We start from the raw sequence: 69205 nt of genomic DNA on the forward strand, positions 1-69205 counted from the left end.
GGGGAAGTGAGAGATCCTGGGGGACAAATCTCAAGCTGGGAATCCCCAGAGCTGGGTGAGATCCTAGGTGTGCTCATGTCCGAGATCCTGGGGGATCCCAGATGCATCCACAATGGATCCCCAGAGTGGCAGCAGGAGGATCCATCGCACTGCGGGCGCCCAGGGCTTAGCTCTCAGGGGGCACCTAGGGGCCAGCAGGGCGGAGGTGCCAGAGGGCTGGGGTCCCGGTGGGGGGTTCATCTGCACCTCAGGGTGGGGGCCCCAGGGGGGTGTCTGTAGCCCAGGGTGGGAATGCCAGGGGGCTGGGGCCCCAGGGGGGTGTCTGTACTCCAGGGCAAGGATGCCAGGGGACTGGGGTCCTGGGGGGGGGCTAGTCCCCCAGGGCAAGGGGGGCGGGGGGCTAAGGTCCCAGAGGGTCTGTACCCCAGGGTGGGGGTGCCAGGGTTCTGGGGTCCTGGGGTGGGGTATCTGTACCCCAGAGCAAGGCTGGCAGGGGGCTGGAGTCCCGGGGGCAGGTGTCTGTATCCCAGGGCAAGGCTGGCGCAGGGGGCTGAGGTCCCAGGGGGTCTGTACCCCAGGGCGGGGGTGACAGGGGGCTGGGGTCCTGGCAGGGAGTGTCTGTACCCCAGGGCGGGGGTGCCAGAGGGCTGGGGTCCTGGGGGGTCTGTACCCCAGGGCAGGGGGGAATCTGTATCCCAGGGGGGGGGTGCCAGGGGGCTGGGATCCAGGGGGTGGGGGAGTGTGGGGGGGTCTGTACCTGACAGCAAGGCTGGCTGGGGGCACACACACACACTGACCTTGCGCAGTTTGTTGAGCAGCTCGGGGATGCCAGCCAGGCGGTTGGTGGCACGCTGGTAGTCGCGGTATTGGAGCACCAGCTGCACCATCTCAGGGTCCCCGGTGCTGACGGCCTCCTGCAGGACTGGGGGAGGGGCAGAGAGGGAGCAACACAGAGCCATCAGGCATAGGGCACTGCCTGTCCCCGCTGCACACTGGCACCCAAGCCAGCTCCCTCCCCTGCACACACCCCGGGCAAGGCCAGCACCAACCCGTTGCCCTGGGCATGCAAAGCCAGGTATCCAATGGCACGATACAGGACCCTCTGCTGGCGAAGTCCAGGTGTGAATCCTGGGTCCACGGGCACCAGCCCCCTGGAGCATGGCAGAGGGGAGGCTGAGACCTCCAGGAACTAGTGGGGGAGAAATTCCGTGCCATAGGGCAGGAGCTGTGCATCAGCGGGGCTGGCACCAGAGCTGCCCAACTCCCCATAACTGCCCCCCGGTCCTGCCCTCCCCCAGCTCCGTGTGCTCCCCCCGCCAGTACCTGTCCAGCCATTGGCATTCTCCCTGCCCACGTTGGCGTTGTGCCGCAGCAGCACCCGGGCCGACTCGAGGTTGCCCAGTGACACAGCCAGCTCCAGAGGCGTGCGGCCCCGTGGGTCGATCAACTCGATATCGTGCTGAACGGGAACTGCGGGGTTAACAGCTGTACACCCCCCATGCCCCAGTGGGCTAAACTAGGGCCCCAGCTGTACCACTGCCGTCCTGGAGGCCTGGGTCCCATTCCCCATCCTGGGCTCTGGCCTCTCTGCCGGGGCTGGAAGCTGTTGGGCCTCTATGGGTGAACATCCCGCACTACCATCCCGGACTCCTGGGTCCCATTCTGCCTGCCCCCTTCCCCCCCAAGGGGACTCTCCTGCCCAGCTCCTCAGCCTCACTCATGCAAAGGTGCCCCTCCCATGGCAGCGAGGGGACGTGGGGGTGCCTTGTCCTGCCCACTTCCCCTATGGCCCCTCTCAACTTGTTGTCAAGCTCCTGACTGTGGTTGTAGTGGGCTGCAGGCAGATATGGGATCATGGGGGGCGCTGAGGGCAGGGGATGTGGGTTTATGCCCTGAGATCACTCTCCAGAGCCTAGTGCTGGTTGGGGAGGAGAGATAAGGGGCTGGGAGGGCTATGGAATGGGGTCGATCCCACACCTGCCCTGTGAGCAGATCACACTCCAGAGCCTGGTACCGGCTGGGGAATGTGGGGACCTGGTGAGAGGGATCGGGGCAGGGGGGAGCTGATTGGGAAATAAGGGCTGGGGGCTGCCCGAGTGCAGCTTGCTCTCCAGCACCTGGTGCCATTTGGAGTGATGCTGGGGTGAGGCGGGGGGGGGGGGGGGGGGGGGGGGGGGGAAGGGGGAACGGGGGGGACGGGGGGGGGGGGGCACCTGGTGGGGTGGATGCTGGGTAGATGTGTCAGGTGGAGGAATGGAGGATGGGGATACCAGGGTCAGGGTACATAGTGGGGCGATGCTGGGGGTAGGGGATACTGGATGGAGGAGTGGGATTAAGAGGGTACCTGGTGCAGGTACTGGGGGGTACCAGAAGGAAGGGGTTTGGGGGTACCTAATGAGGGTACCAGAGTGGAAAGGATGGAGGATAGGGGTCCTGGTGTGGGATACCAGATGAAGGGATGGAGGCTACTCAGAGGGGTGAGTAGAGAGGGTATCGGGGTGGGGTGGGGGTACCAGAGTGGAGTAATGGAGAATAGGGATCTGGAGTAGAGGAATGGGGATTAGCGGGTACCAGGGTTTAGGGGGTACCCAGTGGAGGGGATGTGGGGTTAGGAGACACCTGGAGAGTGGTGATGCAGGGTTAGTGAGATGCTGGATTGAGGTTCAGGAGTGGGGGATACCTGGTGTAGGAATAGGAGTTAGGAGGGGATGCTCAGTGGGGGAGTGCCAGAGTGGGATATCCCAGGTGGGTTATGGGGTACCTACACTGGGGATTCCTGATGGGGTGGGGTAGGTCCCAGGGGAGGGGTTAGTGGGTCCCTGTGGTGGGGCTACCCATGGGGGTGGGGTGCCCTAGGGGGTCCCAGGGTGGAGGTTAGGAGGGTCCCCACAGTGTAGAGTCCTAAGTGTGCCTGATGGATGGGGTTCCCCAGGGGGTCCTGGGGTGGCTGCAGCAGAGTAGGGATGCCCAGTGGAGTGGGGATTCTGGGGAGTCCCGGGGGTATAGGAGTTGCCAGGTGACCGGTACCCAGCAGATTGGCAGGGTGTCTGGTGGGACGGGGTCAGTGGAGTGGGGAGTGCCTAGTGGGGTGGAGAATGCTAGGAGGTAAGGGATGGCCGGTGCCTAGTGGGGTGGAAAATGTTAAGGGGTCCCAGGGTTTGGGGGGGGTGCTGGAGGGTTAGGGAGTCGCCCAGCAGGGTGGGGGTGCCCACAGTGTGTTGCCCAGGGATGCCTGGCAGGGTAGTGGGTGCTGGGGTGAGGGGTTCTGGGAATTTAGGGGATTTCCATGGCCTGTGTGTGGGGGGGTCCTGGGAATGCCCAGTAGAATGTGTGTGTGGGGGGGGTGTCCCGGGAGGTCCCGGGGTGCCCAGCAGGGTGGAAGGTCCGGGGTGCCTTGAAGCGTTCCAGAGGTGCCCAGAGGGGCGAAGGGTCCCAGAGTCCCAAGAGTGCCCAGCGGGGTGGGGTAAATCCCGGGGAGGGTTCTGAGGGTGCCAGGCAAAGCCGGGAGGGGGGGGGCCCGGGGGGGCCGAGGGGGGGGGGGGGTGGCGGGGGGGGGTAGGGGAGCAGGGGGGATTTTGGGGGTGCCCGGCGGGGAGATCCCGGGGGGTCCAGGTGCCCAGCAGAGTGAGGGGTTCCCCGGGAGGGTCCGGGGTGCCGCTGGGGTCCCGGAAGGTGCCAGGGATACAAGCGCGGGGGAGTGGGGGGTCCAAGGGAGGGTCTCGCGGGAGCCCGGCGGGGTGGGGGAGGTTTCGGGGATGCCCGGCGAGGTGGGAAAAATCCCGGGGGGTCCCGCACCTGCCCCGTGCGCAGCTCGCTCTCCAGCGCCTGGTGCCGGTTGTGCCAGGCCAGCAGGTGCAGCGGGAAGGCGTCTCCGGCCCGGGCCATCCCGTCACCATGTCCCCGGCCCGGCCGAGGCTGCGGCTACCCTGCGCGGCGCTGGCGGCTCCAGGCGCGGGGCCTGGCCCGGAATCGCTGCAGCGGCCGGGGGCGGCGGGGCGGGGCGGAGCGCGGCGCTGGGCGGAGCGCGCCGGGCGGCCTCGCTGGGCCCTGGCGCCCCCCCAGCTCCGCCCGAGCCATGCAGCGGCCTGGGGCGCCGCTCCGCGCCTGCCCCCCAGCTTAACTGCCCCTCGGGGGCGTCTCAACCCTGCCCCGCTGCACCCTAACTACTTCCCCTTGGGGCATCTCAGCCCTGCCCCGCTGCACCCTAACTACTTCCTCTTGGGGCATCTCAGCCATGCCCAGCCACAGATTAACTGTCCTCCTTGGGGCATTTTAGCCCAGCCCCCTGCATCTTAACTGCCCTCCTTTGGGGCATCTGAGCCTTGTTCCCTTCCCTTGAGGCTACCTTAACTCTGCCCACTTCCTGCATTTTAACTGCTTCCCTCTATGGGCCACCTGTCTCCCCTGCATCTTAACTGTCCCCCTTGTGGCATCTTAGCCCTGCCTGCCCCCCAGGTCACCTGAGCTCTGCTGCCCCCCGTGATAAGACCGTGATAATAGGGCCTTATTGTAGTGCGGAAGCACACAGTGTGCGTCTACACTCCAAAGTGAAGGTGCAATTGCCATGTGGGCAGGATTAGCAATGCCAGAACTCTTATCAGAAGGGTAGCCGTGTTAGTCTGTATCCACAAAAACAAGCAGCTTAAAGACTAACAGATTGATTTGGGCATAAGTTTTCATGGGTAAAAACCCACTTCTTCAGATGCATGGAGGCTTGGCCATGCCAAGACTCTTGGCACCTGCAGCCTGTAGTCAGTTTCCCGAACAGGCTGGTATTGGGGTAGCTAGCCCATGCCATCATATCCTCATGGCTTTTCTTCCCTGCCCCGGCTAGGTTAGGGCTAGCATAGGTCTGCCACCTCCCCAGGCTGTGACACTGTACCCTGTGACTGGCAGCTCCTTGAGGCAGGGACTGTGTTCTGTGTGTACAGCACTTAGCACAACAGGGATCCTGGTCCACTGCTGGGCTCCTGTGCTACTACCATGCAAATAAATACCTGCAGCCTTACCGCTGCCCCTTTGCGTGGGTGCATTGTGCTACAGGCTCTAATTACATGGTCACTTGTGAAAACTCACAGGAACCCCGGGCGGGGGGAGAGCTAAGACCTGCCTCCCTGGGGCAGGGACTTGCTTAGGGTTACGGAAATGGTTAACACAGGTTAGTGGAAGAGGCAAGATTTGAGCTCCTGGATCCCAGTCTAGTGCATCTTCCCCTAGGCCAAAGGGTATTTTGGGAGGGCGGGGGGCTAGAGGTGGAATGTAGTTTCCAGTGAAATCAGCCTCAAATTGGCTCATCCCCTTTTTGCAACACTGTTCATCCTGGCTGACCAAAAAGTGCTTTAACCAGCTACATAGCAGGAGGGTGGAATTGCTTAAGCCAGCAGCACTAAGATGCAGCTTCTTCTGGGGCATGGCACAGCAGCTGTTTACACTGGGATCCTTCACCTGGTGCTGAGATGCAGGTGCCTCTGGGGTGGGATGCAGCTGCAGCATATATGTGTCAACCAGCACTGAGATGCTGCGACTACTGGGGTGGGATGCAGCAGCTCTCTACATAAGTAACACCGGGCTCTGTGATGCATCCATCTCTGGGGTGGGATGCAGTAGCTATATATATAACTAAAACCAGGCACTAAGATGCAGCCATATATATAAATAATACCCAACACTGAGATGCAGCAGCAGCAGATGTAAATATTATCAAGCACTGAGATGCAGCCACCTCTGGGGTGGGATGCAGCAGCCATATATATAAGCATTACCGAACAATGAGATGCAGTCACCTCTGGGGTGTGCCATAGTGGCTGTTTAAAAGACCAGAGCAACACCCATCACAAGAGACTGGCTAGCAGGAATGGTCACCTTTTGCTCTGTTTGCTTCCCACCCATACAACACCTCAGCCTGAGGGCTTGCTGAGGCATCTCCCCATTCGGGGTCCTGCATTTGCTGCAGTCCCAGGACTTGGCTACCCTGGGCACCCTGGCTGCTTCAGGCCAGCTTGGAGGATCTCAGGGAGGCTGGGTCGGCTGCTGTGATGCAAGCACTGCTGCCATCTGTGCTTCCTGTTTGCAGGCAGAGCTGGTTTGGCAGGAAGGCGTCTGGATCTGGGGAGGTGCCCCCCCCCCCCCGCAGGGTACAGGGCACTACCTTCTGCAGGGATAATGAGAGGTTAGGAAAGGCAGTGATGGAATGCCAACGAAGGAATGCAGGGAGGCAGGCTGGAGTCAGTCAAGCTGGCCAGGAAGCCAGGATGATGAACTTGCTTCTCCCCAAACATGCCAGGGATCTTTACCCACCACAAGGGGCACAAGGCACAGATTGGCTAGGCATGAGAAAGACCCCACCCCCACAGCACAGCACCCTGCAGGTACATTGGGGTCAGTACTGACTGCAAGGGGACAAAATGCCCTCTACTGAATCCCCACCCTGCTCCCTTCAGCACAGCACCTCCACTGCCGCCCCCCCCCCCCACCCCCCCAAGCATTCAGAGCCAGCCCTGCCTGTCTGCTTTGCTCTGGGGCAGGTGCTGCCGGCTGCCTGAGCCGGAGAAGGGACTAACACTGCCTGGCTGTTGCCTTGTTCTATTACAGCTGGTTAAATCCATCTCTCAGCTGGAACCTCCTTTCCCCCATTCAGCATCTTGGAGCCATTGTTTGCCTTGAAGCGAATCCCTGGGGAGGGAATGGTGGCAGGACAAGGGCCCAGCAGCTTCTGAAGCGAACACAGGCCTGGAGCATGGGGAAAACAGGGAGAGACACAGCCCTGCAGTTCCCATTCCAGCCAGGCATGGGCCATGGCAACAGTTTGCTGCCAGCTCATTAGCCACTGGGTGGTTTGGAAACCAGGGTGGAGCTGGCTCTGGGATGCTGGGGGAGGTGGGCACAGAGGGGCTGCCCCTGGGACCCACTGGCTTTGAGCCTACCCAGCAGAAACACGGGGCTCTTTGCTGGGCCCGAGGACCTTTTTCTCAGACCAGGAGATTAGGTGGGCAAGGGGTTGCTCCTGTAGCCCAGAAACAGCTGCCTGGGGGGGGGGGGGGGGGGGGGGGTTTGATACACCCCCAAGGCCCAGCAGGGGGGAACCGAAACTGATGGGGGGAAGGGATGCATTGGCAGAGCTGGGGGAGCTGCGACTCAGCATTGAAAGCACTAGATCCCCTAGCATGTACCCCCCTCCACATACAACCCCATGGCCCAGGATCCCCCAACTGAGCCCTCCACAACCCTTCCTGCCCCCCAAGGCCCAGGATCTCCCAGCTGAGCCCCCCATTGTGTACCACCTCCATGGAGCAGGATCCTCAGTGACCCCTGTCTAGGAGGCTGCCAGAAGGGGTGGGGTCCCCGGCTCTGAGTTGCCCCAGCCCAGCCCGTCCCGCAGGCTGGCCGCCACAGGCAGAGCTCCATTTTTTCACTTTTTTATTATAAAAACTCAGTTATCTTTTTTTCCTCTCCACTTGTTAAAATCACATTCAAAAATCGGCCAAAAAATTAATAACCCCGAGAAGAGACGGACCAGAAACCAATATTTACAGACACTGCGAGGGGGGAGAGGCAACCCCCCCCCCAAGAAAATCGCCCCCCAAGGGGGAAAAAAAGAGCCATTGGCAGAACGGGCAGAACTCAACACATGGGGGGGGGGGGGGGGGCGCATGCAGCACAGCCAGGTTCGCATGCGGTTCAGGGCTGGGAGACCATGGAGATGTGGGGGAACAGGGGAAGGGAGACCCTTCCCCCACTCCCCTTGCCAAATGCTCCCCCCATACCCTGCCCTCTCTCCTACCCCGCCATGGAGGGGGTGGAAAGGAACCCAGGGTTAAGTCACCCCAAGAGCCTCCTGACCCTGTGTGGGGGTTGGGTTATAACACTGAATGGGGGAGGGGAGAGGAGTGGGGTGTCTGGCTGGAGCGATAATACAGGGGGCTATGAATGGGAGAGGGCAGCAGAGGCAGCACTCAGACACACAGCACTTGGTGTTGGCACTGGCCCCCCGGCTTGCGGGGCAAACACCCCCCCCCCCACACACACACAAAGCTCGGCCCCCACCCCAGCCAGCCTGACAGCACTGGCATCAGGCAACTCTTCCTTCTCCTTTGGCACGAGGCCCAGGCGCCCCCAAGGCTAGGGCCCAGCAAAGCGCCCGTCTCCCTGGGAGGGCAGAGATGTGGCCCAATGGGGGCACTTCCACCTGCACAGACCTGGGTTTGGCATCGCTCATGGGTGAAACGAGTTGCCAGGTGAGGGACTGGCACCTTGCTATTTGGCACAATTTATTATAAATACCCTGGGGGACGGGCAACCCAGCAATGCAATAGCGGGGAGGGTGGGGCTGTGGGGTCAGGACTGAGGGGCACTGGCACAGTGGGGGCAAGAGCCCAGGGCTGAGGGCTGTCGGCGTGGGCAGAGGCTGCTGGGGTGTGGAGGCATGGGTGTTTGCCTCCATCAGATAATTCATTGTTCATTCCTAATGTGACTCTTCCTCTTGGAGTCGGTGGCCCTCCAGCCTGATCCTGCCAGGCAGTTAAGCTCCTTCCACACCTAACCCCCACCCCTTTGGGCCCTTGGCCAATCCTGAGCCCCAAGGCTCTCGGATGGCACCGTGGGTCCTCAGCCATGGGACAGCATTGCTGGGGCTGGAATCCCTTCCAGTAAGAGCTGGGAACCCATGGAGAAGGGACTGGAGGCAAGTCTGTCCCCCATTCCCCAATGCTCACTGCATTCTACAGGCTGGGAAGGGCATGCCCTGGGCCATAACGCCCCTGCTGGCAGAGCCCTCTAGCGTGCCAGGGATCTGGGCCATGCCCCGCCCAAGCTCTCCAGCACCAGCAGCGATTTGATAATGGAGAGAGAAAGCAGGAAGTTAAGTGCCAAAGAGGAAGTTCCTCCCTGTGATCCCTGCATCCCCCATCCTGCTGGGGGCAAGGCCAGCATGGCCCCTGCCCCATGAGCTGAGATGGGAAGGAGAGGAGAAATGGATCCAGAAGGCAGGATCCATCCCCAAATCAGGGGAGGGGGGAGTCTGCCCCACCCCCTCCACATGCCCCACCCCCTCCAGCAGGGGGCAGGGCGGGAGTCACAAGGATCAGCAAATTAACAGTTACGGTTCCGCTGGGGGTGCGAGTAAAACCCAACCCAATAAATTAAAGCCGGGGGAGAAGGGGGGCATGGGGGTCAGAGGCCGTTGGCACTGGAGCGCTGCAGCAGTGGCACCTTGCTGAGCTCCACTATGGGCGAGCGCGGCTTGTTCTTCATCTTGGGCACCCGCTGCAGCAGCTGCTGGGCCTCGTGGTAGGCGTCGCGCAGCTCCTTCTTCCACTGCACCAGCTCAGGGTCGCTCTGCCGGGTGACAGGACGGGGGGTGGGGTTAGCCATGGGAGCACCACGGAGGGATCAGAGGTCATGGCCAGGGGGCGGGGTTAGCCACAGGAGCAACACAGAGGGGTCAGGGGTCAGCCACAGAAGCACCGGGGGGGGGTCAGGGGTCACAGGCGGGGGGGCGGGGTTAGCCACGGGAGCACCACGGAGGGGTCTGGGCTCACGGACAGGATGCATTATTAACCATGGGAGCTCAGGACGGGGAAGGAGCAGCCCTAGGGAGTGGACAACCGGGATGGGGGGCGGGGAACAGAGACATGGTGTAGCCCTGGCCCAGTAGAGGGTGCCAGTGGCGGGGGAGGGGGCGCACTCACATCACACTGCAGGATGAGCTGCCTGTGCTCCCGGGTCTTGAGGAGGATGCATTTGCGCTCCTTAATCTGAGTGTCCTCCACAGATAGGATCTCCTCCATGGTGAGCAGGGATTGCTGCAGGGGACAGAGCGCCAGGGGTTCAGAGAGAGACCATGGCTCCCCCCACCACTACCAAGAACCCCCCTCCCCAGGACCCCAGGCCTTGCCCTCAGCTCCCTACCGGGGATTCGCCCTCCCCTCGCCACTCCAGCCGGTTGGGGAACAGGTAGAAGTATCGCCGCTGCCATGGCGTCAGGAAGGGGTTGCCCATCTTGGACATGTAGCCGTGCATGATGCAGTCCTTGCCCAAGGCGTAGTCTGTGCCGGGGAGAGACAGAGAGAGAGTCAGATCGCAGCACCAGCCAGCCGTCAACACACAGGGAAGTGCCTGCAGGGGGCGCTGTAGGGAGCGGGGCAGGAATGCTGGCTGTGGGGGTACTTCCAGCTACTCCAGCCTCAGCCTCCCCCAATGGGGCACACTATAGGGAGGGGGGTTGGCTGTAGAGAAGGTGGGGAGCGATGGTGAGTGGGGCTGGCCATGTGGGAAAGCTCCCAGCAGGTAGGGTGACCAGATGTCCCGATTTTATAGGGACAGTCCCGATTTTGGGGGCTTTTTCTTATATAGGCTCCTATTACCCCTCACCCCCGTCCCGATTTTTCACACTTGCTGTCTGGTCACCCTACCAGCAGGGGACACTGTAGGGAGCAAGGTAGGCCCTGGTGGAGGATGGATCTCCCAGCAGGGGCACCGTGGGGAGCAGGAGCTGGCCATAGTAGGCATCTCCCAGCAGGGGGCACCATGGGAAGCGGGGGCCGGCCGCGGCATGCATCTCCCAGCAGGGGGCACCGTGGGGAGCGGGGGCCGGCCACGGCATGCATCTCCCAGCAGGGGGCACCGTGGGGAGGGGGCTCCCCCACTCACCCTCCTCGTGGCCCAGCTGCTTGTTCTTGGCCTTCTTGCGGGTCTCCAGCTTGTCGGTCTCAGCATTGACAGCATCAAAGACAGTCTCCGTCACCTCCTGCTGCCAGCGCTCTGAGATGGTGAGCGGGAAGTTGCGGTACAGCTCTTGGTCGCTGTCCAACAGCTGGGGACGACAGAAAGACGGCGGGTGGGCGGGCAGCTGGGGGCTCCCCCAACCCAGGTGGCTGGGTATCCCCCACACCCTCTCCCGGCATCAAGCTCTCTGGGGGAAGGGCTGGGTGGTGGGGGGGGGGGCGGGGGGCTGGTGGGAAGGTGAAGGGACCTCCTCTCCCTCCACAATAGGGAACTGCGGCTCCAGAGAGAGTAAAGGGCCAGGTGGGAAGCAATGTTCCCCCTCTAATTTTTCCCATGCATGTGCAGAATGAATATTGGTGCACATAACAAAATTCATGTGGTGGGGCTGGGGCAGAGGATTGGGGTGCGAGGGAGGGGAGGAGAGGGCTCTGGGGTGGGGCTGGGGATGAGGGACCAGGGCTGGGGCAGAGAGTTGGAGTGCAGGCTCTAGGGTGGGGCCAGGGATGAGGGGTTTGGAGTGCAGGCTGCCCAGTGGCTACAGATGACTCCCCTCAGCTCTCTCTCCCCGCAGCAGCATCTGGGCTGTGGGGTGAGAGGTGCCTCTCCCCCAGCCGCAGCAGGTCTGAGCTTGTGCTGGGAGAGGGGATGGGAGCCTGCACCAGAGAGGGAGAGTAGCCTGCATGGCTCAGCCCTGCCCTTTCCAGCGGGGGAGCTGTGCTAACCCCCATGAGGTCCCTCCGGTACCTTGATCCCTTTTGTGTCCTCTTCATCGAAAGATCCAATGTCGAAGGCGTCAGCCGCGTTCACCTCCCCACGTGGCGGGATCAGGGGCGGTGGGTACTGCGGGATCAGGAGAGGCGTTAGAGAATCTGGGGGGACAGGACAGCAGCACCCGCCACATGCCCCTGTCCCTCTCCTTCCCCAGCCGCTCTCCCTACCCACCCCACTTACCTTCTGCAGGAAAACCATCTGCCAGTCCAGGCTCTGGAAGAAGGGATCCTCCTTCACCTCTTGTGCCCTGGGGAGGAAGACCAGGGGCGAGGTGGGTCAGCAGAGCTGGCCTGAGGGTCCCTCTGGCCCCCCCACATGAGGGGCAAAGGATGCCACAACCTATGCTGGAGCCAAGGGGTCCAATTCTAGCAGGGGAAGGACTGGAGCATGGCGGTAGAGGCAGAGAGAGATGGGGCTGCCATGCCAGCAGGGGGAGCTCCGGAGCTACCTGTTCTAACAACACAGTGACTATTTCTGTAGGTCCTATGCAAACAGCGCCACTCAGGCTGAGGGATGGGTCTCTTCCAGTTGGGGGACGGTAGCCCAATGCATCCATCCTTCCTGGGCTGGCTCCTGCCACATGCTTGCTGGGTCCCCAGGATGTGGCAAAGCCCCCCTGCTCCCCAGTCACGGACTCACCCATGCCCCATGCAGCCCAGCCTCCGGTTGACGTCTCTCTGGAGCAGCCCTTCCAGCAGGGAGCGCAGCTGAGGCGAGAAGGAGTCGGGCAACTCTACAGGCTGTGGGGGAGGGGAGAGGATTATTTTATGGGGCGGGGCCAATTCCCAGCCCTGGGAGCTGGACAGACCCTTCCTGGGGCTGGAGGCACACTGCAGTTCCAAACCCAGCCAGCAGGGGGCAGTTGTGTACACACACACAATCCCAGCCAGCAGGGGGCAGTCTCATCCACACAGCCACACTGGAGCTCCACTCTGCTCAGGGGCTGAAGGGCGGGGCCAGGCTCGGGTCCATGGAGTGGGGTGTGTATGGTTGGGCTAGGCAGGGCCCTGGCTGAGGACCAGAGGGACGGGCGGCAGGTACAATGGGCTCAGAGCTGAAGAGCAGGGCTGTTCCTGGCCTGGAGCGACAGGGCACTGGCTTGTGCAGATGGGTCGAGGCCCCTCTCCGTGCAGCCCTGAGGAGGGCAGAGATCCTGTCTGCACCTGATCCCCCCGCCAGAGCTCCCCCACTCACCATGGTCAGGGTCATGCGGTCGATCTCATGTTTGTCCTTGGTCTTGTGCTGCCGGAAGGGGCTGTGCCTGCGATGGGAGGGGAGAGGGTGGTCACACGCTGCCCATGCCATATCCCTGCCCCACGGGTGCCTCTGTCCCACATGCACCCCCTCCATCCCCCAAGATCGCTTGCTTACTCACCCCCGCAGCAGCTTGAAGAGCATGCAGCCCAGGGAGAACCAGTCAGCACTGCTGTCATATGCCACACCCTTCTGCAGCACCTCCGGCGCCATGTACCCATGCGTGCCACTGTGGGAGCATGTGGGGGGAGAGAGATAGGCAGAGAAGGGGGTCCGAGTACAACAGAGCGATGGCCCAGCCCAGGAGCTGAAGTGCCACACTCTCCCTGCAGGGGGCGCCAAAGAGCCATCACAGAACCACTACAAACCCAGCCTCTCCCAGCAGGGAGTGCTGCAGGGGGCAGGGCAGGAGCGCTGGCTGTGAAGGGAGCTCCCGGCTACTCCAGCCCCAGCCTCTCCCAGCCTGGGGCACTGTAGGGAGCGAGCAGGGGGCACTGACTGTGAAGGGAGCTCCTGGACACTTACACACTGGCATGAGGCTTCTTCTTGGAGAAATCACAGGCCAGTCCCAGGTCCGAGATCCTGACGTGACCGAACTCGTCCAGCAGGATGTTTGCTGGCTGCAGAGAGAGGAGAGCAGCCCCATGAGCCAGGGTGATGGGACAGGGAGACCCAGGTTGGGGATGGAGGGGAAATGCAGCATCTGAAATGCTCTGTGAATGGGAGGGAAGCCAGCGGGTGGGAGCTGGGCAAAGCCAGTCCCTCACTCCTGCCCTTCTCCCCTTAACTTCACCAACCATGGAGGTGGGGTCCTGGAATGGGGGCTCTGCTCTCACCCTGAGATCTCCAAGCACCACCCCCCGTGGGGGCTGAGCAGATGGAAACCCCATGAGGGAGCAGGCAGGGTTACCCTGAGGCCCTAGCATGGGAGAACCCCCGTGGTGGAAGGGGTGGGACGACGGAGCGGGTTTACCTTAAGGTCCAGGTGTGGCAGGATGGGAGATACCAGTGGTGGGAGGAGAAGGGTGTGATGCTGGCAAACCAGGTGCTGGCTCTCGCCAAGGCTTTAGGCCTCAGCCAAACACAGACATATTCATTGCTGGAAACCTGTCCAGCTCACCTGTGTGTCAGTATGGGTCAGACAGGTGTCGGGCTTATAACAATATATTTAGACTTCATGAAATGCTTGTACATTGCTACATGTATTAATCCTGCTTATAATGTCTGTATCCCACGTTGTCAGGTGAAACTTAAGTGTGTGCTGTAGAGCTATAAAATTTTTGCTCTGAACTATGTAACTCACCAGACAAGAACAAAACTTTGCCTAGTGGAAAATGCTAAATCGCTATGAAAGGCATTACCTCTTGCCCATCAGGAAGGGCTATCAAAACTAAATGGTTCACTGTGGGACATCACAATACAAAGACTGCTACTTGCCCCTGCACAAGCTATGTGCAAAAGGCTCATCCCATCAGCTTGAATTCTGGAAGAAGAAAATAAAGATAGCAGACATGAAAATTTTTGATCTCTTTGCTGTTTGGCCTCTCACAGGACTGGAGCCAGGAAACAGAAGCAGAGATCCCCAGGGTCAACCTGGTTTAGCCCTAAAAGACATTCAGAGCTCACAGATTACTACATCTCTTGCAGTCTATGGTTCCAAAAGCTGACACTCATTGGTGTATACATGTTTGCCTGCTCTAATCTGTAAGTAACTCACTCATTTCTTTTTCCTAGTTAATAAATCCTTAGTTCGTTTACTATAGGACTGGCTACAGGCATTGTCTTTGGTGTGAGATCTGAGGTACAGATTGACTTGGGGGAAGTGTCTGATCTCTCGGGACTAGAAGCAACCTGAATATTTTGTGAGCTTTGGTGTATAACAACGAACCATCACTAAGTCCAGCTGACCTGGAGGCAACATAGACTGGCATGCCCAAGGGGACTGGCTGTGACTCCATGGTAAGACTGGTATAGTGCTTTAGGAGTTCACAGTTGTTTACGGGGTTGGTGAAACGTAATTATAGAACACCCCCACCCCCATGGGTCTCTGCCCTGAGGTCATGAACCACTCCAGTCAGCGTGACACTGAGGTTCTGGTGTGGGAGGATGGACAACCAAGGTGGGAGGAGGAGGGGTTACCTTGAGATCCCAGTGTGGGAGGAGGGGACACCCATGGTGGGATGGGGCAGGGCTCCAGGAGGGGATGGGATTACCTTGAGGTCCTGGTGTGGGAGGGTGGGAGACACCCCTCCGTGGTGGGAGGGGGTGGGGCTACCTTGAGGTCCCGGTACACCACGAAGCGGTTGTGCATGTGCTCCAGGCCCAGGATGATCTCGGCAGCGTAGAAGCGCATCTCGGCCTCAGAAAAGACCCCGTGCTGAGACAGGTGGTAATGCAAGTCGCCCCCTGCATGAGACAGCCGACATCCTGGTCAACACAAGGCCCTGCCCCACAGGAAAGACAGCGTGGGCCATGCAGGGGGTGGCAGTATTGCCTAGTGGCTAGAACACCAGGCTGGGAACTATAACTCCTGGGTTCAATCCCCAGCCCTACCACAGACTCCTTCGGCAAATCACATCTACGCTCCGTGCCCTGGTTCCCCTCCCGCTCTCTGTCTGTGTGGACAGCAAGCTCTTTGGGCATGCACTCTCTCACTAAGCGTGTGCAGCACCGGACAGTGGCGCGTAGCTTGAGACCGGGTGTATTATTAATTGTAAGGGGGGGCAGTGTGGAGGCTGGGGGGTTCCCCAAGGATAGCAGGGGGTTCTCACCATTCATCAGGTCCAGGATGAAGCTGAGTTTGTCAGGGGTATGGAAGGCGTAGGACATACACACGATGAAGGGGCAGTCCTGGGGCGAGAGGGCGAGATGGATCACCCACCGAAAGAGGGAACCCCACAAACTGCACCACCACAGGCTCCCCTCCCCCCAACATGATCCACCCCCCCCCACATGCTCCATCCCTGCCCCACACTTCTCCCTACATGCTGCCCCCTATATTCCCCCTTGCACTGCCCTCCCATAGATTCCCCCTCCCACCACACTGCCCCACGTGCTGCCCCCGCCCCACTGCATGCTCCCCTGCATGCTGCCCCCCACCAACCTCCACGCTGCCCCACCCCTCAATCCTATGTGTGCTACCATCCCTAACGTGTTGCCCCCTCAAACTCCCTGTCCCCCCCCATGTGCTCCCGACCGCTCACCTGCACCCCCCTTGCTCTGAGCACACTCACTCCTGCCCTCCCCTGTGCTAACCGCCTCCACTGCTGTCCCCAGACCTAGGCCCCCTCTTTACCTTAGATTGGGCTTGCCCTGTTCTGACACACCCCCACCCCATGTATGCCCTGTGGCGAGGCTGGCCTGGTCAGGCAGGCCCCATAGCTGCGGTGCCTGGCGTGTGGAGAGCTGTTCTCACCCCGGTGCTGACGAGAGACAGCATGATGCGCTCATTTAGGGCCAGCGTCTCCCCCTGCTTCATCTTAATGCGCTTCTTGTCCAGACATTTCATGGCGTACCTGCCCCAAGAGAGAGAAAATAATCCCTGCTGCTATCCCCAAGGCAAATCTCCACACTCCTCATCCCTCCGCCCCTGCCTCCCACAGCAATTCCCTCACCCCGGTATCCTTCTGCCTCCCATGGCGAATCTCCATGCCTGTTGCCCCTGGTATCCCTCCACCTCCCACAGCAAATCCCCCTATCCCCCCCCCCCCCGTGGCCCCGGGCCCCCCCCCCCCCCCCCCGCAAAAAACCCTGTCTCCCCCATGGTCATGGCAACCTCAGTAATGACAAGTATCCTTTCATCTCTCCTACTTCCACAGTACCCTCCTTCTCATTGAAGGTATCCCTCCACCTGTCATGGCCAGGGCAACACCAGCACCACTGGTATCCTCCCTTGCCCCGGGACCACAACAACCCTCCCTCACTCTCACAGCTCCAGCCCCCTCAGCTCCAGCCCCCCCCCCCATCTCAGCAGATATTCCCCCCGCAAAACCCAACAGATATTCCTCCACCCCCTGGCTATAATACCCCTCCCCACCAGATATCCCTCTGTCTCCAGGCTATAATACACACACACTCCCCAGATTCCCAGCAGATATCCCTCCGCCTCCTGGCTATAATATCCCCCACCCCAATGCCTAGACAATCCCAGCAGATATCCTTCCACCTCCCGAGTATACTACCACCCCTCCGCCTGTCCCCCCAGATTCCTAGCAGATATCCTTCCACATCCTGACTATAATACCCCACCCCCAGGGGAATCCCAGCAGATATCCTGCGCAGTTCATCTCCCCGGGGGCCCCACCCCTGGTGTTGGCTAATTACATTTTGCCCGTGTCCGCTTTCCGGCAACCATACACCTCTCCAAAGCCACCGCGGCCGATGATCCGGTGCACGCTGAAGTCGTTCATGGTCAGCTGGGCCCACGGCAGGGGGAGAGTGGGTGAGGGTGGGGAGGAATCCAGACATTAATTGTATTGTACTGCCGCAAACTCATGGAACATTGCACAATGCAGCGTGGGCTCTCAGAGCACCCCATGCCTAGGCAGGGAGCGAGAGGCTGGGCTTGGCATTAAGGCCTCAGACTCAGAACTCCTGGATTCAGTTCCCAGCTCTGCCACTGACTCCCTGGGTGATGTGGAGCAAGTCACTCTCCCTTCCGCCACCCCATTTGTGCCTCGGTTTCCCCAGATACAAAGCAGGGAGAATAGTCTGTCCTATGTCTGGATTGTATATTTGCGGGGGGGGGGGCAGGCCCAGCTTTTCTCTATGTGTGCATGTATGCAGAGCACCCAGCACAATGAAACCATTCATCGGAACAATAGCACCTGTTCCCTGGCCATTCCCACCGATGCAAGCACTTTCATTGTAGAATTGAGGGGAAACCTCCCCTGCACCCTGTGCTCCCCCTAAGCCCTGGAGGAGGAGTGGTGGCTTGGATCTCAACCTGCATCTGAATTTTGGGGCTCGCACAATACGAGCCAGGGAGCCCCAGCTTGCAATGTGGCAGGGCTGAGGAGACCCCTTGCCCCCAGGGCCAGGCAGAGAATAGGAGGGTGTGGGACAGATCCCAGGGTGGGGTGATGTTAAAGGAGGGCACTGGGGAATAGTCTTAAGGGTGGCACCCCCCCCAAACTTATCCCTTCACCCTGGGACACCTCCCTCCCCTATGTGTTTAAGGCCCCTGCCCCACAGCTACTGCCCCCCACAAACTCCCCCACAACGAGCATAGCCCCAGGGGGTGGGATGATTCGGTAGCAGTGGGGTTAGGTTGGGACCCGGGGGCTCCATAGGGAGCTGGGCGGTGGGGTAGGGGCAGTGGGGGTCACTGTGCTGGGCAAGGGGCACATGGAAATGGGATGCAGTTCCAGACAAGTCTACCTCCCAAATACAAATCGCCAATCCTCCCAGGCCAAGCCCCCCAAGATGGACTACAGCCCCCTCCCTTGCTCAGGCCAGGCCCCCCCCAGATAGAACCTGCCACTCTATAAATGCATGGTGTACCCACACTTTGAATACTGAGTGCAGTTCTGGTCACCCCAACCCAAAAATTATAAGTTAGAACTGGAAAAAGTTCAAAGAAGGGCAACAAAAATGATGAGAGGTCGGGAACAGCTTCCATATGAGGATAGATTAAAATGACTGGGACTGTTCAACTTAGAAAAGAGACGACTAAGGGGGGATATGCTGGTGGCCTATTAAATCATGACTGGTGTGGAAAAAGTGAATAAGGAAGCGTTATTTACCCCTTCATATAACACAAGAACCAGTGGTCACCCAGTGAAATTACTAGGCAGCAGGTTTAAAAAAACATAAGGAAGTGCTTCACACAACGCACAGTCAGCCTGTGGAACTCTTTGCCAGGGGATGTTGTGACAGCCAATAGTATAGGTCCATCAGTGGTTATTAGTCAAGACCCCCTGCTCTGGATGTCCCTAAACCTCTGTTTGCCAGAAGCTGGGACTGGATGACAGAGGATGGCTCACTGGATAATTGCCCTGTTCTGTTCATTCTCTCTGAAGCACCTAGCACTGGCCACTGTCTGCAGACATCATAATGGGCTAGATGGACCATTGGTCTGACCCAGTGTGGCCGTTCTTATGTTCTTATGCCCTGGGAGACACTCACATGGATGTTCAGCTCCACATTCTTCCACTGGCAGAAGCGGGTGAATTTGTCACTATAACAAAACAGAAAGAGGTGAAAAAACTACAGAGGCCCCCACAGAGAAACCCACCCATGGGCCTGCAGAGACCCCATCACCCCAGCCTGCAGAGACCGCCCCTGCATAGCCCTGCAGCAAGACCACCCATCCCTCTCACCCAGAAAGACCCCCATAGTCCTGCAGAGAGACACCCCATACCTCCTCCCAGAGAGACCCTTGCAGAGAGAGGTTGCTCATCCCCCCAACCAGAGAGACTCCCTCAGCCCTGTGCAGAGACCTCCCCATTCCCCGCCTGCCATGGTCCCTGCAGAAAGAGAACCTCCAGGCCCACAGCCAGCCCCCACGGCAGGTGGCTCCTCTCACCTCTCGATGAATTTCTGGAAGATGGCCCCATGCAGGTTCTGGCAGATCTCCTCAATGTACGGCTGGGGAGACATGAGGGTCAGCGCGGGGAAGAAAGGAACCAGCGGGGAACCCCACCCACCCCCAGTGGGATGGGCCATGTCAGGAAATTCCTTTCCCCTCTCCTACCTGTACTGGGGCCTCCTCCCCCAGGGGAAGTGAGATGGGACACCCTTCTCTTGGGGCCTGTCAACCCCCCTGCTCTCCCCTGCATCAGAGCTTCTTAGTATCTCTCCCTCCCCTGGCCGACAGGGCAGCCCCACCCACCTTACCCATCCCTGACAGCAACCCCCTCCCACACAGCACCAGGAAGGGGCAGGAGACCAGGCTAGAGGGGCTCATTGCTCTGATCTGGTGTAGCTGGGGAGGAAATATTGCGCTAGGTGGACCCATGGGACTGATTGGTGCAGCGCTACCCTAGAGGGGCCTATAGGGCTGGCTCGGCACCAAAGGGGGCCCTGGGGCTAGAGGGGCCCGTGGGGCTGGCCTGGCACCTCAGGGGCTGTGGGACTGTCCCTGTGGGGTTGGTAGGGAGATGGGGGTGGGGACACACACCTGGAATAGGTCTGGTGGCACCTGCTTCTTGCTGAGCCGGCTCTGCACATGCTCTGTGGCGCTCTTGGAGAAGGGCTGTGGGGAAAGCAGTGGAGAAATGAAAGTCTGTGTGGCCCTCACAACCCCTCTCGGGTGGTCAGGGCAGGTCCGGGGGCTGGGTTATCCCCACCCCCATCCCGTGGTAGCTCACAGGGCAGGGCTGGGGCACCAGGGGAGACCCTGGACTGTATGAACAAGGAGAAATCCAACTCTCAGGCCAGGATGGGAGGGCTGGGGGAGCAGTGTAGGGTCCCCATCCAGGGCAGGGTCTGTGACTGCTTCAGGGTCACCTGTGAGGCAGAGTTTCTGAAGGTCTTCGGGGTCCCTTCTGGAGATTTCTGGGGTCCCCCTGGGCAGGGTCTGTGATGGTTTTGGGGGTGTGTCCCCTCCGGCAAGGTCTATGGTGGTTTCTGGGTCCCCCCCGGGGTGGCGCACTCACATGGGAGCAGGACAGCAGCTCCTTCATGATGTACTGGTCAAAAATCTGGCGGCTCTTGGCAGCTCGATCCTCCTCCGAGTCCAGCTTCTCATATTTCTTAATCTGGGAGGCAGGGGGCACAGTGTCACTGTGGGGCAGGCTGCAAAGCCATGGCTGGGAGCCCCCAACACCCCAGAGGGCAGGGGAGCCTTTCAGCAGCCACCCTAACACCCCACAGGGTGGGAATTTACCCTTCCCCCTCCCTGCTGGGTGGGGATAGGGAAACCCCGGTGTGTCAGCCCCCACAAGGCCTCACCTCTTCATAGAACTCCACGAGCGGCTTGGCCTCCTCCACCTGATTCAGGCAGAAATCCCGGAACAGCAGGTACCCTGGGAAACAAGGAGAGAGTCAGGGCCGCAGAGCCCTTAACCCGGCCCCTAACCTCCGGAGCCAGCCAGCCCCCCAACCTCCGGAGCCAGCCAGCCCCCCATCCTGGGGCTGGATAGTAGCCAGTGCCCTCTAGAGGGCAAAGGCCCCATGTCCCATTCCCTGCACCCGAGTCATGCAATCCCTCCTGACTCCCTCAGATCCAGCTCCCGTCTATACCAGTGGTAGCAACAGTGGGCTATTTTCTGCCCAGCACCCCTAGTGTGGTCACCGCCAGAGAGGGCTGATTCCCCACAATGGGACAGTAGCAGCAGGCCTCTCCCCAGAGCCAGGCTGGGCCACAAGGCTCTCTGGGTGGCTCCATCCAAGCCCTGGGGGCCCTGCGGTTAAACGGCTCCAGGTGCTGCCAGCTCCCACCCCGTTGGGTAGGCTGTAGTTCACAGGGTTAGTTGGGCAAGAGGCCAGGCAGTGCGAAGCAGGCAGGGGAGCACAGGGGAGGAGGCAGGGGAGCGCGGGGCGTACTGGCGCGGAAACCACAAACGCCAGCGTGGGCGGGGAAGGAAGTGACAGGGGCTTCCTGCTGGAGGCTGTTAGCTACCAATGGCAGAAAGGGGAAGTGTCCCACCACGCCAGCCAGGGGGCCCGGGGAAAAAACCACTGGGGACCCCCAGCCGCTTAGAAACCGCTGTCTGACTGGTGGATCCTGGCCCCTATCTCCAAGCCCCCGGCAATCCCCATTTCTGACTTTCCCCCATGGATCCCCATCCACCAGAGACCCCAGCCCCTGACTCCAATCCCCTTCCCAAACCCAGCCCACCGGGGACTCCTCCCCGCTCCCAATCCTGACACCACCACCCCAAAGATCCCAACCCACCAGGTACCCTCCACTCCCAGGAAGCCCCAACTGACCAGGACGATTCCGGATTCCTAACCCCCACCCAACCCCACCCCAGCCCCCAACACCAACTCCAAACCCAAACCCACTGGGGAACCCCAGCCTCCTCCCATCCCCCACCAAAACATGACACCCCCAACCCCCACCCCTGCCACACAGCTCTACCCACCCAACAAACCCACCCCCCGATCCCAAACCCACCCTTCTCCCAGCTCACCACCTGATTGGGGTCACCACCTGACCCTTCCCTCCAACCCCCACCCTGGGATTCTCCCCCCAACTGGAAAATCTCACCAAGTGCCCCCCCCTTTCCAGTCCATGCCCCCTGCCCCAGCCAGAGACCAGGGAGAGGGATCTGGGCCTGGGCCTGGGCCTGGGGGGGGTGGAGAGGGGGCGGGGGATAGGAACTGCCCAAGCCACACAAAGAGGAAGGAGAATTTCCTCTTGCGCTTCAGCACCCTCCACCCGTGTTCACAGCCAGTCTCTTGCCTCCCCCAGAGCTGGAGCTGTGCAGCGAGGAGCACGGCCAGCCCTGGGGACAGGTGTGAGCACAGAGCCCCCACAGCTCTAGTAAAAAGAACAGGAGTACTTGTGGCACCTTAGAGACTAACAAATTTATTTGAGCATAAGCTTTCGTGGGCTACAGCCCACTTCTTCGGATGTAGCCCACGAAAGCTTATGCTCAAATAAATGTTAGTCTCTAAGGTGCCACAAGTACTCCTGTTCTTTTTGCGGATACAGACTAACACGGCTGCTACTCTGAAACACAGCTCTAGTGGTGCCCTTCAATCCCGATCCGCAGCCCCCTGTTAGACCAGCGCTGGGCTCCCTCCCACAATCCTGCTGTTGTCCCTCAATCCCAACCCTCCCAGACACAGTTACACCAAGGGCCTGGGGGGAGGGGGATGTGCATGGGTGTGTCTGTGCATCCCCTGCAGCACTTCACCCCCCCCCCCCCCCCCCCCCCCCCCCCACCTTCTGAGAAAAAAACTTTTCCAAAGTCACTTCGCCCCGATCCTCCAGGTATTTCTGCATGACGCTGCGGATGCTGCAAGACACACAGCACACAAGGGATTAATCGGGATACCCACCCCTCACTCTTGTTCCCTCCCCCAGTAGAAACCACCTGGGCCCATTTGGATTCTGGATCTACATGCCTGGGGGTGTCGGAACAGGCATCTCCTCGCCGGAGCCCTAGGCTTTCCCATGTTGGGGATTTTAATATATGCTTTTTCCCCTGAACCGAACCTTCTTTGACTTTTCAATATTTATTAGTTTGTTAAATTTCAGCTCCCTTTAAGACCCTTCCCTCCATTCAGCTGCAGCTTCACCAAGTTTTTTGGGTGAAAATTTCCTTGTTTGTTTGTTTAAACAAGCCCACTGCGATCTTCTACGATGCTTGACCAGGCCGCCAAAATCTCACCCTAGGGAACATTCCACCTGCCCAGCATATCCATGGGCAGCTTCCCAAGGGACATGAACACCATTGCAAGACAGCAGCTGGCACCCGGCAGACCTGAGCAGGAAGACACCAGGCCTTGTGGCACAAGGAACATCTCAGACCAGCAGGAAAGTCAAGTCTGGTGGATAATGGGGAGATGGAGAGAAGCTGCTGCCTCCATTCCCACCCACAGGGAGGGGTGGGAGTTTGCAACATCCTCCTCTGGGATCTGCACAAACAGGGCCTGACAGTGCTCAGGGCAAAGAGAAGAACTTGAGCTGGGCAGGACTCCTGGGTTCTCTGGGAGGGGTGTGGGGTCCAGTCATTAGAGCTGGGGGGGTTCAGAGCCAGGACTCTTGGGTTTTCTCCCAGCTCTGGAAGGGGAGTGGGGTCTAGTGATTAGAGTAGAGTGGGCTGGGATTCTATTCCTGGCTCCGTGGCAGACACTCCGTGCGACCGTCGTCTCTTGGTGCCTGAATTCCCCATTGGTACAGCGGGGATGACTACCCTGGCATGGTCTGCCAGGTCTATGCAGACTGAATGCTTCAGAGCAGGGGCTCTCTCACCAAATGTCCGTGCAGCACCTGGCACAGCAGGGCCCTGGCTGCAGTTGGCTACTGGAAGGGGGATAAAAGTGAAAGCTCTGGTCCAGAACTGCCCACTAGGAGGCTCCTTGCACCTCCCCATGAAGCAGCCAGACGTGAGCATTGTTGGAGACGGTATACCAGGGTAGATGGGCCCCTGCTCTGGACATGCCTGTATGGCTACAGGCCTTTCTGAAGACCCTGCTGAGACGTGAAGCCCTGCTCATGAAGGTGCCATCCTCCCCTGGCCCTGCCAAGGGCAGCAGCACTCTGACCCTTTAACAGACCATGGCCCAAAGAACTAAGACCAGATGCTTGCCCTGGTCAGGCCTTTCGTGCTGGGGCAGCCAAGGGCTCCTTTGGCCTGGGGTGGCGTGGGTTGGTGGGTGGCGTGTCTCTCTGCTGGGTTTTTGAGGGTGTGGCCAGAGCTGGTGTCAAGGCCCTGTGGCGTACTGGAGCAGCTCTGAGGCTGCTCTTGATGACACCAAAGAGAATGGAAACCTGGCCCCAACACTGATCAGCCCCAATCAACTGCACTGCTGCCCTCTGGCCTCGCCCCCTTACTGGACATCCAGGGGGACTCGGCCCCTCATCTTTCCAGCCTCCCAGGTCTCAGGGTCTTGGAAGAATTCACCAAAACCTGGAACCAAAAACTCTCCTCTGTCCTGTAGGCCAATGGGAAGATGGGAGGAACCTTCCCCAAGGCTGGGCCGGGGGCAGAGGTTCCCTCGATGATGGAGGAGGGCCTCAGCCTTGGCACGACAGGGAGGGTCCCAACCCAGAGGCCTGGGCTAGCCCAGCCCTGGCCTCCCCCCGCAGCTCTGCCACTGCCCCTCCATCCCTCCTCGCAGCTCCTCTGCTATCCCAGCTCTGGGCTCCTCCCTGATTTCTGTCAATGTCCCTCAATCCCAGCCTACAGCCCCCTGCTACCCTCGCCCTGGGCTTCCCGCCCAGACACACCAGGCAGTGCACTGCTGCATGCCCGTGGCTGCTATGAGCAATGCCAGCATGGCGCAAGGTTCTGTTTCCCTGATTGGCTCTGGCTCCAGGATTTTAGTCTCTAGCCTCTCCAAATCAATCCGGAGGGGCAGGCAAAAAAGAGGAACCCCTCTGGCTGGGCCCTACGGAGGGGGAGGAGTGCCTCGGGGGCAGGAGGCTCGACCCTCCCCCCTGCCCCGCCCAGCACCTCTGTGGCCAGTGTGAGCCCGAACCCAAAGGGGGTGGGGGAGCGGGGGTGGGGGAGCAGGGTAGGGTGACCGGGCATGTGCAGATGTGTGTGTGTGGGGGGGGGTCACACAGAAGCCCCTGCACCCCCTTCTCCACCCCACAGCCAGATCGGATGTGAGGCAGCACATCCCTCTCAACCAAGTTCCTGGTCCCATGGGGTCACAGCTGGTTCGGCATGGTGGGGCCCCATAATGGCCCTTCCCTGCAGCAGGCCCTGCCCCTCATGCCCCTGCTAGTCCCTGGCTCTCTGCACCATCCCCTCAGGGTCCAGGCCCGAGGCAGCAGCTGGTAGTGACTTTCCCACAGGCCTGGCTGGTGGGATGTGGGGGAAGAAGGGGTGGGCTGGACCAGGTGTGAGCCACCAGAGGCTCCCGGGGAAAACACAGAGGAGGGCACTGTGGGGATCAGAGGGAGGGGGCCCCTAGCCCCTAATCCACCCCCCATTCACCCAGCCCCCCATCCACTTTACAAACCCAAGGTCACCTCCACATAGGAGATACGCCCCCCCTCGACTACATCTCCCCTAGAGATCCATTCCCCACCCCACCCCTTAAAGCTCCCTCGTGCACAAAGATGGTCAGCCCCCAACACCTCCCCAGGTCCATCCCCCACAGTAAGGGCACTACGCAGCACTGCGATGGCCATCCCGTGTAGGGGTAGGGCAGTACAGGGAGCCCCCAATAGTAGGGGTAGAGGAGTGCAGGGAGCCAGCTCCCTGCGGTGCCAAGACTCAGCGGCAGTCTCTGTCCACAGCCATCCCCAGAGGGGGCATCTGGGTAAGGCCCAGCTGTAACCCCTCTCCAGGACGGGGGGGCCCTAGGCTACCATCCCAGACATCTTATCACAGCTACGGAAAACGCCTCTGCTCCCCATGCCCCCCCAGCACACAGACCTGGCCCCTCCCCATCCCATTGCACCCCAGGACACAGGCCTGGCCCCTCCCTGCCCCCAATGCACCCCAGCACACATGCCCAGTCCCCAGAAGGCCTACCCTGCTCCCACACAGTGACGTGGGGCAGCGTAGTTGGGGTGGGGGAATCTGCAGTTAAGTAGAGGTCTGGGGTCAGACAGGCCTGGCTCCGGGGAGCAGGGCAGGGGGCCCCACCCAGCCATTGCCCCCCATGGGCCCCATCCAGCCACGGCCCCCCATGAGCCCAGCACAGAGAAATCTGGAGTCCAGGCAGCCTCCGGTGCTTCTAGGGACTCCTAGCTCAAAAGGGTCTCCCTACCATCCCCATGGGCACCTGCCCCCTTTGGAGAAGCTGGAGACAGGGGACTGGAGCTTGGCTGGCCCTAGGGCCTGCTCCCCCCAGGCCACGGGAGCAGAGGGAGTTCAGCAGGCAGGGGATGGATGCTCTCACACATGCGCTCACGAGGGTGGAAACCCACAGCTCCATGCCAGTAGCCTAGGCCTGTGTGACTGCCAGGCAGTACCAGGCCCCTGCCCACCACACAGACAGGCCCCTTGCTGCCCCGGCTTCCCCTCTGCTCCCAGGTGTCACTTCTGGCCAAGTCACCCCCCGCCCAGCCTGGGCCTTGACTGTCATTGCGCTGTGCTCAGCGAGGAGCCCTGACTCTGAGCTCCCCTCTCCCTCGCCCTGCAGCCCCGGCCGGGGCAGCGTAAGGCTGGGCTCTTTGCTGGAAGGGATGGGGTTGAAGAGTAGGGACTGGTGGAGATGGGAGCGTCCATGGGTCGAGTTTTGTGCTGGGGCAGGGGGTTGTGCTATCTACAGCCCATGAGAACAGGAAAGCAGCCCAATAGGAGAGGGGGTCGGCCCTGGGCTCTTCACTCTGCAGCTCTCCCCTCCCAACCCAGAGCCAGCTGCATTTCGATGACTTTCTCTGCCCCATTCCCCGAAGCCAGGTTGATGCCCATCATTGGCGAAGGCCAAAAGAAGGTGCCACACATGCTATCGTACATGTCTGTTGCGCCACAGGCTGCCCTGATCCCCGGGCACTTGTTAAGTGCCACTAGCTCGTTAAATAGCATGGATATTGCGCATGGGGTTGGAAGTAGGGTGCTGGGCACAGATGATCCTTAGCACAGATTGCATCTCGAACCCTGCTGCGTGTGTCTCACAACCATTAGATAGGCGCTAGTGCAGCCCTGCTGCACCATTGTGTTTGATGCATGCCCGCATGTAGCCAGCTGTGCAGATCAGTCCATGGCAGGTTTTGCCAGGATCATGTTTTCTTCAGAGCCTCCCAAGCGCAGGGAGATCACAACCCTGGTGCTGGGAACTGACAGATACAAAGGAGGAGGGGGTGGTGTGGGGAAGGGTCTCTGGGTTTTAAAGGGGGTGGAAAGGGTCAACTCAAGACCCTCCTCTCCCATCTCCCTGGTGTTGGAAAGCAAGACACAGGAGCCTGGAAGAAAATAGAATAATGGGAAACTATCCAGGCTCCAGGGGGGAAACAATCAGGAAGACACAACCTGGACAGGGCAGAGTGTGCCAGCCTTCCCCAGTAACATACAGCTCCCCCCCAACACAGACTCTCAGAACCATGCCACTTCGCTGCCCCCCATGCCCAACCTGGGGTGCCCACTCTGCTCAGGTCAAGACACCTTGCAGGGAGCTGTGTGTGTGTGTGTTGGGGGGGGGGGGGGAGGGGTAGGTCCATTTCCAACCAAAGGGCCAGCAAGGCCCAGCCGGCTGCCCCACACCTGCCCCCAGCTCACCTGGGCTCAGGTAACAGGATCTTCTTGCTGGCCCGGGCTGCAGGGGTGGATTTGCTTTTCTCCATAGCCATCAAGTAGCTCACATCCGCTAGCACCGCTTCCAGGTCGGCCATCTTGCCAGGCAATCTTCTCTCTTCTCCTTTCCTTTTTTTTAAATACCTTAAGAGATTATTAATTTTTTGAGTCTCCGGCCTCAGCTGCCGACCGAGCCCCCTCTCTGCCCCTCTAGATGCCGGGGGGGGTTGGGGTGGGAAAAAAGAGGGGGGTGTTGTTCCCCCACCCCTTTCACCAACAGATCCACATGATGCCTTGCAGCGACAGCCCCTTCCACTTCTTCCTTATTTCTGATCGGCTTCACCTCCTCTGCTAGCGGCTCCCCTTCCTCTCTGAGGCGCTGTGCGTGTTTGCAGGAGAGGCGGGCCTGCCTTGCAGTGAATGCGGCTAAGGGTTTGCTTGTCTCCCACCCCCTTGACAACTGCTTCTGTTTTCTGAGTTGTGTGTCTGTGTGTGGATCTGCTGGTGCAAGCAGCGGGCAGGGCCAGCCGAGGGGAGTGCCAGGAGAGGGGCACGAGCGTTGTAGGGGAAGAAAAAAAACCTGTGCCAAAGCCACCGCAAAAAATAACAATCTGATAAAGTATCAGGTCACTAGGTCATGAAAAGAGAGAGAGGCAGGATCGACTGGTTCCGCAATGCTTCCTCCTGGCCGCCACACTGGCTACAGCACAGGCTAGCTTGGGTCTCTCTCCGGCTGCAGCTTAAAGCAACAGTGCCCTGAAAAAGGGAAGCAAAGGGAGGCAAAAGATTGAACGCTGCCCTCTGGAGGTTTTGTGTTAGCCCTTCGCCCCCCCCCCCCCCCACACACACACACACTGCATTTTAGGCTCGTGTGATCGCAGTGCGTGCAATGGGGGCAGGTTGGCAGAAGCAAGGTTCCAGCATGCGTGTGTCAAGTGTCACCCATGCACAACTGAAGTGCCTATCTGGCCCCCTGCATGCACCTGCCAGCCAATCGGCCTGCACACCTGCGGGATAGTAGGAGGGAGCTTACAGTAGCATCTAAAGGCCCCCAAGAAAGGAACAGGGACCCGTCCCTTTTGGGGAGGTGTGCCCCATAAAAACCTGCAAAGCCCTTATACTTTGTCCTCCTTTGAGACCCCCTTGGCTGTGATGCCTGCAAAAAAAAAAAAAAAAATTGTCTAGGGAGCAGCTGAGCGGCTTACTACACTGATCAAGTCTGTCAGCCCATGAGCCCCCTTTCTTGGGCACGTGCCCTTGTTATCTCAGCTCATACCCCGAGATTGTAAGCACATTGGGGCAGGGAGTGAGAGTCATTGTGTGAATGTACAGTGCCCAGAATAACTGCTCTGTTTGACAGGTTTCAGAGTACCAGCCGTGTTAGTCTGTATCCGCAAAAAGAACAGGAGTACTTGTGGCACCTTAGAGACTAACAAATTTATTAGAGCATAAGCTTTCGTGGGCTACAACCCACTTCTTCAGATGCATATAGAGTGAAACATATATTGAGGAGATATATATACACACATACAGAGAGCATGAACAGGTGGGAGTTGTCTTACCAACTCTGAGAGGCCAATTAAGTAAGAGAAAAAAAACTTTTGAAGTGATAATCAAGATAGCTCAGTACAGACAGTTTGATAAGAAGCAAGTGCGAAAATACTTACAAGGGGAGATAGATTCAATGTTTGTAATGGCTCAGCCATTCCCAGTCTTTATTTAATCCTGAGTTGATTGTGTCTAGTTTGCATATCAATTCCAGCTCAGCAGTCTCTCTTTGGAGTCTGTTTTTGAAGTTTTTCTGTTTTAAGATAGCCACCCGCAGGTCTGTCATAGAATGGCCGGACAGGTTAAAGTGTTCTCCCACTGGTTTTTGAGTATTATGATTCCTGATGTCAGATTTGTGTCCATTAATTCTTTTGCGTAGAGACTGTCCGGTTTGGCCAATGTACATGGCAGAGGGGCATTGCTGGCACATGATGGCATATATCACATTGGTAGATGTGCAGGTGAACGAGCCCCTGATGGTATGGCTGATGTGATTAGGCCCTATGATGATGTCACTTGAATAGATATGTGGACAGAGTTGGCATCGGGCTTTGTTACAAGAATAGGTTCCTGGGTCAGTGTTTTTGTTCAGTGATGTGTGGTTGCTGGTGAGTATTTGCTTTAGGTTGGGGGGTTGTCTGTAAGCGAGGACAGGTCTGTCTCCCAAGATCTGTGAGAGTAAAGGATCATCTTTCAGGATAGGTTGTAGATCTCTGATGATGCGCTGGAGAGGTTTTAGTTGGGGGCTGAAGGTGACAGCTAGTGGTGTTCTGTTATTTTCTTTGTTGGCCCTGTCTTGTAGGAGGTGCTCTGTTTGCTCTGTTTGAGAGGCCAGAGCAACTCACCCAGGGACAGGGTAGATTCCTCCATCGCTTGGGGTCTTTAAACCGAGATTGGGTGTTTTTCCAAAAGATCTAGCTCAAACACCAGTTCTGGTATTGATGCAGGAAGCAGTGGGGGAAGTGCTCTGGCCTGGATTATACAGGACGTGAAACTAGATGATCTCAGTGGTCTTTTCTGGCTTTAAAAATCTATGAATCTGTAATATATACAGCTGCCACCACTATGATAGAAACAAATAAATAGTTCTAGGCATTGTACACATGTGAAATGGAAAGCTGGAATCTACCCCCAAATTGCTACAATCTAAGGATAAAGGCACAGCCGGTCAACCTTCTATTTGGAAATATCAAGCTTTTAAACCCTATCAATTTTCTTCTCACATACAAAATGTGTCTGGCCATTGAATTAAAATGTGTAGATTATATAAACTGATCACAGTTCAAACAGAGGCTCTCAGGTAGGCGAGACAAAAGATTTGGACTGTGTTTGTTAATACTAAGTTTTGTCCTTTAAAAAAAGTAATTAAAATTCCTGGCTTTGATTTCACCTCTCCATGGCATGTGTTTAAGAGCAGGAGCAGCCCGAAGTGAAATTGACTAGGAAAATAATGAAATTGACCAGCCTAGTTGCACAGGCTAAGCTGCAAAGAACAAACAGGGTGCATGATGAAAAGCATCCCATCACTTGTCAGAATGGTGACACTTCTGTCCAAAGACATCAGTCAGACTAGCGCACAGCCCCCTGGTTAGGGCATGCTGCTGCCGCCAGGTGGGCAACCGAAGTGCAGAGCCCTTCTCCACATCAGGAAGAAGCAGCAATTTAACCTGTATCTCCCATATCCTGGAGAGGGTGTACTAAACATTGGGCTAAAAAGTGTTCAAGGAGACCACTGGTGCCTTTGCCTACACTATCTAGGAATTGAAGCTAGACAAATCCAGACTGGAAAGTAAGGTGTAAATGTTTAACAGTGAGGGTAATGAACCATTGGAAGAATTTATGGAGGGCTGTGGTGGATTGTCCATCACCAGCATTTTTTAAATCAAGACGGAATGTTTTTTTCTGCTCTAGTTCAAACAGGAATTGCTTCCAGGAAGTTCTCTGGCCTATGTTATGCAAGAGGTCAGACTAGGTGATCACCATGTCCCTTTCTGACATCAGGCCTGGTCAGCATTAGGAAGTTAGATCGGTATAACTATGTCACTCGGGTGTGCAAAATTCACACCCCTACATGACGCAGTTAAATCAACCTAGCCCCTGGTATAGACAGCACTAGGTCGACAGGAGAATTGTCCTGTTGACCTAGCTCCTGTCTCCGGGGGGTGTGAAGTACCACTGCTGACCAGAGGACCCCTCCCATCAAGGTAGATAGCATCGTTACTGAAACACTGCAGTGACGCAGTTGCAACATTTTAGGTGTAGACAAGCCCTTAGTAGCTCTGCTTTGTAAAGATAAGCGTTTTAACATCATCCATGATGTTAACCACAAGTGTTCAAAACTCATGAGTCAGCCTTTGTAAAACCATGATCGTTAAAACAACAAAACCTGGATTCTAATTTGCCTGCTAGCTAGGCTACACTTGGGTCACATTTTCCAGCTTTTCTACACAGCCAGCTGGTCAGAAACTTTCAGGGGTGGCAGAACCAGGGACAGGGGTGCGGGGTGTGTGTGTCAGGGTTAGTGCCCCCACGATGGAAATATTGGGCAGGGGAAATCTATGTTTCCACCCCCACAACATCTCACCAGGGTGAGAGCAAAGTAGGACCCATCTATGTTCCACACACTCACAAGGGGGCAGAGATGAGAGTGGGAGCTGGAGGAGGGGCTGCTGGAGCAGCTGCTGCCCCCCTCCCCCCAGTGCATAAGATCAGGCGGAGGCATCCGGCCTGGGGGAGATGCAGGAAAGGACAGTTACCTGTTCCATAACTGGCTTTCTTCGAGATGTGTTGCTCAGGTGTATTCCACAGTAGGTGTGCGTGCTCGCCACTTGCACCAGTGCCGGAAGTTTTTCCCTTAGCAGTACCCGTAGTGGGGGAGCACCGCTGCGACCCCTGGAGTGGCGCCTCTATATCGCGCCATAAAGGGGGCTGTACGCTCCCCCCACCCTCAGTTCCTTCTTGCCAAACAACTCCGACAGAGGGGAAGGAAGGCGGGATGTGGAATACACCTGAGCAACACATCTCGAAGAACGCCAGTTACGGAACAGGTAACTGTCCTTTCTTCTTCGAGTGATTGCTCATGCGTATTCCACAGTAGGTGACTCCAAGCTATACCTGATGGAGATGGGTAGGAGTTTAAGGGTTATCCGGGCGGAGAACCGCCCTACCAAACCCGGCGTCATCCTGCATTTGGGAGACGATCACATAGTGCGATGAAAAGGTGTGGACAGAGGACCATGTAGCAGCCCTGCAGGTGTCCTGAATGAGGACATGAGCCACGTAGGCTGCTGACGAGGCCTGAGCTCTCGTCGAATGAGCCTTCACTATATTAGGCGGAGGAACCCCTGCCAGGCTGTAACACGTGCGAATGCACGAGGTGATCCAGCAGGAGATCCGCTGGGTGGAAACCGGTCGCCCCCTCATGCGCTCAGCCGAAGCAATGAAAATCTGAGGGGATTTCCGGAATGGCTTGGTTCTGTCTAGGTAAAAGGCCAGCGCTGTGTGCACATCTAGCATGTGCAGGCGTCGTTCCTCATTGGAGGAATGGGGCTTAGGACAGAGGACTGGGAGGAAAATGTCCTGATCCATGTGAAAAGCCGAGACTACCTTCGGCAGGAAAGCCAGGTGCTGGCGGAGCTGGACCTTATCCCTATGGAAGACCGTATACGGGAGCTCGGAGGTCAGGGCCCTAAGCTCTGAGACCTGGCGGGCTGAGGTGATAGCCACCAGGAACGCCACTTTCCACGACAAGTGGGACCAAGAACACATGGCCAAGGGCTCGAAAGGGGGCCCTGTGAGGCAGGAGAGCACTAGGTTCAGGTCCCAGAGCAGGACTGGGGGTCTAGCATAAGGGAAAGCCCGATCCAGCCCTTTTAGGAACCGGGACGTCATGCGGTGTGAAAACACCGAGTGGCCCTGCTCCGGGGGGTGGAAGGCCGAAATGGCTGCCAGGTGCACCATGACCGAGGAGGGCGCCAGCCCCTGGGACCTAAGGGACAGGAAGTAGTTGAGGATGAGCTGGAGAGATGCGGAGGAGAGGGAGGAACCCCTCTCCCTTGCCCACATGGAGAACCGATACCATTTGGCCAGGTAGGTACGACGTGTGGACGGTCTCCTGCTCTCAAGCAGGACCTGTCTAACATCCTCGGAACACCTCCCCTCTTCCTCATTTAACCACGGAGCAGCCATGCTGTCAAGTGGAGCGCAGCCAGGTTGGGATGGAGGAGACATCCTCCCTCCTGGGAGAGGAGGTCTGGTCGAAGCGGCAGCCTGTGCGGGGGCCACTGAAAGCTGCAGGAGGGTCCCGTACCAATGCTGACGGGCCCAATCCGGGGCTATGAGGATAATCCGAGTCCCGTCCGCCTTCACCTTCTGTAGGACTTTGCCTATCAGGGGAAAGGGTGGGAAGGCGTAGAACAGGCAGCCCAATCATGGGATTAGGAACGCGTCCGATATCGCCCCTTCACCCTCTCCCGCCCTGGAGCAGAATCGTGGGCATAGGCGATTCTGGGCAGTGGCGAACAGATCTACCTGGGGAGTGCCCCACTGAAGGAAGAGCCGCCTGGACACCTCCCTGTGTAGGGACCACTCGTGTTGTTGGGAGAAAAACCTGCTTAGGTGATCCGCGAGCGTATTGCGCTTGCCGGGCAGGTGAAAGGCCCTCAGAAGGATGTCGTGGACTATACAGAACTCCCACAGGAGCTGGGCTTCCTGGCACAAGGCCACGGAACGTGTTCCCCCTTGCCTGTTGATATAATACATTGCAGTCGTATTGTCCGTGAGGACTCTGACCACCTTCCCTCCTAGGTGCTGGCGGAAGGCCACGCACACCAGGCGTACCGCCCTGAGTTCCCTGACATTTATGTGCAGGGACAATTCCGGGGGCGACCATCTGCCCTGGGTTTTGAAGTTCCCCACATGGGCTCCCCATCCCAGGTCCGAGGTGTCCGATACCAGATCTAGTGAGGGAGGGGGCTCTCGGAAGGGGATACCTTGAAGCATGTTGCTCAGGAGGGACCATCATTGCAGGTCGGCCAGTACGTTGGGTGGCAATGTGACGACCTTGTCCAGGCCATCCCTGGCCTGGGAATAACGGGAGGCCAGCCAGAGTTGGAGCTGCCTCATCCTGAGCCTGGCGTGTCGCACCACGGAGGTGCAAGCTGCCATATGGCCTAGGATTTGAAGGGACGCTCGTGCCGTCGTCACAGGGAAGGCCGTGACCGAGGCAATGAAACCTTTGAGCGTCTCAAACCTGTCTCGGGGGAGGGAGGCCATGGCCACCATCGAGTCTAACAGCGCCCCGACGAAGTGTATGCGCTGAACCGGAACTAACGTGGACTTTTCCTCATTTACTACTAGGCCTAGACTCGTGCATGTATCTAGCAGGAATTCCATCTGCGTCTGCATCTGGGATTGAGACTTGCCCTTGAGCAGCCAGTTGTCCAGGTAGGGGAAGATTTGCAGCCCGTTTCTCCTTAGGTGGGCTGCCACTACCGCCATGCACTTAGTGAAAACCCTGGGGGCCGTGGAAAGGCCAAAGGGGAGGACCGTAAACTGGTAGTGGTCTGTCCCCACCAGGAAGCAGAGGAAGCGCCTGTAGCCCTCGAAAATGTGGATATGGAAGTACGCATCCTGGAGGTCCAGGGCTGCGAACCAATCTCCCAGGTCCAGGGACGGGACAATAGAGGCCAGGGACACCATACGGAATTTTCAGCGAACCAGAAACTGGTTGAGATTCCGCAGGTCGAGGATGGGTCTGAGCCCACCTTTCACCTTCGGGATCAGGAAATACCGGGAATAAAACCCTTTGCCCTGGAATTCCTGAGGTACCCTCTCCACCTAGGGTGGAGGAGGCGAGTCACCTCCTGACTTAACAGAAAGGCGTGCTCCGGGTCTCCTGGGGCGGAGGCAGGTGCGGTGGGGTTGAATCGAACTGCAGCCTGTACCCCTCGGAGATGGTACTGAAGACCCACCGGTCCGACGTTATACGGGACCAATGTACTCTGAAGGCAGATAAACAGTTGCCAAAAACCAACTTTTTTAACTGTGGGGGGGTTCCCTGGCAACAGGCTGGGTGGCCCCCCTGCAAACAGTCAAAAACGCCTCTTGCCCTTCGAGGGTCCGGGGCCTGGGGCTGAGTGCAATTGACGCTGTGATCTGCGCCTCTGGTCCCTAGGCCTCTTGGGCAGGGGCTCGTATCTGCCCCGTGGAGGGGGAACCAAGGGCTGCGGTCTGGGCTTGTCCTTGGCCGGCAGGACATACAGACCGAGTGTCTGCAGGGTGGTGCGGGAGTCCTTCATCCCATGCAGACGAGTGTCTGTCTGGTCTGCAAATAACGCCTTGAGGACTGGGATTCAACTGACAGCCCCAACAGGGAAAGCCACAATGCCCGTCGCATGGAGATAGCTGTGGCCATCGAACGAGCCGCCGTGTCAGCTGCATCCGAGGCAGCCTGGAGAGCTGCTTTCGCTGCCGCCGCACCCTCGTCAACTAGAGCCATGAACTCCTTCCTGTCCTGCTCTTGGAGGGAGGGCTCGAATTTTGGCAAGGAGCCCCACAAGTTAAAGTCATACCTGCTCAGGAGTGCTTGATGGTTTGCCACCCTGAGCTGGAAACTGGCAGAGGAATAAACTTTTTTCCCCAAAAGTGTCCAGTCTCCTGGCCTCCTTGTCCTTGGGTGTTGGTGCGGGCTGGCCATGTCATTCACGGTGGTTGATGGACTCCACCACCAATGAGTTCGGGGTAGGATGAGTGTAAAGGTACTCATGCCCCTTTGTTGGCACAAAGTATTTCTGTTCTGCCTTTTTGGAAATGGGCGGCAGAGAGGACGGGTTTAGCCATAGGCCGATGGAAATGTTGGCTACCCCTTGGTGAAGCGGTAATGCCACACGGCCCGGTGTCGAGGAGGAGAGGACATTAAACAAATTGTAGCCGACGGCTCCTCCATCTCCTCCGCCTGGAGCTGGAGGTTGGTGGCTACCCGCTGGAGGAGCTCCTGGTGCGCCTTGAAGTTCTCCTGAGAAGAAGGGGGCGGTGCCACTATGGACTCATCCGGTGCCGACGGGGCGACCAGGACGGCCCCTAGGGCATCGGTCGGTGCCGGAATGTCACACTTTGCGTCCTGGTTCGGGTGTGGTACTGGTGGCGCAGCCCCCAAGGACTGGTCCCGGTGCCGAGGCTGGGACGCCGAGTGGGCTTGGGATGCCCCAGCCATGGAGCGGGGCCCCAGCAGTGCGGGCGCCTGGGGCCACGGTGCCCACTGGCACCACTGTCTTTGCCATGGCGCCCCTTGCCACTGAGTCGTCTGTGGTCCTACCAGGGTTACATGTTCCTGGGGGACGGTGCAGCCCGGGGAAGGACGGCAGAGGTGGCCGAGGAGTGCACGGTGCCATAGGAACGGCTCGACCGGTCCCGTCCACGTTGGGTCTGGCCCCGGGATTTAGACCTCGATGACGATGAAACGTATACGTCAGAGGTGCTATCTCTGGTGTCCCGTCGATGGCCGCGGCTATGATGCCTCGGTGCTGGTGACTGTCCGGATACACCCCGAGCAAGGCGCGCACCGTGGTATGGTCGGTGGTGCCGATGGCGTCGAGACCTGCTATCACTTTGGCTGGACGAGGAGCGTCGACACTTCCTGTCTCGGCGTCTGCGGCTCCTGTGGGCCGAGGAGGACTCCAGCGACTCGCTCCCAGGCGACCCCGACAACGAGTGGAGGTCTGTCGCGGGCTTCGGGAAGGCCCGCGGATTGAGCAGAGACCTCTAACTCCGACCTGGCCGGTGATGGCTGGTGGGCGCCCAGCGGAGGCTTCCCACGGGACCGGGGCCCTGACTCGGGCGGCCCGCTCGGTACCGGCAGGACGTCGATGCCTCAGGCGTAGACGGAATCCGCATCGTTGGGGAGGCACGCGCTGACGGGGCCGGACTACTCCGCTCCACACGAGTCGGAGGTCTGGGTCCCGAGGGGGATCGTGGGCTGCCCAACTCGGGTCCGGCCTCACCCCTGTCCTTATCTCAGCGCCGCTGGATCTTGCCTTGTTTCTTAACAGGGGAGCAGTGCCGACTGGTGGATGGGGCATCACTCCGCACCGAAGACGCGGTGCCCAGCACCGGGTCGGTTCGGCGCGCCAGTGCCGGGGCCAGTGCCGACTCCATAAGCAGGGCCCGGAGTCAGATCTCACGTTCGCGCTTAGTCCGGGGCTTGAAGGATTTACAGATTTTGCAGCGCTCACTTATGTGAGCCTCGCCCAGACAGTGAAGACACTCGGAGTGTGGATCGCTTCTGGCCATGGAATTGCGACAGGAGTCGCACGACTTGAAGCCTGGGGCTCGGGGCATGCCCCGAGTCAGGCTACTAACTGTAGAAACTAGTAACGGTCGAAGATCGTACTACTAAGGAAGACGCTGCAGCAATGCTGGAGCAAAAGTTCCGACTACCTTCACTGGCGGCAAGAAGGAACTGAGGGTGGGGGGAGCACGCAGCCCCCTTTATGGCGTGATATAGAGGCGCCACTCCAGGGGTCGCAGCGGTGCTCCCCCATTATGGGTACTGCTAAGGGAAAAACGTCCGGCACCAGTGCACGTGGCGAGCACGCACACCTACTGTGGAATACACATGAGCAATCACTCTAAGAAGAAACATGTGCACCAGTTGCCAAGGTGCAGGACAGGACAAGGCTTTAGCAACTGAGTAGGGGGCAGGGGGTATTGACCCACTGGGCGCCAGCCGCTGAAGAATTGCCATGGGAACTGCAGCAGGAACTACTGGATGCCCCTTCCCAGCCTGGAGCCAGCTGCCCCTCCACCGACCCACGCTTCAGTCTCTGTAGCCCCCCTCATTCTCCCTGCTACCCCTCAGCACCCCCAGTCACAGGGAGTTTCCACCCCACTCCAGAAACTTTCATTTGAACAAAGCTGGGGTTGTCAGGTAAATCCCATGAGTCCCGGAGCTGGGGTGGTAGGGAAAACACCAGATATTGCAAGAATTAGCAATGCTGTGTCATCCTCCATTTTGCAGCTTGAACAAAAATCTCACGCTGCCGAGCATAGAGGTTTGTGTCAAATGGGAGGATCTCACTGGGGCTGGTTGAAAGTTTTCCATCAAAAATGTTTTTCTGTGGCAAATTGAATTTTTAAGTAAACAAAGTTTTTAGTGAAATGTGTCATCTAAATTTTCTGTGGAAAGCAGCATTTTCATCCAAAAGCCCAGTGCCTGAAAAAGGAAATATTTTGATTTTGAAGGGCCACTGAGATGCCTCATGGGAGGTGTAGTTCGGTTTTCTCATGTCCTCATTTTCCTCTATGGGCTGGGATCCCTAGGCAAACAACATCTCCCAGGATGCACCATGGCTAAGGACTCCCATGATGCACTGCCTCCCCTCTCCAATCAGACAGGACTGTGGTGCATCATGGGAGATGTAGTCCAACCAGGCAGTCTAGCTCAGAGAAAAATGGGAGCACAAGGCACTCAAACTATAACTCCCACAAGGCCCAGGGGCAGTATTTCCTAATTGATTTTTATTTTTTAGTTTGTCAAAATTATCCAAAGTAAAAAAATCAAAATCAAAACCCAAAACAGGTTTTGCCGGCCAAGTGTGGGGCTACCTCCCTCAGTTTCCTCTTCCATTGGGGTTTTCTGTCTCTCCTGGAGTGTCACATGGCTCAGCCCTTGTAAAAGTCAGGACCAGCTCGTGACTGGTGGGAGTAGTTGATCCAGCTACCCAGTGGAATCCAGCTGCCTGTGACACCCACATTTTTTAAACCAGCTCTGACTCTCCGTGTAAGACTGTGAGGGCTTTTATTTTCAAACTGAGTCTCCACTTGTACAGGTGCCATGCACTCTCCTGGCAAAAACAGAGGGTTCCCTTCTTGGCTTTGGCAAGTTGCTGCTGGCGATGGAAGCTTGGGTGTGTTGGGCAGCTACCCCTGATCACCCGTGGGCTGAGCTGGAGTCAGACTGGCGGCCAAGAGGGGATCGGTGCATTTTCCCCGTAGACTGCATATTTCCTGAAGCGTTAAAAGGCTGGCTCAGCTTTGCCTGCTCTCGTTCAGTAGCATTTGCCCTGGTGTCTGCAGTGCCACAAGGATGGGAGCAATGATCAACTGGGTCCTGAACGTTTTTGCCACACGTGACTGCCACCTCAGGAACAGAAGCGCCTTCCTTTCTGCCACCTTTTCTGCAGTCTCCCAGGAGCCACCTCCAATCACCAGCTGTGCGTTCTACTCCCAGATCAGATGTGGAGGGTGCTGCAGGTTTCTTAAGCCATTAGCCCTTCAGCTGGAAGAGGATGAAGTTAGAAACCTTACAGTGAAAATGCTGATAAGAGAGCTCTTCGGTGCAGCGCCCACAGCCTTAAGCATTGTGGGGCATCTAGGCAAGATGCCATGCAGACTGAATCTCACTGAATCAAAAGGGAGCATTAGGAAACAATGAAAACCCCTCAAATCTACTGCTCTCGGAAGTGCAAAAGAAGAATCTACCACTTTTATCCCTCGCCCTCCAAAGGCTCATTGCAAAAGGTTGAACAACATGGGACTAATTAGGATAGTCAATTTTAAAGGGATGCAGCCAACTCTGCGTTAGCCCCGCCCCCACAGCATTCAAACAATTTGCAGAAGCTTGTACAAGTGAAGATGGTGAGGAAGCTGCTGCTAAAAGCTTCCAGTGAAAATTGTCCTCTTAAAACAGCTAGCTCAGACTTTCTCCTGCTGTGTTTCAATCCAGGCACTGCTGCACCAAGATCATGGGATCGATGTTGACTAAGACACATTTCTAGGCTCCAGCCCCAGCTGAGAGAAAAATAAAAAAGGAAACAAATCACAGGTGAGGTGAAATGCTCAATTGGATTTCTGCAGACGCTGCAAGTTTTATTCATTGTAAATGGGACTGGGAGGAGAAGCGATGGCTTTGTTTAAAGGATCTTTTCATCAACAGCCTAGGCCTCCTTTTGGCTGTTGGTTTCATGAATGGAGAATCCGACGCCCATAGGAGAAGGGTTGATAAAAACTCCTAGAGCGCTGTGAGCTCAGATCCTGGGTGATACCTGCTGGCTAGACATAAGAAAAGGAACTCTGGCAGCTGGCTGGCTAACAGGTGATATGATCTTCCTTAGAGGATGTTGCCACTGGAAGTGGGACAGGCTTGGGAACTAGGCGTGGGAGACAGATCTCGAAGGCAAATGAGCAATGCCAGGAGAGCTCTCGTGCCGGCCCACGGCTGTGACTTTACCACCAATTACCCTCAGGAATTTTATGCGCTGGGCAGGGCCGGCTTTAGGAAGTGCGGGGCCCAATTCGAACATTTTCGGCGAGGCCCCGGCAGGGATGACTTAAAAAAAAAAAAACATGTTAAAAAAAAGACTTTCATTTCTTAGCAACCGGTTCCCTATAAAAAGTTCTGATTTAAGGGATGTGCCACAGTATGTATTTTTTGTACCAATAGGGTTACCATACGTCCATATTTTCCCGGGAGGAATTTTTAAATTTTAAAAATTCCTCCCGGATGGCGATTTAAGAACCAAAAAGCCTGACATGTCTAGGAAAATACGGATGTATGTTAACCCTACCTAAAGTTCTTTTTTAAAAAGATGGGCCTGAACTAGAAATGAGCTCTGTTTCACATGTGTGGGTCCCCACCACTCCCTGGGGGTGTGGTGTGCACATGTGTGGGTCCCAGCTGCTCCCTGCCCCCCTCATTGAAGCAGGTGTGCAGGGTTACTGCCCGGGGAAATGCAGGGCACCACTGGACATAGGGCTGGCTGTAGGCAGGGCAGGGGCTGACTGGAGGTAGGGTCTGGCTGCAGGCAGGGCAAGGGGTGCGGGTCTGGGTGGAGACAGGGGTGCGTGGGATGGGCTGGCTGGCTTCAGGCAGGGCCGCAGGGGGATGCGGCATGGGTTGGCAGGGCTGGAGACAGAGGAGTGCAGGACTGGCTGGCTTCAGGCAGGGGGGTGCGGCAGGGGTTGGCTGGAGACAGGGCAGGGGTGCGGGGCTGGCTACAGGCAGGGCAGGGGGTGCAGGGCTGGTGCGGGCAGGGGTGTGTGTGGGGCTGGCTGGCTTCAGGCAGGGCCACAGGGGGGTGCGGCAGGGGTTGGCTGTGGGCAGGGGGTGCAGGGCTGGCTGCAGGCAGCGGCAGGGCAGGGGGGGCGGGGCTGGTGCAGGCAGGTCAGGGGGTGCCTGGCTGGTGCGGGCAGTGGGTGCGGGGCTGGCTGCGGGCAGGGCAGGGGGTGTGGGACTGGAGACAGGGCAGGAGGTGCGAGGCTGGCTGGAGATGGGCTGGCAGCGGGCAGGGCAGGTGATGCGGGGCTGGTGTGGGTACAGCCCACCCTGTACGGTAAGTGCCCCCTCCTCCTCCCTCCCCCACCGGGGTTGCAGCAGCAGCCTGGGGCTCGGGGGCTATTTAAAGGTCCCAGGGCTCCCCTGCTTCCACCGCCCCGGCCCTGTAAATAGCCGAGGGAGCCCTGAGGAAGCGGTGGGGCTCCGGCGGCTATTTAAAGGACCAGGGCGGCAGAGGCAGCTGGAGCCCCGGCCCTTTAAATAGCCCCTGGAGCCCCCCGCTACCTCAGGGCTCTGGGGGCTATTTAAAGGGCCCGGGGCTCCCCTGCTTCTACTGCCCCGGCCCTTTAAATAGACGCGGGAGCCCTGGGGAAGCGGCGGGGCTCCTGCAGCTATTTAAAGGGCCGGGGCAGTAGAAGCAATGGGAGCCCCAGACTTTTTAAATAGCCCCCAGAGCCCCGCAGCCCTAACCCAGGGCTCCAGCAGTGGGGCTCTGGTGGCAATTTAAAGGGCCTGGGGCTCCAGCCCCTGCTGGGAGCCCCAGGCCCTTTAAATTGCCCCCTGGGGAAGCTGGGCCACCCTGGTACCGGGGCTTGAGCGCGGGGCCCTCTTAGGGGTGGGGCCCGATTCAGGGGAATTGGTTGAATTGGCCTAAAGCCGGCCCTGGCGCTGGGGCAGTTGTGTGCCACGGGGGGCACTGCAGCACAGCCTGCCACCCTGCTGCCGCTTGAGCCTCCTGCCTGAGCATGGCCTTGGGGAAATGCAAGAGTTGAGGGGCAGGAGCCAAAATCCACCTCTCTAAATCTGACAGTCCCCCCCCATTTCCCCGTCCAGACACCCAAATTCCAGCTCTCCCCCTCCACAACGGTCTATAGATCCAGGCCACCCGGGCTGCTCAAAACAATCTGCCACTCTTGGTAAAACTTCAGCCTGCTGCCCCCTTTGGCATTCATGGCAGACACCCAGCGCGTCCCCCTGCTGCCACCTCCACCCTGGAACTCTATGCAACTGGGTTGGAGGCTGATGTGGCAGGCTCCAGCCTGGGGCTGCAGGGGCTGCAGGGGCCACAGGTCCCAGAGATGGACCCTGCAGGATGGGAATGCAGGGGTAGCTCCCAGACCACAGGGTCCTGGTTAACAGGCAGCGTGGCTCCCCCACCACAAAACCACCTGGGCTGGGGGTGCTGATCCCCCTCGCATGGGGGCAATGGGCTACTACCCACTGGATGGGAGGGTCTGGGCATCTCATCCCCCCACTCCCTGAGCCCAGCCCCCACCCATGGGTCCGCTGGCCTGGCCTGTCCCCGCCCCCCCACAGCACCCTGCACACCCAGCCCAGCCCCGCTGCATTCAGTACCCCCTGCCCAGCCCCAATCCCAGTTCCCCTCACACCTTCACCCCAGCCCCTGCATTCTGTACCCCCAGTCCAGCCTACCCCCCACACTCTGCATCCCTAGCCCAGACCTCCACACACACACTGCACCTCCCAGCCCAGCCCCATGCAACTCCCACTCAGCCCTCGACACCACCATCCCATCCCCCTGCACTGTGAATGCCCAAGCCCCCTTCCTGACCCCCCACTCCATAGCCCTAGTCTAACCACCCCACACCTTTAGCCCCCACCCGCCCAGTCTCCCACACGTTGCACCCTCCCTGCACCCGGTCTCCCACACGTTGCACTCCCAATTCATCCCAGCCTGCCCTCCCCCACCCACCCCCACCCACCCCCCGCATGCTTTACACTTTCAGCTCACACCTGGCTCCCCCCCCCTCACATCCTGAGCCCACACCCCCTGCCTGGCCCCCAGAAAACCCTGCCCATGGATGAGCTCTCGCTGCCGGGCTCCTTGGCCACATGGTGTAATTGATGTAGTGGTGGCCAGGGCAGGGAACTGCCCGGCCAGCAAAGTGTGCAGTGGGTGCCTACATGGGGACAGATGGGCCACTGTGCTTGTGGCCAAAGCCCAGGCAGCAGTTACGGTGGCACCAGGCACAGCCCCGGCCATGATCCTACCCCTGCTAATGGTGGTGGTCGTGGGGGGTGGAAAATTCTTCCCAGCAGCCTGGCTGGGGGCCACTTCCTTGGAGTCCCAGCTGGCGACTGCCCCCTCCCAGCCTTGTCCCTTGCTACCCCCAGTCTGCTTGTAGCTAGAGCAGCCTCTGCCAGGCCAGTAGAGACCATTGTTCTCCCCAGCCTGCCCTCCTGCACAGCATGGGCCGGAGAATCTTAGCCACGTTGGGTGGAGAGGGACTTTGGGACACTATCAAGTCCAACCGTCATCCCAGTCACCTCTGTGGTGCAGTGATGCATGGACAGCACACTGGAAGTTCAGGGCCAGCATCAAATTACCTAGAACCAAGATCAAACGAAACACAGGCCAACAGCACGGATGGGATGGGTAATGTGGGAAAAGTAGGACACGGGGCTGAAAGCATGGGTCACTTTCATTTAATTCTATTAAAGCATCCACTTTTTCAAACCTCCATGCAGTTTCTGGGGAAATCCCCAGACTTCTGCACAGGAGACTGCCAGACTCAGGGGTCTCAGCGCATCAGTCCAGATCCCCACAGAGCACAGGTGCAATTCTCTGTGCTGTGCCAAGCAGCAGAAAAATCTGTGGCTGCATGCTAAAGAAGCGGTTCCCAAATATTAGGTGTACTATAGTTACTTGCAGTATATGATCTAGCCACTAGAGGTCTCCAGGTGCTGTGGAGAAACCCGGGCCCGGTGTGGTGTCTGATAAAGAAGAGAGACAAAGCTGGGATGTGAGCTGGGGGGAAAGCCTGTTTGTGTCATTACCTGTTTCAATAAAAGTCTCCCTTTAAAGGTGGAATGGGATTCCCTAGATCAGGACAGTAAGAAGGGAGGGTGCTGCCCAATTTCAGAGTTCAGGCCCCCAGGTGTTTCAGGGAAAGAAGTCCTTTGCCACCAACTGTGCTGCATTTCTTCTTTCAGACAGTGGCCTTTCTGCACAGACACACGTGTGAGATTGCAGCCCCAGTGAGCGTCAGATACATTTTGAGGGCCCCCCCTGCCACCGAGCCATCAGAGCTGAGGTGTTAAGAGGTTCCCCAACCACCTTGGTTCTTTCTGCTGAATGCTGGAGGTCCGGAGACAGCAGGAACCCCAGGAAGGTCCTGACATTGGGGTGAAAGCAGAACAGGGCTCTGGGGAGCACTGGACAAAGCACAAAGCCCAGAGCCTCAAAAGGTGTTTAGGTGCCCATCTCTGGCTGATTTCCCATCAATGGGAGTTAGGTGCCTAAATACCTTTGAGGATCTTGGCTTAAGTGACCCAGAAGCTTAAGTCCTGGTCAAAGTCAGGCTGCTAAGTGATGCCAGTGCATTGGCTAATGTCCCTTCGAGGCTGAATCTAAGGCATTTCGGCAGGTGGGGGCAGCAGAGTCATTCCCCTCCACCCCCTGCTGATCTCCCAATGCTATCAGACAAGGACCCTCCTGAAGACCATGCTCCTCCTTAGCCCTTTGCATACACAGCCTCACCTCCCCCATACAAGCCCCGGGGTTTGCAATGGCAGATGAGGGAGCTGGTGCAGATGGAGCCCATTTCTGGAGGATGGTGCTGAACAAGTTTATCTATGTATGGCACCCATGCGTTCCCTGGCAGCGGTAGGATGCTGTCACCGCTACTAGGCACCTGTGGAAGACACATGGTGCTGCAGAGACACCGCTGTGGGCTGGGATCACTGGTGGATGGAAAGAAGGGTGCTTTGGGTGAGTGAGTGCAAGCAAAAATCTGTGTCTTTTAGGGTGAGGAATCCAAAATCAGAATGTGGAACTTTGCAAGTTTAGGGGTTTGCTCAAGGACACACACTGGCTCCACCGGAAGTTACTGCTCTGGGGGCAGGAGCCCTGTGAGATGGTGTCTGGCATGCCTTGAAAATCTGGGGAGGTGCAAATGGCACCTGATGAGAGAAAGGCGTCTCTCTCAGGAGCAGCTTTCCCCTCCATGCTGCTGGCATCTCCTCTTCAGCACTCACCCTGAATGAGGAACCCAGGTCTGTTCTGAGCAGGGTGAGGGGAGGGTTCCCCAAGAAGCGGCAGGCGAGGGGGCATGGGACGCATCTGGATCAGGTCTCCATACTGAACTCGATGGTCTGTGGACGTCCCACACGTCAAGGAAACAGACCAGAGAGCTTCCAAAAGGGAGAGGAAGGACAGGGATTGCAGAGTGGGACGGGGCTCCTGGACAACCCATCAGATCCAAGGATGGGCCAGCAGGAGAACCAGGAGGCCAGAGTATCTCCCCCTGCTCTCTGTCTCCTCTACAGTTAGTGCAGCAAACAAGGCTGGAAGGGGCTGGCTCAAGGTGCAAAGGAGCCAGAATGAGGGTTTTGTTTGTGGAACCAAGAAGATTGCCAGGATCGGTTCCTTCTCCTCTGGCTGGAGAGCAGGCAGTGGACCTGGGTAACTGTTACTAAAATCACTGGGAGTTTTGCCTTGGACTTCAATGGGGCCAATTCCCCAGGCCCTACCCTCTTCTACCTTCTTCAGAACATCATTAGCTCTGCCCCCATGCAAACCTTCACCGATGGGAGATGGGCCAACTGGCCCACACCCTGGGTACAGCAGGCGGCTTCGAGCGGTGCAGCATAATGCCAGACACCACATCTCTGCGTCGTGTGTCTGCTGCAAGATCCAGAGCTTGGCGGGCAAACGTGCACCCGTCCACAGCCCTCAGGGTGGTGGATAACAGCCCCGGGCAGAAGATCTGTTTTAGAGATGGTGCAATTCCCTGAAAGGCAATAAGGTTGCACCCTCAAGAGTCTGATGGGTGCCGAGCATTTACTAGGATGATGCATGGACCAGGCTGATGACCTGGGGCAGGATCTCAAAGCCTGATGGCTGGACTCCAATCCTCCATCTAAGGGCAACTATGTATGTTGTATGCCCAGCACAGCCAGAGGTCTCTGACTTTCCTTAGAAGCAACGGCGGGCGATTTTCTCCTGAACTAACCCACCTCAACCCTTATGACCCCAATCCAACAAGGCATTTAAGCACGTGCTTAACTTTAAGGACATTGGAACCCCATTGGTTTAAAGTTAAGCATGTTATCTGCATTGTGGTAGCACCTAGGAGACCCAGCAATGGAGCAGGATCCCACTATGTTAAGTGCTGCACCAACCCCCCCCCGCCCCACCTCATTTGTATGCTTCAACTCTTGGCAGGCTGGAGGAACAGTGTCGTTTGGAAAGGAAAAGTAAAGATTCCCACAAAGACCCACTGGCAGGTGCCTGTGCCTTTGCATGGTGTAGATCAGAATGATAAACACAAATACGTGTGACGACGTGGCTTATCAACGTGGGATTATTTTTGCCAACCCTGCCGCCAATAGTAGCATTTTGTCCAGCGCCGAGGAAACAAAACTCTACGTGAGGATGTTTCCATTGAGAAGGACAGGCGATGTATCTAACCCGACACAAACTGGGCATGAGCCTAGCTGGAGGGGCTATGCCTGCCACTGGAGCTGAAGGAAGGCCCATGCTCAGGGCATGCCGGATGTCACCAGGAGCTTTTAGGGGAAAGCGGTTCTTTTTTAAAGAGTGGCTTATTGGAGATTAGTTTAAACTGGTTCCTTATTGACTTAAACTGATTGGAGCCTGGTTAAGCCAAAGGGAAAGCCTCTCCTGGCAGGGATTAGCCCTGGTTTAAATTGACACCGTATGTTAAAAGTCTGCAATTTTCTCCTGAAGCCAAGTTCTAACTCTCAGGTGAGAGGGATTCCCAAGGTGCTAAGAGCCTGTTCAGTTTTAAGGCTTCCACCAGGTCCAGATTACCTCTACCCAGAGGACTCAGTGCCCTCAAGGAATCCTGTCACCCTTCGAACATTTCCTCGCCTAGTCTCAGAGTCCAAGGCCAGAAGGGACCATTAGATCTTTCAGTGTGACACCCTGCAGAGCACAGGTCAGAGACAGTCACCCAGTTACTCCTGTAATGACCCCAATAACTCGGGTTTGACTCCAGCGCAATTTCACCATCATCATCGTTGTTGCAGTTGTCTCCAGGTTGCTTTTTAAGCTGCAGCATTGCTCAGTCATCTGGGAATTTGGGCTGTCCAGTCCCACTGGGAACCCTCTGTACCAGACATGTTGCTTTCTGGCATCCAGAGATTTTGGCCATTTTGGTTCTTTAGGTCACTTCTAGGATGGGGCTTTCGCTCTTCATAATCGTCTGTCTGATATGGCCATCTCACCTGTGCCACTTTTTGAGGCACAACTCCTGAGTGGCAGGGGACAGCTGGGCAGCACATTGAATGACCTCATCTGCCTTTGGAGTCCTTCACTCTTTGTTCTGAGGTCAGTGCACGTTTCAAAGGGTCTCCAGAAGTTGGTGAGGTCTCCAGGTCCCAGCTTCTTAAAGGTATTTAGGCACTTAACTCCTATTCATTTCAGCGGAAGTTAGCAGCCTAAATTCCTACAAAGATCTGAGCTTAAATGGCTCAGCTCCATTAAAGGCAAAGCAAGGAGCAAAGGAAAGAGCAGTGTGCTGTGGATAGAACGGCAGGTCGTGACATCTCCTGCTGGGCCTGCCAAGACCCCTTTGCTAGAGTCGGGTTGATAGCCAAAGGTTGGAAGGTGGCTTGGGGTGACCTACTTGACACACTTTATAGGGACCGGAATTAATTTCAAGCCCCCCAGCTGAACACCCACAAATCAGGCTTCTTTAAAAGGGCACCCAGAAGAGTCACTTGGCGAAATCTCAGCCAGAAGGTAGGTGATAGGAGAATCCTGTGGCAGACAGAGACCCCAGGAATGGGGGTAGGGGAAAGGAACATGTCAGGAACTGGGTTGTGGGGCAAATTAGGGAAGGTGGAGGAGAAATTAAAGGCAGCTTTGACTTTGCAGGGCAGAGAAAGTGAAAGGAAAAAAACTCTCCCTCCCCGCCCTTCCCCGCTCTGCAGGGGGAGGGATCAAAAGGAGGAACCAGGGCTAGAGCCTGGCAGAATGTGAAGCTGAGGAGGTTGCATGAGTGAAGGATACCAGGGGAGCAGCTCCTGCAGGGCATAGACCACATGAAAGGGTACGGGCAGCAAGACATGGCAGGGAGCAGGGAGGAGGAACACGGCCTGGGTTTCTGAGATAGTCACTTTGAGCAGGGAAAAGCAGAAGCACGAGGTGCTGTGGCAGAGCTGCCGGGGGACAGGGAAGAGCCCTCACTCCTCCAAAGGGACCACGTAGGAGGGGTGGGGAGATGGCATCCAAGAGGAAACTGGCAACCCCATAGGTTAGTCTCCAATGGCCTGAAATTGCGCTGCACCGTGTGCCATCATGACACTAGCAGAAGCCGGAAGCCCAGCAGGGATGGCCTGTTCCTGTCTGGCAGCCCCTGGGTTTAACGCCTCATCTGCTGTTAGCTAGGTGGAAGAAGTTCCCCCATTCATCAGTGAGTGGAGTTGTGACAGTTCTCAAAAGGGATCTATGCACCCAGCCCCTTTTCTCATTGCCAGGGTTACACTGCCCTCACCTGGCCATTTTTGGAAAGAGCAGCTCCCATGCAGGAACCCTGTCAATTTCACTCTGATCAATTTCCTTATACCTATACCTTACCTATGGGGTGGAAAAAGGGCTACCCCCATTGGTATAGCAAATGTCTCTGCAGGAAAAGGTCTGAGCGATGGCAGTTTCATGAAGTGGATCCACTTTCAGTGGAGAGGTGGCTAGTGCCCACTGAGTTGTTTACAGGTGTCTCCTCTCTTCAAATTGATGCACATCTTCCTATCTGTGTTTCTAGCAAGATGTCTCTATACTCCTGACAGGCTGAGAATCCTATTTCCCCACTGGTTTGCACAGGGCCAGGAAGGACAGCTCCATTTCTGTCATTCAGATAGCTTCATGGAATTCCCAATAGGTCTTTTACTCCCCAGCTTCTATTCCCAGGTTGCAGTCAGCAGTCGGATAGTCAATGAGAGTTTGCATTTAGCACACTTGATTCTAAGGGGGGTGATCTGGAGCCCACACCAGGTGGCAGGGGAATACGAAGAGTCACCATGATCGAGGCACAGACGACAACTTGCCCTGCAAAAGAATAAGGAACAAGACGCCGAGTTCAAGTTACTGAGAGAGCAGATGACCCCGTGGATTGGCACTGCATACTGCCCTAGTGGATGACACTGACCAAAGGCAATGTTTTCAGAAGTGGCAAGTGACTGAGGATCCCGTCTCCTTTTCCAAGGTGATTTAGACACCTCATACTCTAAATCCCATTGACTTTAGAAAGCATTCCTTTGTCACTTGCCATCGCTGGGCCTGCTTTCTCCTCTCTTGGCTTTGCCTATTCCAACTGAGCTCTTTGGGGAGGGACTGTTGCAGTGTGTATCTGCAGCGCATCATGCAACGGGGCCCTTCCAGGCACTACTGTCATACAACCAGTCTGCGCTTGATTTGGCATTCAGAACAGGGAACTGGCTGCTTCCGAAGAGAAGAGGCTTCTGGCCAAGGGCTCCCCAAGGCAAAAGCTATGTCTGGAAAAGCACATACAGCTAGATATTCACTATCGAGAACTGACATTAAAAACAGATATTAAAACGGGGGGAGGGGGGAAGATGACTAAAATCATCCCCTGTACATTGGTACGAGTGATGATTTAGACTGTAGACACTGGGGCAAGGACCATCTGTTTGTTCTGTTAGTACAGCACCTAGCGCCCTGGGTCCTGGTCCATGACTGGGGCTTGTAAGTGCCACCCCAATAAATGATCCTAAAGTGAATGGGATGGGTTGGTGAATTCTCATTTTTCAATCCCTCATTGTTTCCACCCTCCACCTTAAGAGGGAGTCTAGGCCTGTAGCCATCACTAACATGTTTTGGTCCACTGTGCTATTAGACAAGTCAGTCTTAACATACAGATGGGTGCAATGGGCCGTGAGATTTCAGGCTAGCTTTCAAATTAGCTCTGGCTAAGCCCGGGCAAGAAAGATTTCAATGCAAAAAAAGCTTGTTTTTCAGGATGTCAGGAGCATGGGGAGACAAAGGGTTGGAAGGAAAGTTCAGACATGATCTTAGCCAGAAAGCTAGAATGAAATAGATGTTAAGAGGAAGGAAATAAATCTGTGAAGAGCTCACGGAACCAAGCAGCAGCAGTCAGACATTGAGTCAGTTACTTGTTTGCTTTTTCTATCCAAACCTCAAAGTGACTGGATGAAAGGAGCAGATGGGAAAGGTTGGGTTTCAGTTAAGCGTAGGACATAGGAGTGGAAGAGCCATCCCAGGTCATCAATTCTGGTTCCATGCAATCACAGGCAGCCCTGTCATATAATCCATATAATTCATAAACCGATCAAGCTCCATTTTAAAAATGAGTCAAGTTGTTCCCCTCTTCCCAACCCCCGCTACTGGGAGGCCATCCCAGAATCTCACTGCTCTGATGGTTACAAAGCTACTAATTTCCAGCCTAACTTTGTTCATGGCCAGTTTATCCTTATTTGTTTTTGTGCCATTAGCTTCAACAGCTCTTCTCCCTCACTTGTGTGTTTACAACCCTGATGTATTCAGAGAGAGCAATCAGATCCCCCTCCCCCTGCCTTTGTTTTGTCAGGCGAAATAGCCAAGCTCTTCAGTCTCCTCTTGTAAGCCACACCCCTAATCATGCTAGCAGCCCTTCTCTGCGCCTGGTCCAGTTTGAATTCATCGGTCTTGAATCTGGATGACCACATCTGGGTGCAGTATTCCAGAGCGGTCTTACCCCTGCCTCCTAAAGTGGTATTAATACTTCCTTCTCTCTACTGGAAATACCTCTCCTGATTCATCCTACAATCACATTTTCCTTTTTCACAGCCACATCATACAGTTGGCTCGTAGTCATCCTGCAATCAAGTATACACCTAGGCCTTTCTCCTTCAGCCATTTCCAACTGAAGTCCTGAGCTTATAGCAATTTTATTAGTGCCTAAGTGCATTATTTTGAACTTTGTACTATTACATTTCATCCCATTTCTATTACTCCAGTCCTCAAGATCATCCACTTCTTCCTGTATAATATTCCAGTCTTGTTGTATTGACAATGCCTCCCAACTGTGTCTCATCAGCACACTCCAACTTTTTGTTCCAAGGTCATTATTTGAAAGTCTTTCAAAATACTTGGGTATTAGCATGATTGTATGGCCACACAGTTAGGCCTGGTTTAAGTCCAGTCACAGATCTTAAGGGCAGAAGGGACCATTGTTATCATCTAGTCCAGGGGTAGGCAACCTATGGCACGCGTGCCGAAGACGGCACGCGAGCTGATTTTCAGTAGCACGCACACTGCCCAGGTCCTGGCCACCGGTCTGGGGGGGCTCTGCATTTTAATTTAATTTTAAATGAAGCTTCTTAAACATTTTAAAAACCTTATTTACTTTACATACAACAATAGTTTAGTTATATATTATAGACTTATAGAAAGAGACCTTGTAAAAACGTTAAAATGTATTACTGGCACACGAAACCTTAAATTAGAGCGAATAAATTAAGACTCAGCACACCACTTCTGAAAGGTTGCCGACGCCTCCTGTATAACAGAGCCCAGAGAACTGCCCCAAAATAATTCCTGTTTGAACTAGAGCAGAGAAAAACCTCCAATCTTGATTTAAAAATAACCAGTCATGGAGAATCCACCACAGCCCTTGGTATGTTGTTAATGGTTAATTATACTATTAAAAATTCAACAGGCAGATGATGCTAAGTTGGTGCAATACACCAGCTAGGAAAGGCAAAGAGTTGAGCAGGACATTATCAGCTAATAGCCCACCTCTCCAATAAGATGGAGAAATGAGGGCAACAGTACCTCTGAACGATGCTCGGGGTGGAAGCAGAGAACTTAAATGGAGTTTGCAATATTGCATGGTAGCAGAAATCAGTGCAGGATATGCTGAGGCACCCTACCTGATTCCAGAATAACTTCTGCATGCAGAGCTACAAAGACCAGAATGCACCACCCATATCATATAGTTTGACCTCCTGTACAACACAGGCTAAATATCATCCAGCCCAACAACCAGAATTAGACTAAAGTATTACAGCCTTCAGAAAACTACACTATTGTGTGCCACAGGCAGAGAACAGGATGGAACCCCTAAATTACAAACGCCTAGGGAACCCAATGCGCACAAAGAGCATGAAGGGTGCAAGCGAAGTGGAGAGAAATTGAGTTGGTCAAAGCAGGCATAACAAGGAGATATAGAAGGAAAGGGCAGGGACACATCCTGCTGTGAAGACACATACCGGGAGTGAGATCTTTCAGCTTGTGAACCCAGACTCCTGGGAGGTGATGGAGGTTTTAAATCAGATAGCATTAGCATTTGGTTCTCTCGTTCCTTCCACCTGAGCCTCTCAAAGCACTTCCCTGCTTCAATGGCTGTTTATATATAGTGACTGCAGCTGGTGTGAAAAGCTTTTGCTTCTCTGCTAAAAATCCCATCAAGTTTCAGAAAGGCTTTTCTTCAGTAAAACCCAAAGCTACGAAGGAGCCTGTGAAAGGACCCAGTGTACTGAGCCTCCCAATGGACTTAAGGCATTAGAGGTGCCTACATGAGTCAAAAGATGACATCCAACAGAACATGCATAACGGGTGCTTCATCTTTTACAAGAGCCTGAAGAGTGGCAGGATCTCTAGACCATCATTTTTTCAACAGAAATACTGCTCTGAAGACTCTAATCAGAGAACTAGCAGGGGTCTGACAAGGAAACCACCATTAACGGAAATAGGAAGAGCTAAATATGCACAATAAATCGCCTGGTAGGACTGTTATACTCTTCTGGTCACCTGAGGGGTGGCAAGATGACGGCAGTGAAACTAGGAATCTGAGTCGTACCATCGACTTGAGTTCACCTCCCCCTCTCGGGACGTTCAACTCCCACACAAACAACGTGCAGACCCGACAGTGTTTTCTTTAAACTTTTATTCCAAAAATCCACCCCCAAGAAACAAAATATTTCCCTTCAGAGGCTGGTATCTTCCCCTCCCTCCCCCACAAATGTCTCTCCTGTTCATGTGGTAATAGGTTATGAGCAAAGATTCTCTCTAAAACCAGTACTGGAGAATGCTTAGAAGAGAAAATAAAAAAAGAATTCCAACTAGCTCCCCCTCCCTTTGCCCCCAAATAACCCCCAACCCAAACAGCATAAGACTTGTTTTCTTTTACCCTTAATGCTTACATTTAATTTTAAAGCACAAATGTTGGAGATGGGCTCTAAATCGCCAACAAAAATATATATTTACAGTATTTCTCTGGGGGAAAACAAAACACAAAAACACAACCAAAACCCTTTAAACCAATAGTGACTTTCTTCAGGGAGTTTTATTTAGGGAGCAGGGTTGTTTTTAAATCACTAAGTGATTTTTTATATTTTTTTTTTCTTTCCTTTGTGAATTTTCATCCCTTGCCCTCCAAGGTGGTGGCCAGATACAGGAACGAGTATTACACCTTTATTTATTTATTTATTTTTAAGTCTCTGAAGCACAGACTTAGTGGAAGGCTGCGTCTGAGAAGGCTGTGGGACAGCGAACTTAAAGACTGACCACTTCCTTCACCCATCAATCAGCTCGACTCCTCCTCCTGCCTACCATGGACACCCCTGGCACATTGATCCGCTGTTGCTCAGCGCTGAATGCATATGTGACAGTAGATAAGATGCTTTTGTTTTTCAAACTGAAAAGCCAGCCCAGAAATCCTCGGGGCCGGAGTGTCCCCCAGGTCGGATGCACTTATATATCCTGTTTATAGCTTCCCCTGCCTTCCTTTAAAACAAACAAAAATAAGTAGTTTGATTCTTCTGTTTTCCACAGGAGTAACCAAAAACAAAATGGGAGAAAGCTTCCACTCCTAGGTCAGTGATAACAAAGTGTGGGCTTCCCCCCCCCCCCTCAAAACTCTAACAATCCATTGTAGCAAAACTCCCATGTACCGAGGCACTGCGGAATTCATCACACTTGCACGTTCCAGTCAGCAAGCAAGCAGGCTCACAATATGGAGGCCAGAGGGGGGGGAGGGGAAGCACAGGACCTGAGCCTCCCCACTGGGGGTTCAGTGGATCTAAACAAAGACATCCCCCACCCCAGCCAACACTGCAGCAGCAGAAGTCACTGGTGCCAGAGAATTCGGAGCCAGCAGGCAATGGGGAGAGCTGGAGGGGTGACAGCTGCTTCTGCCTCCCTTATTGCTTTTGAAGCAGTGAGGGTGCATCTGGTCGATTCTCCTTTGAGGTTTCACAACCGCTCGTCCCTCCCCCTTTTCCCTGCTGCTTAGAGAGTTCCTTTCTCCCCCGTAAGGCTGGAAAGGGGCTGGGGGGGAACACGTGGCAGGCTGGTTTTGTGCTATCCGTATGCTTAGAAGGAGGGGATTTGGGGGGCAGTAGGAGGAGGGGAAAGAGAGCAGAGTGCAAACTGTGCATTAAACATCAACAAGCTCAGACAGTCAAGAGAGCGTCCAGTCACTTGGGGGAGGGGGGGAAATGACCCAAAATAAGATTCCAACCTTTCTTTTTAAAGTGCAAAAAGCTCTCTGCTGCCCAAGAGAGAGGGTTCTTTGGACCGACCATTCATTGCAAAGGAAAAGTGGCAGCTAAAGGGGTAGGGGGATGGGGACTTTCACACCCCCTTCCACATCTCCCAGTTCAAGAGCTGACAGCTACACACTGGGTGATAAGATGGAGAAGCATCCTCTCCTCTGGCCGCAGCATCCCAAGAGTGCTCAATTATACTAGCCTGCCCAAGGGGGTGGGGAGAGCATGTAGCCCACCCTGTGCAGGATCTAGAAACCCCTCTGGATGCCTTCTGAGTCCTCCCTGAGCTCTGATGGACCTGGCCCCTGCAGACACCCACCCCCAGCCCTTCCAGAAGGGCTGGACACACTCATCCTCATGGGGGTGTGGATATATGGTGCTGTGAGCAGTCTAGTGCTGCTCTGGAGTGGAAGCTTGGCTAACCAAGGGAGACACCTAGCCTTGAGAACCCACTGCCATAGGACTCTCGCCCTCTACATACAAGCCGCAGGAGGCAAACCCTGGCCACTTGGGTGAGGCAAGGCTAAGAGGAGGAAAAGCTCAGGGGCAGAGATGTGGCATGAGTGCCAAGTATGACAAGCCACAGGGCCAACAGCCATATCTGTGGCAGTGGTACTGGAGAGACCAGGCATGCTTGCTTCATACCATCCAGCTCCAATCCCTTTTCCAGGGCGCTCCCCTTGCTGAGTAGGAAGTGAAATCTGTTTTGGGGTGCCAAGGCGGGGAGAAAAGCGGGGCACATTTCCCTGCGAAGACACCTCTGCACAACCTCAGACTAAGAGCAGCCAGGCTCCAGAACAAGCTCCCCTGGCCACGGCCCATTTCTCCTCAGCTATCGATCAGCCTGGCGGGACCCCTTCCGCTGCCGAAATCCCAGGAAGAGGAGGAGGAGGAGACCCAGTGGAGTGGGGCTGGCTACTGCCCTGCCTGTGGAGGTGGGTGATGGAGGAGTGCAGGATGCTGGCCTCACAGCAGGACAGGGCTGGGGAGGAGGAGCGCCTCTCCGAGAGGGGTGGGATGGGATCTTTCCTTCTCAGTCTGCCTGGGGTTGGTCTCTAGCTGATTTTCTGGATCAGCTTCTCATCGGACAAGCAGTAGAGGCTGCTGATGGACAGGTCTGAGATGAAGTGCTCGCAGGCCTTGCGGGTAATCTGCTTGCAGCCTCGCAGGTCGATCAGGGTGAGGTTGGAGATGCGCCGCAGGTACAGCAGGGACTGGTCCGTCAGCTTATTGCAACCTGAGCAGAAGAGGAGGAAGGGGTTACAGCAGAGCACGCAGTACCCCCTACATGCCACGCACGGCCCTGCACACCCCACAGGAAGCTCGGACAAGTTTGGCAGGGAGCTGGGGCAGCCAGCTGGGAACGTGGGGTAGATTAGAGGAAGGGAAACACACATTGAGGTTTATACTGAATATGAAAACATCCCAGCCAGAGCAATATCCCCCTAAATATCCCAGTCAACACAGCACACCCCCTCCCCCCTTCCTCCGGCTAACATCTGCTTCTGCCCCTCAGCCCTATGAATACCCCAGCCAGCACCCCCTATGGAATTTAATCTGATGTCAACCTCAGTCTAAGCAGCCCCTAGATTTTAACCTTTTCCGCCTGCCATGGACTGGGTCTCTACCATTCACCCTGCACTTGTCAAGAGGGAGATGGTGTGTTCTGATAGCTAAGGGAACCCTTGGGTCTGGAATGTAGAGCTGGCTGGAAATTGTCAGACAATGTTTGTCAGAAAAGACTGATTTCACAAAATCAAAATGTTCCATTGGGATGTGTTCACTTCATCCACTCTTCCAGTTGTGCTCTGAAAGCCTGCCTGGTTCCCAGCCATCTCACCTGGTTCCCTGCACCCGCTAGGTCAGCTGCCACAGAACTGGGAGCCCGGCACAGCCCTGGCTCAAGCTGGGGGTCCTGGCAGTATGCCAGAGAGCCTGAAAACAGGGCTGACTGGTGTCTGGGTGGCTCGGAGGGTCTCAGTTATGAAACAGTTTTGATCTCACTCATGTGGAATGAAGGTTTTCATCCATCTGAGCGTTTCCCCACCGGATGGGAATTGTGGGTTCCGATCAGCCCTACTGCCCATAAGGGCTATCGACTTAATGTGTTTAAAAGGAAAGAGTGCCGATTTCAGAGCATAACCCTGCAGCAGATGCTGAGGAACATCTGGGGCACTGGAGACAATGCCACATGAGGCCACCCCCTTCATTCGGCCTTGGGAGCAGATTCCTAGCTGCCGGGTATTGTCGAAGACTCACAGTTCACTCATCCCTCTGGAGCAGGACTGTGCTGAAGGTCACGACTGAGCCAACATGGAAACTAACCCCCACCCCGCCACTGTCCCCCAGCAGCATGGAACCCCTCCGAAGCTAGGGTAAATGAAGGCGGAGCAGTGGCCCAGTCTGGAATCACGCAAGGTGCCAGTGGAGGGGTGCAGAGATTGCAGGCACCTGCCATGTTGATCTCAGTGAGCGAGTTGCGCGTGGAAGACCCCACGGCCGTTAGGAGGTTGGCCGACTGGTCCGTAAGGTGGCTGCAGTGACTAAGGTCGAGTCGTGAGAGCAGGGGCATATGGCGGATGATGAGCCGGAGCGTGGCATCGGTGATGTCCAGACCAGCTAGCCGGAAGTCTGTCATGTTGCGGAGTTTGCTGCGATTGTCTTGACCTGCAGAGGTGTGTGGGAAACAACCATGTGATGGCCACCCCCAGCTGTATTCCCGCCTGCTACATGCCAGCACCTCCCACTTCATCACCTGCACCAAGAGATGAACTTCTAATAAGTCAAGTATCAGGGGATGCATCTGAAGAAGTGAGGATTTTACCCACAAAAGCTTATGCCCAAATAAATCTGTTAGTCTTTAAGGTGCCACCGGACTCCTTGTTGGTCTAATAAGTCAGTGCAGCCCAACCACCCTGCAACACTACCTGGAGACTACAGACCCCATCTCACTCCCAGAAATATGGATCCCTGAGGAAATACCCCCATCCCATGGCAACCACAGCTCTCTCCACATTCCCTGAACACTGCCCCCTGGAGATTCTTCTTGGTAACCACAACCCCATCCCACCTGAACACAGGCCTTCCTTGCGCAACCACACCGTCCACCCTCATATGACCCAGGAACCAACATACTGGGTTTGTCTGTGGGAGGTGTGAGCAAGTCCCGGATCTGAGGGTCCTTGATTCCTACTGCCCACCGAAGATCGAGGGTCCTGAGAAGGGGGCAGCTGGAGGTACTGAGTGCACAGACTGCAGACCAGGAACAGCCTGCTAAGATGAGGTCTTTCAGGCCTGCCAGGAAGAGGGGGAACCAGTGAGTCAAGAGAGCCCTGAACTCCAAGACACCCCTGTAGCTTCCTTTCTGATCTGAGACCAACAGGATCCTTTGTCCACACTCCCGCCAACACATTCTAATGACTTCACCTCTTGCCCACCCCTGGGAGAGAGACGGCCAGGACGAGATGTACACAGAACCTGAATTCCCACCTCATCCTGGCAGGATAGGCGTGGGGAGGTCTCCCCACCCAGCACTGAAGAGGTCTCCTCTTCAATGATGGGGAGACTGGAGGACACAGGGAACTTACTGCTAGAGCCGGCTTCTCCATGTGACTCAGGAAGATCCAAAAGGACTCCTGGGAATGGGTGGTACCATGAGATACCCTGAAGATACATGAACATGGCAACAATCCTAGGTTACCTCTGACATCCACAAGGGGCATGGGGTTATGGCACCCATGGGCTGGCTGGCTATTCAAAGTGGTGGTGGGGCTACCAGACAAAGGGCAGTTCTGCTTTGCCCTCAGCATTACAACCCACACGCTGAAGAGACAAGCCCCCCCGCATCCTCCCAAGCACAAGCCCCACTGACCTGGCAGCCTGTTGACAAGCCAGGTGAGCTGTTTTTTGGAGATATTGGTCCAGCTAAGGTCGAGGCTGACCGGCTGCCTCTTGATGATGCCGCTCAGGGCCTGGGGAGTGATGGACTTGCACCTGCTCAAATCAATCTTCGTCCACAATCTCTTGTCGCAGCACCTGATGCACAGAGACACGCAGGTTGGATAGGAAGAGCCCACGGCCCCACCCGATACAGACTGCTGGATGCCAAGGGAGTGAAGGAGCTCCAGTGGTAACATGCTCCAAAGGACCGGGGAGCTCGCTGTGCTAATCAGACTACTGCAGGCTCTTCAGCACCAGTCTGTCTCTAGACACATTCCAGCTTGTGCTGGAGGAGCCATTTCTGATGCCAGTCATACGGTTCATGCCCCAGAACAGGGGTTAGGCTGCTCCGGGAACCAGCAACAGGGCAGTCGGTTATCTCAGCACTGCTGGTTACAATAAGGACCAGGGAACGCCTGGAAGAGAAACCATGCTGGGCCAGCAGCTAACAGGTCTTGCAGGCCTGTAGGATCTAGTGTGCTTGTGCCTTCATGGGCACTGAAGTTGCTAAGGCTGAGGGGTTAGGGAAAGATGGGTCCCTGCTTCCCACTTCACTAGCTAGGAGGCTGCATGTTCTGCCTGAGGGGCCAGCTCTCCTCACACAAGCTACAGGTAACTCCATTGGCTTGATGAGAGCCACCAGGTAGCGTGAGGTGAAAGAAAAAGGCCCCTGGGTGGAACAGGTAATCACCACATGCCCATCACGACTGGGGACTGGAGGGGGTAAGAGACTCAGGACCCCACGGGAGACATCACTGCAACAGTGCAGAGCCCAGAGACAGTCCCCAGTCCTCAGTGTCCTTGTACAGTGTCCTCCATAGAGAGTTAGTTTGTACAGCCTGGAGACAGCTCTGCAAAGCCACCAGGAGAAGGCTGGTGGACACAGGATACTGTCAACCACAGGAAAGGTAAGGAAAGTGCAGGATTAGTCACCTTGGGCACTAGCAAGGATGGAAGACAGGGACTGGAACTCAGGAAATGCTCTCTGATGGAAAGGACAACCCACTGATCACGGCCCAACAGAGCCATGCAGAGAAGGTTATTTCTTGAGACTGGAAGAGCAGGTATGGCACAAATAGCAGCACGACAAGCTTCTAGCATCAACATACCTCAGCCAAGAGCCAGAGGGACATGGCACCTCTGCCCGGGGCCCCCAATACATACCAGCTGCAATGGGGCTGCAATTGACCCTGAAACAACCCTCCCAGCTCTGATCATCTCCTATTTGGTACTGACCAGCTGGCAGGGGTCCACTGCCTTTGATGAGGGCGGGGATGGCACTATGCCCCACTTACCATTTGTACCAGGTCTTGCACACCCGCATACACTCGCAGAGCTCTCTGCGGCTGAGGTAGCGGAAGACGGACATCCACACCTCGCGCTGCATCCAGCTCTCCTCGCCGTCCTGCGCTCGGCCGCCTCTGCCATTCAGCCGGGCCGCCCCGCCCTCCTCCGCGCTTTCCTCCTCCTCCTCCTCGTCTGCTGCCTCCTCCTCGTCTGCCTCCTCCTCCCCGGCCCGCTGGGGCGTCCTGACTGGGCAGTGGCGCACGACCACGCGGGGAGAGTGCCGCAGATTAGTGGAGGAGGCGGTGATGGCCTGCAGCTTGGGCACGATAGAGGTGCCATGCAGGTCTTTGGCGGGCCTCTGCAGCGTGACCGTAAGGTAGGAACCATGCAGCTTGGCCTTCTCCACCTCTGACAGCTCCTTCTTGCCGCTGGGGTTGTTCTCCTTCTCCCGCACCATGGTGCGCTCCGTGACCTGGAGCCGCTGCAGCTGCCGCCGCTTGAAGCGCTCATCCCGGCTGGCGCTGTGGTGGTCACTGGGGCCGGCCCCGGGGGACGAGCGCGTCACCACACTCCGCGGCGATGCCGGGTCGTGGATCAGCTGCAGCATGGAGGTGGGCGAGTGCGGTGGGGGTGTCAGGGGCTCCTCGCAGCTCCGCAGGGGTCGCAGGACTTTGGCCTGCACTGTGTCCTCATCGCTCTCCTCCATCTTCCGTTTCTGCAAAGCAGCCAGAGGAGAGGGGAGTTAACACCTCACCTATCAACAGTGCCAGGCCCAGACAGCACCCGCCGATGGCACAGCAGGCAAAACCCCAGGGGAAACACACCGCCACTGTGCTGATACAGGGCCCCACTCACCCGGGCAAGACCACTTTCTCTGGGCACTGAATAGCGGGGTCCACACCAGAGGTGCCCAGTATGTGGAGGAGGGGCTAAGGAGAGTTTGCCCAGCACTGTCCATATGGCAAGTCTGCTCTACCAACACAGACCTGTAGTAACCAGGGTAGGGAGTGCAGGGTGTTACAACATAAAGGGCAGAGGGGCTCGAGCAAACCATCCAGGCTGCGGGCATCTTCTTTACAGTAGCCTTGCACCCAGGCCATGGCAAGTTCACCAGACCTTACCCACAACTGGTTTCCAGGGTGGGGTCATTGGGCCCTCCACCATTTGCAAACCCACCTGCACAGAGGACTCAGTCAAACTCTTGGGAGTCACACTGACGGGAGGGGCAGAGATTTGGAGGCTGGCTGGGAACAGCACCAGCTTTTAGGAGTTACGTGATCAGAGCTCAGCACCTGGTCACCTGAACAAGCAGCCTGACTTTCAGGATGGCTAAGTACCCACTGAGGTCCTTTGCCTAAGGGAGTGGTGGTGGAAGGATTAAGCCACAAGACTTTGCTATGTCCTTGAGGCCAATGGGAAACCTGCCCCCCTCCCACCGCTGAGCCCTGCACCCAGGCTGGCCACATTCATCTCCTCCCGAATTGCAGGCCCACTCCCTGCAGGAGGGTCCCCCACCTTGCTCGGCTCTGCTGGGACACTGCTCTCTGGGGCAACAGGCACAGTTCTACGTATGAGCTGGTAACTGTAGTTCTGCCGCCTAGGCAGCGCTGCCAGCCTCCACTTGGCCAGCCGGCGCCGCACATAGTCTGCTCGCTGCTTGGTGGCAGGGTCTGGGCGCCAGTGCCCTTTGAGGAGTCGTTTCTTCTGCAGGATGCTGGAGTTTGCTTGCTGACGGGCTCTCTGTGAACGTCGTGGGGGGTGGACACGGAAGAGCTATGAACCAGCTCCACTGAAGTTAGCAACGCGCAGCTTCACCAGTGCCTGCAAGCCACCTGGCCACACCGAGGTGCCACAGCTCCACCAGTGCCCACCTGCCTGACATGGCACTCACTGCCCTCTAGAGCGTCAGTTCCTGTTGACCCCATGTGGCCATGCACATACACGCACACATGCCTGGCTCCATGGCATGGTGGCCTCAGAGCCTCCTCAATTCTCCCTGCAACTCAGTGTCCAGAATGAGTAGCATCCCACAACCAGCTGGGCTCCCCGCTTCCCCACATACCTCCCCATCTGAGAAGATCTGAGTGGGGTGTGCGTTTAGAGGGCAATCCAAGTGCTCCCATTCTCCCCACACTGGTGCTGTCCAGGGGAGTGGGTCTCCTCTTACCTGGCCCTTCTCCGAGTCATCACCCTGGTAGCACTTTGGACACTCCCAGCAATTGGGCAATTCATCATTCAGCAGCCCTTCCCCGTCCATCTGCAGATGGGACATACCAAGTGGTTAGGCACCACCCTTCAGCCATTTGCCCCCACCTCCCACATGAGCGTGGACCCAAAACCCACGTCCCTAGGCCCACCTCACCTGCAGGCAGCCAGGGTGAACTATCTCATTGCAGATGCAGCATTCCATGAGCTTCTTCTCAAAGTCCTGCGAATCCTCATTCTGATCCACCTCCCCGCAAAGCGCGCACGTGACTGAGTGAGGCAGCCTGGGCTACAAAGGAAGCCAAGAGTGAAACCAGGGAGACGGGCACCCCAAAGGAAGTGCCCTCAAGCTTGGGGGATGGCTAGTTCCAGGAGCTCCCTTGGGTTGCCCCAAATTCTGCTCTGTCAAATTCAGATTTGGAGTGGAAGGCTCAAACAAATTCCCCTCCAACCTTGGCCCCAAGTGGCTAGCCATCGCTCCCTCCCCAACGTAACTTGCTGCAGAACTCACCGCTAAGCACTGCCGGAGGACGCAGGACTGCTTCATGCGACCAGGCCCCCCAAACTTCTTCATGTCCCTGCAGTAGTGGCACATGCCGCACTCGCCTTGCATGCAGGCCTTGCATTTACGGCACCGCACTCGCCTCCGTCGTGCTCCTGACACTATCGGAGACACTGTGGGCCTTACAGGCGCCAGGCGTGGGGCTGGCTTCATGGTGTGAGGCTTGGTGATGGGGATGGTGGGCAGGCGCACCTTCGGTCGGGCCTGGAACTTTAGCTGGCGATAGAAGCATAAAGGAGAGGTCAAAGATTGGGAGGTTCAATGCTCACAGCTTTCTGTCATGTTCGGGCAGCAGGAGCATCTCAGCAAGCCCCGGTCTTGCACCTTTCATTTGGATCTCAAAGGACTGCAGAGACTCAGCCCAGTCAGCATTTTCCCCATTTTAGAGAGCTGGGAATTGATGTATCCAAGGGAAGGCAGGATTAGATCCCTAGCCACTAGCTGCTACACCCCAGAGTCGGGTGGGAAGTCAGCACTTTCATACCATGAGCCAAGGAAGGGAAGTGACTGTTTGCAGCACTTATCTTCTTTCCCAATCCATACCCCAATCTCTTCTTCCAGTCCAGTCAGAGCTGCAAATGGGCCCCTACATCTCACTATGATCTTAGACAGTGGCTCGCTCCCTTCCAGCCTTCCCCTGGTGAGACTTGTTTCTGACCCAGGGACAGCGGCTGGGAAAGTATGCCAAATCTGAAACTGTTTATAACTGGCCCAGCTGCTAAGCACCTTCGCAACAGTCTTCTCCACACAATTGCAGCAAATTCTCCAACTGCCAGTGCTTTATACCACTGGGAAGCTGGGATCCAAGCTCAGCCTGTTAGGACCGGTCAACGGTCTCTTCATCTAGGAAGGCTTTTTGGTCCAGGCCTGAATATTGACGCACTGCCCCTTGGAGCAGTACAGTTCCCAAATTCTCCTCCAAGAGACATCCTACTCTGACATTTCTAAGAGCAACACCCATGGCGAGAGCAGCCAGAACAAAAGGCACAGACTATTATTAACCCTCACAGAGCTATGGGGCATAAACTAATCTCCAGCTGGGGTAAACTGCAGACCCACCTGGCCAAAGGGCCTGGGTGGGGGGCTTATTGTATCTGCCTTTCTCCAAGTCAAGAGGTAGGAAGGCAGAAAAACTCCTTGGCCAACTGCCAACACAATAATTTCTGTTAGAGGGAGCCCATTATCCAGCATGCTCACTCCCTTTTGGGGAACAAATTCTGACTTATGAACGTACAGGCAATTTTTTTTTTTTTTAGTATTTAGGTATCTATCTCCCATGTACCTTTTAAAATCTAGGCCTCACTGCTTATTCCTATATATTTGCCGAATAAGTTAGGCAAACATTCATCCTATGGGACCTTTCACTAAGTTTTCCCTGTGACTATTCGCCACTAGTGGCAAGTGATTGGACAAATAAATCACATGGCACACTTCAGCTCCACGACTGGATAGCAAACTATGGATGGAACTGGCGGAGAGTGGTGACTCCCGTTTGCATGTGAATGACTGGTATTCAGACCAACACACTTAGATTCATGGATAGGATGTGAGGGCAGAGTCTGAAGCAGTCACTCTGGATCGCTAGCTAGCTGCCACCTCTGGGAAGCATTCCTTCGCAGGAAGGCAGAAGCATAGCTGGGACTGATCCTCATGAGCGTGGGGAAGCTGCCTGCTTCGCCCTGCTGTGGGCTTGTTAAGAGAGCAGACAGTAGATAAAGGGCATATCTGTGGGAGGCCCAAACTCTGCTCCAAGACAGCCACTTATGGAAAGTTCACTGGCTTAGAGGTGCTTGCTGGTGGGTGCCGACTTGTACACAGAAGCGCACTTGGGTTTATGTTCATCTTTCACTTCTGCACTTTGCATTTCACCTGAAGTGGGGAATGTGACAGCACCACTTTCTCTAATCCTGCATCTTGCTGCCTCCTCCCATCCACATTCCTGCATTTAAGTGGCTCTGGGAAGGGCTGCTGGGAACATGACTCCTCTCCCCTGTGGAGGGTCATGGGGCAATTAGACTCCAGGGCTCTGCTCTCCACTTCCACCACTGGAATCTCTCTGCAGAAGAAGCAATAGGGAGGAGAGAGGCCAGACGAAACCCAAACCACCAGCAGTTGGCTGGGCCATGGTACAGCCCCATCTCTTACCTTGTCTCTCTTGGGCCACTGGATGATAGGGACTCCTGTAAGTGCCAGTTTGGGGTCGCTGTTTGCGTGCTCTTCCAGCAGCAGCTAGTGGAGAGTCAGGAAGAGAAACGGAAGGAGACAGAAGCACAGATAGGTAAGCAAGGGAACAAGAAACTGCTGCCAGCCTGGATCTGTCCAGATGCGAGGGAGAGAACATTCCTTTCACACACTGCTGCAGTAACTGGGGAAATGATGTCCTCCACTCCACCCCCAGCTGCTTCGCGCCACTCCCAGCAGAGACACCTGTTCATCATTAGCAGAGCTGAGCTACACAAGTGATAGTTATCTAGCCATTTCAGCCCAGCAGTCCCTGGCAGACCATGCTGAGAGGAGTGTGCACATGTATGAGGACTAGTTCTTTTGAAACAGTGTAGAGGAGAGGAAGCCCGGCCCGTTTCCCCGAGGAGCTGAGTTGGGGCATGATGCTTCCCTGTAATTCAAATGCTCGAAGCAGCAGACAGAGTGCAGGACAGCCAGCCCCCTGCTCTGGTGTAGGAAACAGTCATTCTCACAGGGAAACCGCACAGCCCTGTGCTGGGTGCCAGGTAGCTAGAAGCGTCGTCCTATTCTGCCTTCCAGTTTGGATTTCACAGTAATTAACAGTTCCAAAAGGCGGCAGAGCTTCGCGGCTTCTGGGAATGTTCCCAGGGCTGGCCCGCCTGCCTTTAACTCAAGGACAACATAATACAGCCAGGTGTTAGCAACAGGCACCTGCATCCCCAGGAGGGCTCTTGGGCTACCAGTGCCAAGCCTCCTGCCTCTGCTCTCCACCCCACCCACCCAGATTGCCCTTGCAGATGTGCTTTATTTACTTGGCTGTTGCTATGGCTACGTTTTCAGGAGCCTCCTGCTGGCACTCCCATGTGCCAGGCAAGTGCAGTGCTTCCTGCTGCCAAGAGGAAACAGGGCATGGGCTGGGCTCACCTCCGCCCCTCCCCAGGGGATGCACGTCCCCCCAAAGGAAGCCTCTGCCGGGGAGGGCTGCTTTTCCGTTACTCCCCGCCCTTCTGAGAAGACTGCGGGCGGGCGGAAGTGGCTGCCTCCACTCCCAGAGCAGCACAGTCCACAACCAGACTTTCCTCCCTCAGCCAGCCTTCCCATGAGCACACACTGAAAGGAAAGGTCAGGGTCTGGGGGCATTTAGACACACGCCTCAATGCCTATCAGAGCAGGGAGGGGGAAAATGCACACTCCCCCTGCCCTGGGCACTCCAGGGGGTGGCTGGCTGTTCAGGCATGCACACCCTGCTTTGAGTGGGAGGGGACACACCCTGATCCACCATCTAACCAAACAAGGCAGTTTGGGGTGGGGGACCCTAAATGTGTCCCCTCTGCTCCCATCTCAGGAGGGAGAACGCCAACTCCCAGCCTGGTAACACCCCGCTGCGACGATCACTAGCACAAACGGAAAATGCTCCCATAGAGGGAACGGGCGACGGGATTCCCACCCCAGAATGACCCCCCGAAAAAGGTGCAAGGACCCCACGTAAGCAAGCCAACCCCAGTCAGATGAGAGAGGACAGCCCGAGCCCCAGCAGGGAGCTGTTTTGAGAGGACAGGATCTCACAGAACAGTGCCAACAGCATTGTTCTGCGGAAACGTGGATGGCAGCTGAGTGCCTCCCCACCCGGGGATTCCCATCCATTCTCCCCAAGGAAGCTCTGCTAGCTGCCTGACCTTGTGTGCCACGTCCCTCTGGAGCTGCCGAGGCTGTGGGAAGTGAAGTTTCCGAGCCCCTTTGTTTCGCTGCCTGCACTGCGAGCTGCGGAGCTCTCCCTGGCTCCACTCCTGCCGATTTACAGTGTGTAAATCAGCAAACCCCCCGCTCTTCGGGAGACATGTTCCCAAGAGCCGCCCCCCGAACCCAGCTCATTCCTTTCCAGACCCCGTCCGCAGCTTCCTGTGCCTGCAGACAATGCTGCTGCGTCACCCACATGCGGCTCCCAGCAATGCTTTGCAGCGGAAGATGGCAGAAGAGAAAGAGCCAGCGAGCGAGACAGCGCGCAGAGGGCAGCTCCGTTCTGCTGCAGAGTCAGAGGAGGCTGGGACAAACGGCTGGCGGCTCGCTGATTGGCAGACAGGGCTGTCCAAAGAGGCCCCCCTTCCCTGTCCCCTCCCCTCACCACTGCAATCGGAGAACCCAGGGCCAGACCCCCGAGGGCTCCGGCAGTGTGGCAGACTTTAGAGAGCAACAGAAAAGCGTTAACCCCTTGTGTGCGCTGCGGCTGTCCTGTATTTGTCCTCGTCTTACACGCCCTGGCTAGCCACCTTCCCATTGTCTTAATCAGGCTGTTTTACGAGCACAGCATCTCAGGGGGGGGGGGGGGGGGGAATGAGATTATTCGGATGAGAAAGGAGGTGGTCAGGGACGATTGCAGACTCTACTGAACACAAACCAAGTCTGCAGGCATTGAACCCGGGAACTTCGGGATCTACAAACATGAACCTCCACTACTTCAGCTAAGAGACCACCTCCACTAACTTTTGGAGGCAGTTGCAGCCTCGAACCAATTTATAGGTCCCCCTCTAGTGGCTACGTCAAACAGCCATACTGGGTTTACCTGAGTTACACAAGATATCCCAGTGCACCCATCCCGTTCCCATCACTGGTGAATCTCAACATAGCACATTGTGGGACAGCTTCAGCTAAAAATAGAGGATGTTATTTAAGTATGAAATATACAAGGAAAATGGTACTAATTAAGGTCTCTTAAATTGTGTTATGCTACCAAAGTTTAATGTATTACATACCACAGATCCTTCACTCTTGTAGAAGCTGGAAGGGAAAGCGAAAAGTCTGGCAGGTGAGCAGGGGACAGTTGGATTTTTTTGCACCCAAGGGGCATGGGGAGCAGTTTGGGAAGGATGTGGCAGGGATGCACAGATTAGCTGGATGTTTCCACTAAAATAATCCAGTAGCTAACAAGGCTGTGGTTTGAACTGCCATCCATATTGGGCATCAGCATTAACACCATGGTGAACTGACCATCTTAGTGCTACTGTTGCAGGCTGTCCGCAGACTCAGGCAGACATCTCTGCACCCATAAAGGTTAGAAGCTTCAAATAATAAAGAGCTGAGATGCTAGATCACAATTCTGCAGAAGTCTGCAAATCATGGAGTACATGGGGTCCTTCACCAACCAATCACATGCACCTCCTGTGAAACATGCCCTGCATTCCTGTCCCTCAATGAAGGAGGATTTAATTAGTGACTGAAGGGGTAACAGAAAATAGATCTGAGCATAAGTTTTCGTGGGCTACAGCCCACTTCTTCAGATGCATCCAAAGAAGTGGGCTGTAGCCTACGAAAGCTTATGCTCAAATAAATGTTAGTCTCTAAGGTGCCACAAGTACTCCTGTTCTTTTTGCAGATACAGACTAACACGACTGCTACTCTGAAACCAGAAAATCGATTGGTGAAGAGACATATGGCGCAGTTCTGGGAAGCAGTTAGACTCTGCCATGAACAATTAGCTCAGCTACACACTGGCGGCAGCCAGATCAGAGAGGAGATCTTGGATATGGGAACTTCAGATTGTTCACCTTTCAGGATAGGGAGTCTGTGTTTTTACAGCACCCAGGTCAATGGGATCCCAATCCCAGTTGGGCCTCCGGGCACTACCAGAATATAAACATTTACTACTGCAATGACTAAGAGGTCAAGACTTGGAATTAGACTGTTCATAAGCCCAATGAGCAGGTAGTTGATATAACAGATTTCTCTGATGGCCCACTGAACAGCTACACCACTAAGAAACCAGGTCCCCACTAAGACTTTGGGGAGCATTGGGTGTGGGAAGACTGAGGGACAAGGGTGATTGGAAAAAAATGGGTGTGTGAGAAGCAGGTTTTAAGACCATAAAGCAGGGGGAGGGAGGGGAAGGAGCCTCTATTATTGAGACCAGATGAGGCACAAACTAATGGCTGCCCTGTTAAAAACCCACAATTGCCAGCTTAGGTACCTCAAGAGGAACCAGATATTAGCTATGCACCAGTAAGTGTTGCACAAGGCTTTGCATGATAGTCAGGAGGTAAGAGTGCTACTGGATAAAGGGAGTTCTGAGAAGTTTGTTCTTTGCAAGAGATCTGGACCGAGCTGCCACGTTCAGGTTGTATGTATGAGGACCGAGGGATCTATGCAGCAGTACACATCACTGTT

At 56.1% G+C, this 69205-nt stretch overlaps 3 protein-coding genes across 7 annotated transcripts in view; all 3 read right to left on the reverse strand.

The window, feature by feature from the left end:
• ANKRD13D (ankyrin repeat domain 13D) overlaps positions 1-3982 on the reverse strand; it is a 12611-nt gene extending 8629 nt beyond the window's left edge. The window contains exons 1-3 of one of the 3 annotated variants that reach the window (XM_024220013.3): positions 3796-3982; positions 1324-1459; positions 798-922 (exon numbers count right to left, since the gene is read on the reverse strand). In XM_024220013.3, the coding sequence (XP_024075781.1) occupies positions 798-922; positions 1324-1459; positions 3796-3885 (351 nt within the window). In that variant the 5' untranslated portion in view covers positions 3886-3982. Of the gene's footprint in view, positions 1-797; positions 1248-1323; positions 1471-3795 lie in introns of those variants that run through there. The other 2 variants (XM_024220014.3, XM_024220012.3) reach the window with 2 other exon arrangements.
• A 4633-nt stretch (positions 3983-8615) lies between these two features.
• GRK2 (G protein-coupled receptor kinase 2) lies at positions 8616-28270 on the reverse strand. The gene is made up of 21 exons (XM_024220021.1): positions 27540-28270; positions 22581-22655; positions 20641-20716; positions 20346-20447; positions 19868-19942; positions 19274-19335; positions 18874-18925; positions 17071-17162; positions 16163-16262; positions 15519-15597; positions 15023-15153; positions 13273-13367; positions 12869-12976; positions 12688-12754; positions 12133-12233; positions 11674-11740; positions 11467-11562; positions 10648-10810; positions 9907-10043; positions 9687-9800; positions 8616-9333 (listed from the first exon to the last, which is right to left on the reverse strand). Exons 1-21 carry the CDS (start codon positions 27650-27652, stop codon positions 9169-9171), a joined length of 2070 nt encoding a protein of 689 aa, XP_024075789.1. The 5' UTR covers positions 27653-28270; the 3' UTR covers positions 8616-9168.
• Positions 28271-53615: 25345 nt separating this feature from the next.
• Positions 53616-69205, reverse strand: part of KDM2A (lysine demethylase 2A) — a 90831-nt gene continuing 75241 nt past the window's right edge. For 2 of the 3 annotated variants that reach the window (XM_024220036.2, XM_026650530.2), the window contains 9 exons: positions 65009-65092; positions 62813-63079; positions 62459-62590; positions 62264-62353; positions 60105-60811; positions 58742-58905; positions 58006-58164; positions 57322-57537; positions 53616-56107 (listed from right to left, as the gene is read on the reverse strand). In XM_024220036.2, the coding sequence (XP_024075804.1) occupies positions 55926-56107; positions 57322-57537; positions 58006-58164; positions 58742-58905; positions 60105-60811; positions 62264-62353; positions 62459-62590; positions 62813-63079; positions 65009-65092 (2001 nt within the window). In that variant the 3' untranslated portion in view covers positions 53616-55925. Of the gene's footprint in view, positions 56108-57321; positions 57538-58005; positions 58165-58741; positions 58906-60104; positions 60812-62263; positions 62354-62458; positions 62591-62812; positions 63080-65008; positions 65093-66723; positions 66899-69205 lie in introns of those variants that run through there. The other variant, XM_026650531.2, reaches the window with a different exon arrangement.

Source organism: Terrapene carolina, unplaced genomic scaffold (genome assembly GCF_002925995.2).
Source record: "Terrapene carolina triunguis isolate 2854851 unplaced genomic scaffold, T_m_triunguis-2.0 Scaffold90, whole genome shotgun sequence".
NCBI classification, from domain to species: Eukaryota; Metazoa; Chordata; order Testudines; family Emydidae; genus Terrapene; species Terrapene triunguis.

Coding starts and splice junctions, on each gene's coding strand:
- GRK2 (XM_024220021.1), bottom strand. CDS start 27,652: ATGGCCGACCTGGAAGCGGTGCTAGCGGATGTGAGCTACTTGATGGCT. Junction 18,926..19,273: donor TTCCAGAAATTCATCGAGAG/GTGAGAGGAGCC, acceptor GTTTTGTTATAG/TGACAAATTCACCCGCTTCT. Junction 15,598..16,162: donor TGTCTCTCGTCAGCACCGGG/GTGAGAACAGCT, acceptor CTCTCGCCCCAG/GACTGCCCCTTCATCGTGTG.